Consider the following 72089-nt stretch of genomic DNA (forward strand, 5'->3'; position numbering starts at 1 on the left):
ACAATATAAATTGAAATGAACAAAGGCAGTTTGGTTTCTGTCTCTATAGGCCTCCCTCCACTTGCAGAAAATAGTAAAAAATTCAGCCGTTATAGACTGTAAAATATAAATTGAAATGGACAAAGGCAGTTTGGTTTCTGTCTCTATAGGCCCCCCTCCACTTGTAGAAAATAGTAAAAAATTCTGCCGTTATAGACTGTACAATATAAATTGAAATGGACAAAGGCAGTTTGGTTTCTGTCTCTATAGGCCCCCCTCCACTTGGAGAAAATAGTAAAAAATTCAGCCATTATAGACTGTACAATATAAATTGAAATGAACAAAGGCAGTTTGGTTTCTGTCTCTATAGGCCCCCCTCCACTTGCAGAAAATAATAAAAAAATTCAGCCGTTATAGACTGTACAATATAAATTGAAATGGACAAAGGCAGTTTGGTTTCTGTCTCTATATGCCCCCCTCCACTTGTAGAAAATAGTAAAAAATTCAGCCGTTATAGACTGTACAATATAAATTGAAATGGACAAAGGCAGTTTGGTTTCTGTCTCTATAGACCCCCAACCACTTGGAGAAAATAGTAAAAAAATTCAGCCGTTATAGACTGTAGAATATAAATTGAAATGGACAAAGGCGGTTTGGTTTCTGTCTCTATAGGCCCCCCTCCACTTGCAGAAAATAATACAAAATTCAGCCGTTATAGACTGTACAATATAAATTGAAATGGACAAAGGCAGTTTGGTTTCTGTCTCTATAGGACCCCTCCACTTGTAGAAAATAGGAAAAAAATCAGCCGTTATAGACTGTACAATATAAATTGAAATGGACAAAGCCAGTTTGGTTTCTGTCTCTATAGGCCCCCCTCCACTTGTAGAAAATAGCAAAAAATTCAGCTGTTATAGACTTTACAATATAAATTGAAATGAACAAAGCCAGTTTGGAGTCAGTCTGTGTATGACACCCTACCCTATTGAGAAATTGCCAAAACAGCAGCCTTTCAAGACTGTATGTGATATAGAAATGCTCGAAGTCCCTTTCCTACATGGGGTAGATTGCACCCTACACTTATATAGAAAGTTTTAAAAAGATGTTATCGTCATCATCTTCAGCTTCATCCTCACCCTCATCAGTGTGTACGTCATCCTCACAGACTATCAATTCATCGCCGCTTGCGTCCGCCATTAGAGAACTGTCAGTGCTTGGATGTTTTTGATGGTGAAGGACTTCCTCGTGGAAGATGTAGTTCGTTTTTATGAACATCATTTTCTCCACATTTTTGGGAAGTAACCTCCTACGGCGATCACTGACTAGGTTCCCGGCTGTGCTAAATACTCGTTCAGAGTACACACTGGAGGGTGGGCAGCTTAGGTATTGCAAGCAAGTTTGTACATGGGTTTCCAAATGGCCTGCTTTTCTTCCCAGTAAGTAAAGGGACTGTCTGACATTTCCATATCAATTACCTCTTGAAAATAATCCTCCACCATCCTTTGCATGTTAATACTCGGATTGGATGGAGTTATGGGCAAGGTCACACATTTTTTTAAAAAATCTTTCAAACCAGCCCAGATGTTAAACTGTTCTGGTCTGCCTAATGCATCTTCCCTGCAATGCTTTGGAAAATTTAATTTTTTATGAGCTGCATCTGCTTGAGAAACTGAAGGAGGACACATCATCAAGCCAAAGCCCAGTTCAGCGGCCAACTTGCTGAGCAATAGCTCCTTGCAAAAGTTTACATCTCGCTCATTTTGAAGCAAAAACTCAATGTAGGTCTTAAACCTTGGATCAAGCAAAGTGGCCAAAACGTACTGATCCGAGTTCAAGATTTTAATAACTTGAGGATCATTGTGAAGCGAATTAAGTACTTGATCTACAATGCCAACATACTTTGCGGAATTGCTTTCTTTCATCTCCTCCTTCAGTTTATCAAGCTGCTTTTCCAATAGTCTAATTAAAGGAATGACTTGGCTCAAGCTAACTGAGTCTGCACTCACTTCACACATCACAACTTCAAATGGTTTCAGCAACTTGCACAGCACCGAAAGGATTCCCCACTGTGCAATAGTGAAATACATCCCCCCTCCTTTCCCAATGTCATGGCTTGTGCAATACGCTTGGATGACTTTGCGCTGTTCCTCCATCCTCTGAAGCATGTACAGGGTGGAATTCCACCTAGTTAACACCTCTTGCTTAAGTTGGTGGCAGGACAAGTTAAACTGTTCTTCTAGCTGCTGCAATCTCCTACATGCTGTGGCAGAATGCCTGAAATGGCCTGAAATTTTACGGGCCACGGAAAGCATCTCCTGCACCTCACGTTATTTCTTAGGAAGCTCTGCACCACCAAGTTGATGGTGTGAGCAAAACAGGGAATGTGACTGAATTCCCCCAGCTGTAATGCTCACACTATATTGTTGGCGTTATCAGAAATAACATATCCTGGGGAGAGTCCAAGTGGTATAAGCCATGTATCAATCACATCTCTTAGTTTTCGTAACAAATTGTCAGCTGTATGCCTGTTAGTGAAGCCGGTGATACAAAGAGTGGCCTGCCTGTGACAAATGTTACATAGTGGTGTACATGCTGCTGCTGTTCCTGCTGGTGAAGGCGAATGACCAACCCAGTGGGCTGTCACAGTCATATAGTCTTTGGTTTGCCCACTTCCACTTGTCCACATATCTGTGGTTAAGTTGACAGTGGGCAGAATGGCATTTTTCAGCGCAATCTCTACATTTGTACACACTTTTTGGTATAGATGTGGAATAACTTTACGGGAAAAATGGTGTCACGATGGAATTCTGTAACGCGGACACAAAACCTCAATTAACTGTGAAAACCCAGAGGCGTTTATTGTGGATATTGGACTCAAATCTAACGCTAACATGGTAGCCATGGCGTCTGTGATTCGCTTGGTGACTGGGTGACTGCTGTCATATTTGCTTCCCTTAGCAAATGATTGTTTCACAGTTAATTGTTGTAATGTAGGACTGCTCTTTTTATTGACCTTCCTCTGGGATGATGATTCACCCCCAGCAGTAGCAACAGCAGCAGCAGTGGGACTAACACTTTCTTCAGAGGAATCAATTATAGTACAGGAGTCATCCAGAATTACTAAGTGGGATGCAGGGCTAATTCCGAGCGCTACTGAGGATATTGATGAGGATGGTGTTGTGGGTGTACTTTGTAGCCGTCGGGATGTCAGTGACCGAAGGGTCCTAGCTGATGATGGAGTGCTTGTAATTTTTTTGGAAGAGCTTTCGGCTTTTCCCAACACTTTGCCATGAACTCTCGCCAAATGGCATAACATAGATGAGGTTCCAAGATGGTTAAGGTCCCTCCCTCGACTGACTGTGGCTTGACATACACTACAAATGGCTATACAACTGTTGTCTGGATTTGGGTAGAAATAATTCCACACATAATAAGTGGCTTTTTTGTTTTATGCCCAGGTATGACAATGACCTTTTTCTTGTCACGTGCCAGAACTGCTGCCACTGGTGCAGGACTTACACAAACAACCTCATCCTCATCAACAACCTCATTAGCGCCCTCGTCGCCTACACAAATCTCTCCCTCATTCTCTTCTAATTCCAAAGTGGCATCCTCAATTTGTGTATCACCGGCTACACTCCGGCTGTTCAGGCACACATCAGCAGAACTTTTGAATGGGCCCTTCTTTATGGGTACACAAACAGAATGCTCACGATTAGACATACCACTGGTGGATGTACTCTCCACAGGAATTGGTGTCATTTCTGATGCAGAGCATACATTATCCTCTAATGCCTTACTGTTTTCTTGCAGCTTGGTTTTCACACGTAACAGTAGTTGTGCACCATTTTTGGACTCTGAATTGCTTGTTCTTGCTTGGTCACGAGTGACCTTACAAGAAGAAGGCTCAGTAACATTTTTAGATCTCGCACTAATAGAGAAAGGCGAAGGCCTCATTCTTTCTTTGCCACTGCGTGTATAGAATGGCATGTTTGCAATTTTTTTTTTCTCGGCAGTTAACTTTTCATCAGTTACACCTCTTTTTCTCTTAAACACGGTTAAAGGGGTTTTTTTGTGTTTTTTTTCCCTGACTTAAAAAGACTATGTACTTTTACATAGGCTTTATCAGATGACATACAGGGAAGCCTACCATCAGGACTGGTGCCAGCAGCTGCTTGCTGATCCTGATCATATGTGGACTGCTGTGAATCCATTTTAATGAGACTTAAAGCACTTGTAGTGCAAATTCAAAAGGATATAGTGTTGGTATATAATTATTTCAACACCAGAAAAATTGTTTTTTTGAAAGATTGGAATATCTGACACCCCAAGCACTTGTAGTGCAAATTCAGAAATATATGGTGCTGGTATATAATAATTTCAGCACCAGAAAAATATTTTTTTTCAAGGAGGGGAATATCTGACACCCCAAGCACCTGCAGTGCAAATTCAGAAATATATAGTGCTGGTATATAGTAATTTCAACATCAGAAAATGGCTTTTTTTTAGAACTGGGGAATATCTGACACCCCAAACACTTGTAGTGCAAATTCAAAAATATATACTGCTGGTATATAGTAATTTCAGCACCAGAAAAATAGGTTTTTTTTTCAAAGAAGGGAATATCTGACACCCCAAGCATTTGTAGTGCAAACTCAGAAAGAAATTGTGCTGGTACATTACTATTTATGCAGGCAGAAAATAGTTCCTTGAGGAGGGAATATGACACCCCAAACAGTTTGTAATGTTTGCAAAAATGCCTCCTCTATCCTCCTCTCTACCTGCTCTAATAACTGCTCTCTTCCTGCTGTAATAAGTGCTGTAAGAAGTGCTGTAGTAAGTGCTGTAATAAGTGCTGTAATAACTGCTCTCTCCCTACTCTAATTCTGCGACATACCCCTTCTCTTTCCCTCTGTCAAATGGCGCTGGATTGCTGTGGAGGCTGATATTTATGCATTTGAAACATCGCAAGAACCGAACTCTGAGATCCGAAAACATCATGATGACGTTTTGCTTCGTTTTCAATTCTGAATAGGTGGGAGAGTACCGAGCCGAGCAAGTTTGGGCGGGTTCGGCTCTCTGGGAACCGAGCCCGCCCATCTCTAATAAAAACCACTTCCTTTCACTACGCTCTCTCTCTGTGTTTTTTATTTATAATCCTAACATATGCCTGAGTTTCAGTACAGGTGTGCCTTCTTCTGAATAGATGATTGGTGAGCTATGTAAGACCTCTCCTACCTTCATACCTTGCCAAAGGCAGCATTATGCGCAAGCTTGCTGGTTGGTGTGCTTTCTGGTTCCTGATCCTTGGCATTGTATTCTGCTGCTCTCTGGTTCCTGTTCCCTTGGAACTAAAGATGGTACACTGTTGATTTCTGATTCCTGGCTGTGAACTCTTTGGAACTTTTGCAGACTTTATCATTTTGCAGACTGTCATCTCCTAGCTACTTACAAGAAGCTATAGACATTAACACAAAGTCTCTTTGCATCTCCTTTTCTTTAGCAATGAGGGACTTCATGCTCATCTCAGTAGCTTCCTCTGGGCTCTGCATTACAACACTCTAATGCTTGGATTGGTATCCATTTGAATTATCTGCATACCTGTTATCTATATATGCTGAGTTTCCAGTATTTGTGTGTATATCACACTATTCCATATTCAGACCTCTTGGTACCTGTATCATCTTATATGGTGCAAGACTTTTGCTTCAATCTAAACTGCTGAAGTTGTTCAGTGAACAGTACCATATTATCTGCATTACCTCAAGTTTACATAGACTGTTGCTTCTTTCTGCATTACCAAAGATGTTCAGCAAATTTTCCATGTTTTCTGCATTTTTTCTCCTGTTATTGCATACCTGCATTTTTCTGCTGTTTACTTATTTCCTGTAATAAGGTTGTAGTAAACTTTTGCTTAGTTCTCAACACTACATAACCAAAATTAACTTTTTAGACCTAATACCATGCATCGAAAACTATGCATTTCTGTGCAAAACACTCTGCAAACCAGTAGCCAGCAATAATTATGTCCTCAGGCGTAGCTGTCACAAAGTCACATGGCTCAACAATATCCCCTTCAACCAATATGGACATCTTAAAATAAATTGCTCAAATGACCTATCCAAACCAAGATCTAAACACAACAGATAAAGAGAGATGATATAGCTCCCTGGCCCTTAAAGATGTAAGGACTAGAGTTAAACAAATAGAAAGTTCAAAATAAATACAATTTAATTATGACACTCCCTACACCTCAAAACAACCCAAAGAGGACACCATCTGATTCATTACACAATACCACAAAGATAGCTTCAAAATTAAAAAAAATACTAGAGAAACACTGGAGCATCCTAAAAAGTGAATAAATAGGCCCTCTATTACCAGACATACTCCTCCTAACACACTGAAAAGTCAGAGATCTACAGAGACTTCAAGTATCCAGGCATTTAAAACCTACAATACTGAAAAGAACACAAATAAGATACCAAACCCTAGAGGGTGCAATGTGGGAACTGCAGTGCCTGTAAAAATAACATCATCAGAAAGTGTAACACCTTTACTTCCACAACCACAGGAGAAACAATTCAAATCACCAAACATATAAACTGTAAGTCCACAAATGTGGTCTACCTTATCACATGTCCCTGCAAACTACAATATGTAGGACAAACAGCAAGACCGCTAAACATAAGGATGCTCAAACACATCAATAACATACAAAAGAACAAACTAACACAAAATTTGGTTTAATATTTCCAAACAGCACACAATAGCAGAATTGTAAACTTACAATTCATAGGAATTAACACACTCGCAACCCCTAAACAAAAATATACCTAGAGATTTATATCCATGCTTACTATGATTTCTACTATTATTCATCTCCTTCTAACCATGTCTACATATTTCATTTGTCCATAATGTAATTTCCCACCATTCTCACTCTTAAATTATATCACTTCCAGAATACTATAATAGAGGCATATATATCTTTTTACCTAACCACTCAGATCCACAACCATCCACACTCGCACAAAAACTGATACCACTCGTTGTTCCATAGCATTTGTCTGATATACATTAATACTGAATTAGAGACACGAATACTTATCTTTCTTTTATCCACAACCTATGCCTTCTATCCACCACTATTCACACCCACACTTGAACACTGTACATTTGTAACATTTTTTATTTTCATTTATCGTCTGTCTTTATTTTTTTTATATTATATATTTGCTCACTCCCCATATATGCTTATTCTGTCATAATGTATACCATTCATATCTGCATATTTCCTACCTTTCATATCTGCTTATTCCTTATTTTTACAGAAAGAAAACAAACCATCAGGTGCTATATAAAAATGTATAGTAATATAAAATCAAATAAACCTTATTTTTAGCAGGATAAATATATATAAAGAATGTCCTAGATTAACCTGCAGCTCTCCACATTAACAAGTACTGTCTCTTGTTAAGCAAATCAATAGACAACATATTTATTATGATCTGAATATATAAAATAATCTTGAGAGCTACCAGTTCAGCACCTAAAAATACAGTTAAAATATTGGAATGAAACAGACACTATTGTAAACAGCTATAGAAACCCAATGTCCACAGGTGTCATATAATTGGTGACAATATCCAATAATTAGCATTAAAAAAAATGGCAAAAAGTCAATGTGAGCCATCCCACATAATTACGTCCTCTGAAGGGGTTGAATCCAGCAGCAATAAACTGTAAGAATAAAGCCTAAGCACACTATGTATGCCAAATGTCTCTTCTTTAGCAATCAAACATCCGCGGTACCTTGCAAAGACTGGTTGTCACTCCTTGTATCCTCCTTGAAGCCTATGGTAGAGTATCCAGAATGTAGTGCAGCTATTGCCGTGTAGTGCAAAGAAAACTCAGTACTCCAATATTGCTTTGGCGGTGGGCCAATAAAAACATATGTATACACAAAAAAAGAGAAAAGAAGGTGCGTACGTGCATGCTGGAGTTCCCTGACGAGTTTCTTCACCCCTTCTATAGGAGGTTTCATCAGAGGTGAGAGTAAGTGGGCAGATTGCAATTGTGCCCACTGACGTATGGAGGGGATAAGGAAAAGAAGAAACGTATGTCATACACGCCATCTTTTTTCTTCTCTAGAACAAAATATGGCAGTGAGCACAAGACTTCCACCCTATATTATTGTTCGAGTCAGTTTATAACTGCACTAATGGATAGTGAGTGGCCTTTTAAGCTAGTTACTTGCCTATCCTTTGTTTGTGATTATTCCATTTTGCAAGGTATTACATTTTTTTTAGTTTTTTTTGAACGGCCCACTATCTGACCACCATTTCCTCTCATTCACATCTTCCTACTCTTCTCCTGAAACTCTTCTCTTCCCTCTTTCTAACCTGGTGTGCCCCAACCAGGTGACCTCTCTCTACAACCTCTCCCTCACCACTGCTCTATATGCTCTTGCCACTGTCTCTTCTGTCCACCGTCACCACCTGCAACCCTAACTATGGCACTCTAAGTTTACCCGCTTTCTTCAGATGTGCACTCACTCCTTGGTTGATTTCCTTCACTTTAAGTTTATTCTCTCCTCCTACAGTCCCTTCTACTCCCTTGTCAAACAGTCCTTCTTTAAGTCTCTCATTTCCTCTCAGTCATCCAATCCCTCTGCCTCTTTGCTACGTTTTATTCTCTTCTCTCCTTCCCCCTAATCCCGCTTTCCCTTTCGGCCACCGACTTTCTCTTGTTTTTCTCCTCTAAAATTGAGACTATTAGACTTGACTTATTCTCCTTGCCTCTCCTCCTTCTTAAGGATAGTGTTGAGGGCTTGCCTCCCCCCAAATACTGATACCCAAAGCTTTATTAATGATAATCAACTTAGGGAAGACAGAACTTTAACGGATGATTATAATCAGGCAAATAAAAGAATATTAATGCCCAACTAAATGCATATTTTTCTGTGGTAATTAAGTGGCACAAAATATTCACCATCAAACAAAAAAGATAGTGAGAGTGCTGCTGACTACTTTGCAAGGGCAATGACAGGTATGGCTACATACAATGGAATTCAGGACATCAAAAATAATGTTCACCATAGGGAGGTGGTGGTGTAACCTAGTGGAAGGGCTTAAGGAAAATTTAAAGACAAGAGTGCAGATGGCCATACCAAACTAAAAGGGAGTAACAGTAGACACCCTCTGGGAGTCTGCTGTTAGTCATGAGAAAAATATTGCCAAGAAGAAAGAAATTCAGGGTTATAAATTGATGGCAGTAAGTATATTATCTGTGCAAAAGCAGCATTCATCACAGCAAGCACAGATAAATGCAATGAAATGTTTTAACTGGGGGAAAACAGGGCATATTGCTAAAAAATGCAATCATAGCATAAGATTTTTTTTCCATTTTCATGTAGATAACAAGAGACAAGGCAATTGACAGAGGAGTGATAACAGGTTTAAGAGAAGACAGTATAAATGGCAAACTCACAGCAGCAAATGTCATGAGTGATCATACAAATCTTTGAAGTCTAGGCCACACCTGTCTACAGTCAGTCAAAGTAACCAATAATCACAAGAGAACCAAAAGTAAAAATGACGTTATCTGGTACTAATCAAACTTTTCTTGTAGACACAGGGGCAGCCAGGTCGATAATAACTTTTCCTCTACATTTTTCCATTACTAAGGAAACTGCTCCAGCTGTAGGAGTGACCGAAGATGTGCATTATTGTCCTTTGACTGCACCGGCAGAGGTTTCTATTGGGCTGTTTCATACTAAACAATATTTTCTCCTTGCTGCAGTGGCCCTTACTAACCAGCTTGACCAAGATTTATTATGTAAAATGGGGTGTGTAATATACACTGATTCTAGGTACACTTTTATGACCGTGGCAGGCACACCAGTAGCGCACTCACATCACATAAAAGGACTCATGACAGCGGTACAACCCAAGGAGGTAGCCATTATCAAGTGTAGAGCACAAACATATGTCAAGGACCCCATATCACTTGGTAATGACAAAGCGAATGAGGCTGCTAAGAAGCAGGAGGTTCATCCTTAAAAATAAATTTGACCAAATTGATGACTTTTCAAGCTCTCAGTGTACAGAAATTAATAGAAAAGCAAGATTTGTGTTCCCTACAGAAAAAAGGCTGTCTGAAAGTCAAAGTTATATGGTGAAGAGTCTACAGGACTCTGGAGAGATGGAAAAGGTAGGCCTGTAGCTCCCAAGGCAAATCTTTCTGGCTTAGCAGAGGTAGCACATGGTCTGACTCACCATGGTAAGGAAGGTATGTGCAAATTTGTAAGAACATATTTGTGTGCACCAGGTTATTCTTCACAGGCTAGTAGGAAAGCAATGTCTTATTTTACTTGTCTGAAAAGAATATGGGAAGAGTGATACCCACAGAGCCATCACAAATACCTCCTACAGACGGACATTTTCAGGTCATTTATATCGACTTCATCCAATTACTACCCCACAGAAATCTCAAGTACGTATTAGTATGTATTTATGTATTTTCTAATTGGGTAGAGGCTTATCCAGCTGCTACCAATACTGCTGGTTTTATTGCTAAGAAAATTGTCCAGGAGGTTGTTTGCAGGTTTGGTATCCTAAAATAATCTAAAGTGATCGGGGTACACATTTTACTGGGGATAGTAAGCTACACACTCCCTATAGGCCTAGTGGGAAAATAAAAAGGGTAAATGATACCATTAAAAACAAATTATGGCTGAAACTGGATTGGCGTGGCTCGAAACTTTGCCACTAGTCATTTATAACATCAGAAACACTCCCAGACCACCTTTTAATTTGTCACCTTTTGAAATACTTTTTGGCCAACAACCTCATTTGATGATAGATCCGCAGGATGATTTAAAATGCAACAATAAAGTGACTGTTCAATACCTCATAAAGATCAGCAAACAACTAAGACAGCAGCAATAGAAACTCAAAATATTGTCTCCTGGTATGCCAGACACTAACTGTCACGTTGTTGAACCAGGGGAATATGTGATGATCCACAATTTCTTATGCTCAGATTGTTTAACAGACCGGTGAGAAGGCCCATATCAAGTGTTGATGACCAGCACCACATCTCTTAAAGTAGCAGAAAGAGATACTTGGATCCATTCCACCCACTGAAAAACTTAAACAATCTGGAGAAGGTACAAGATAAAGTTGAGGCTGACACCCCAGATCTGGTACTCGTGAATCTGTTCTGGGAAAACTAAAGACTGCAGTAACTAACACCAAAGCCAAGGACATTGCAAAAGCTATTGACAGCATGAAGTGGCAGTTTTTCTGTTCCTCTTTTTATAGAGTCTTTCTTATTTTTATGAAAAGGGGTAATGAAAAGGTCTGCTAATTCTGGAGCTCGGAGACAGTGTGAGGGGCTATTGTCTGAAGAATATTGTATCTGTAAGTACTGTGACCACCTAATTGAAGAGAAGTACTGTGGCAACTATGTAGTATATATAAATACTGATTGCTATTTTCTGCTGAATACATGTATGACAATGTATATTGTATGTAACCTTGTAATATAATCTCAATGTGTGCTTTGCTAGATGACATGAGTTTGAATTTATGCAAGTACCAGTAATCTTTTGAAACTAGCCAGGCCCGGATAGATAAGGTTATGAGGAAAAAAGGGTTTAAAATCTTCTGCTCTTAGACATCAAATTGTTCATTTCTTTGAGGGAGTCTGTCAAGGCTGAAATGTGCCATTCTCCTTAATGTGTATTCCTCACAAGCCAAATCCTGAACTTGTAAGTAAGGACTCTGGTTTTATTTCCTATTTTATTTTCTGAAGCTTTTTTGTGCAAAACTTATTGTATGTCTGTTTATTACCTATTTGTAAATAAGCCTTGGAAATAATTTTCAGATTAAACATATTTAATCTAGCGTATTTCTCTGTGATTCTTTAAGACCTTACGACGCCCAAGGGGGCTCATGCTACAGGTGTATGTGATTTAAGTGTGAAACATTAATAAGTGGTTCTGAAGAATGTAAGGACACCATAATAAATCTTTTCTGGTGGCAGAAAAGGTATATTCATTGTTAATTAACTAAGGTAACACCAGTCACGGCCCGCTGTTCAGATTGCTGTATCTGGGACAGGCTTGGCGTTCGTGTCAAGTACATCCAGCATTGCCAGTCCAGTAGTAATTTGTATGTGGGCGAGCACTTCTTGGATGATTATCATTCCTTAGCGTGTAAGGTCTTAAACCAAACCGAATGTTGAGTGTGCTCTAACGTACCTCAGGGACAAAATAAAGTAGGATTAGTACCGTTCCCACTAAATATCTCTGAGGCCCTTGAATTATGGGGAGGGAGACCCATAGAAGGGGGACTCTATAAGGGGACCTATAATACCACTAGGTCCCCTAGTTTAAAGCTTCACCAATACTTAGTAGATTGGTCCTTGTTTTGCTTGAATTTTGTCCATGCAAAGAAACTAGATAATTGGGAAGCTGAACTAACTGATCAGACAATAGCTTGCCACACCAGTGTCGATGGGAGACTCACTAGAATACAGATAACCAGAAATATTGAAAGGCACCATAGACAAGGGCATGTCAACACACATAAGAGGGTATTGATTGGGAAAGTTCCTTTGGGTTATTGTTAGAATGTCATACATCCCGAAACCTGCCTTGAACAAATTGAGATGCTAGGCATGGGGAGTTTTGTCAAGACTTGGCAATGTTATAACCAATCATACTGTGCCGTACATCCTTCCAGATGATGTGTATTATATTTGTGGGAGAAGGGCTTACACATGGTTAACTCAGAGTTCCAAAGGTATATGTTTCTGAGGTAGATTGGTTCCTGAGGTTATGACTCTATCACATTGTGAAATGACTAATATCCAAAGAACAACATCACCTCCATACATACACACACAGTATGAACACCATGGCAAATGAAATATGATTCCAGGTGAATAACCTGTAGCTATAAAGTTATTTGCTGAAACTACAGGATTTCAAATTATGGTCGCATTAGACCCTACCAAGACCACTCGGGGAACTCTAAATTTTAGAGTCTAAATTGATTGACAATATTACAGAGATATATGATGACACCTTCAGGTATACGGGTAAAGAGCTACAGACTTACACAAAGGAGTTAGTTCAACATAGGTTTGTGTTAAATTATCTTACATCTATTACTGGTGGATACTGTGTGACGTTAGCTACCCAATTTGGTGTTAAGTGTTGCCAATACATCACCAATAATACAGATGACCCTAAAGGCGTAATTGACCGGAAGATGGATGAAATCCAACAGTTAAAATGGGAATTCCAGAAGAACCATAATTCTTAATTGTATGAAATAGGATAAAAAGTAGCAGGATGGTTCTCATGGTTGAACCCTGCAAAATAGTTCTCAGGTTTAGGGGAATGGGTACAAGAAATGATTGCTAATATAGGTAAGCTCATTGTCCTTATTGTCGGTGTGTTTATAGTAATTGGCTTATGTGCCAGATATGTTCCTACTGTGGTGAAGGGGTAAATAATCGACTGAGGTGACCCAGGAAAATGACAATGTAATTGTATTATGAAGGAAAGATGTCACTGAAAATGAAGTATACTATTATGATCCTACAATAGAATCTTGACCAGGTGAGAATTGTGGATATACTCTGAAAGGGTGGAACTGTCAAAGATAAATAATTGGATAATTTCTGTACATTGCAATCAATTGCGATGCAAATCATAAGCAACGTAACTTTGTATTATAAAATGAAACTGTGTTTTATATAGCTACTAACGTTTTCATATAAAATATATTGATCATGGCCTTATCTGTGTGGAGTTTGTAGGTTCTCCTTGTGTTTGCGTGGGTTTCCTCCGGGTGCTCCGGTTTCCTCCCACACTCCAAAACATACTAGTAGGTTAATTGGCTGCTTTCAAAATTGACCTTAGTCTCTCTGTCTGTCTCTGTGTGTGTTATAGAGAATTTAGACTGTAAGCTCCAAAGAGGCAGGGACTGATGTGAATGAGTTCTCTGTACAGCACTGTGGAATCAGCTATATAAATAAATGGTGATGATGATGATATAAAATATATTGTGGTGAACAAAGTGCTAAACAATTGTTTCCAACATCTGACCTATATTGTATTTGGTATCACTCTGCTTACAATTTAATGAGAATACTTCCGGTGCTATTTATGTATAGATTTGCACTTAGCATATGCTAATTATGGATAAAATTGCATCGGAAAATATTTATTGGTAACGATTGTATGGACGCAACAAGTTCCTCAGTGCTCTGTTCTCTGCCCTCTTCATTTCTTACTCTACACTATCTCCCTCAGGGATCTCATCTCTTCCTTTGGCTTCCAGAACCACCTCTACCACAAGGACATTCAATTCTACAGTTCTTCTCCTAATCCTTCCCTTAATGTTTCTGACTGCCTCTCTGCCATCTCCTCCTGAATGTCTTCACGTTTTCTCAAAATTAATATTGCTAAAATTGAACTCATCCTTTTCCCTCCTTTTAAATCTTCATCCCACATTGATCTCTCCATCACTGTTAATAACACCACCATCTCTACTGTTCCCCAACTCCACTGTCTCTGTGTCACCTCAACTCCTCCTTCTCTTTTGCCCCCCACATTCAATCTCTTGCCCAATCCTGTCGCTTCCAACTGCGAAATATTGCACACATCCGACCTTCCTTTCTCAGGATGCCGCTAAAACCATTAGCTCATCATTTCCTGGCTCGATTACTGTAACCTTCTCCTCATTGGCCCCCTCCACCCATTTTGCCCCCCCCTTTACTCTATTCTATAATGCGACTACAAGACTTATCTTTCTTTCATGCCTCTCCACCTCTGCCTCCCCTCTCTGCCTTGCCTTACACTGGTTCCCTTTCCCCCACAGAATCCTCTTTAAAATCCTCACTGTCACCTACAAAGCCCTTTCCCATTCCACTGCTCCTTATATCTCTAACCTCCTCTCCATTCACACTCCTGTCCTTTCCCTGCGCTCGGCCAATGACCATCGCCTCTTCTCCTCACTCATTACCTCATCCCTCGCTGGAATTCAAGATTTCTCCCGTGCTGTCTCCTCCACTGGAATGACTTCTCTCAGTCTATCTGTCTCTCCCCTACTCTGAGCACCTTCAAACGGGCTCTCAAAACCCATCTGTTCCTCAAAACCTGCCAGCCATCCACCTAACCTTCTTCTTCCTTATTCTCTTCACCTCCCACCTCCCTATTTGCACTTCCCTTGTGCTTGATCCCCTCCACTGACTCATCACGTGCCTGATGTCTGCCCCCCCTCTTTTAGTATGTAAGCTCTTATGACCAGGATTCTCTTGGAGCTTTTGGAGTATGTTTTATTTGTTTTGCTCTGTACTGTTGTACCCTGTATGGTCTACTGTTCGCATTATATTTTGTAATTTGTACGGCGCTGCGGAAACCTTGTGGCGCCATATCAATAAAGAATAATAATAATAACTGTGTGCAAACCTAAACAAATTGATATATGAACACAGGTCTTTATATGCAATTAATAAGGATAGGAGGAGGTGGGACTTGCAGATTCTCATTCAGTTAATTTAATGGAGTCCTGCTCAATACTGTGTCAACTTTTATAGATTTCCTGGGGTTCTACTGAAGACATCATAATGCACCTCCATGTTGAAAGCTGAGACAAAGAATATCACTTAAATTTAACTAAATACAATCGGCACTGATATCATAGTGTAATATGCCTTAATGAGGTCTGCAGTGGACAAATTGATCGTTGGACTGTACTTGTGAGGCATACAAGTCCAACAATCAATATGAAAACTGCAGACCTGTTTATCTTATACACATTGATGCCGCCATGGGCTGTGGCCAGGTATTCTTACATACATACAAACAATTAAATCCATAGCAAAACAGCTATGCTAATGATAAAAGACTGTGAAATGTAATTAAACAAGCATCAGATCATTTTAGGATGAGCATGAGGCTTTTCCCTTTTTAATAAAGGTAGGAGCATTGTGCCCAATATGAAATAATATATAGGGATGTGCACCGGCGACTTTTGAGGTCTCGTGTTTTGGATCCAGATTTTCTCGATGTTTTGGGTTCGGATTTGTTTTGCAAACACCTGCCGAAACTTTTTGGTTCGGATTTAAGGTTTTGGATTCGGATTTTTTTTGAAAAAAAACTAAAAAGTGTAAAAATCAAGTTTTTGGGCTTATTTTCACTCCTACGCTATTATTAACCTCAATAACATTCAATAACAATAATTTCCACTAATTTAAAGGCTATTCTGAACACCTAACACCTCACAATAATTTTTTTTTTTTAGTACAAAACGTTGCAACGAGGTATCTTTCTGGACTGCGTAGAGGAGTGTTCCCCACAATACAATTAAAAACCCATCAACTGGTCTGAATTACACCCAAAAATAGTATCTGGACTGCATAGAGGACTGGCCACTGGCCACCACAATATAATATATAGAAAACCTTCAACAGGTCAGAATTACACCCAAAAATAGTATCTGGACTGCGTAGAGTAGTGGGCACTGGGCACCACAATAAAAAATATATAGAAAACCTTCAACAGGTCTGCATTACACCCAAAAATAATATCTGGACTGCATAGAGGACTGGCCACTGGCCACCACAATATAATATATAGAAAACCTTCAACAGGTCAGAATTACACCCAAAAATAGTATCTAAACTGCGTAGAGGACTGGCCACTGGCCACCACAATATAATATATAGAAAACCTTCAACAGGTCTGCATTACACCCAAAAATAGTATCTGGACTGCATAGAGGACTGGCCACTGGCCACCACAATATAATATATAGAAAACCTTCAACAGGTCAGAATTACACCCAAAAATAGTATCTGGACTGCGTAGAGTAGTGGGCACTGGGCACCACAATAAAAAATATATAGAAAACCTTCAACAGGTCTGCATTACACCCAAAAATAGTATCTGGACTGCATAGAGGACTGGCCACTGGCCACCACAATATAATATATAGAAAACCTTCAACAGGTCAGAATTACACCCAAAAATAGTATCTGGACTGCGTAGAGTAGTGGGCACTGGGCACCACAATATAATATATAGAAAACCTTCAACAGGTCAGAATTACACCCAAAAATAGTATCTAAACTGCGTAGAGGACTGGCCACTGGCCACCACAATATAATATATAGAAAACCTTCAACAGGTTAGAATTACACCCAAAAATAGTATCTGGACTGCGTAGAGTAGTGGGCACTGGGCACCACAATAAAAAAATATATAGAAAACCTTCAACAGGTCTGCATTACACCCAAAAATAGTATCTGGACTGCATAGAGGACTGGCCACTGGCCACCACAATATAATATATAGAAAACCTTCAACAGGTCAGAATTACACCCAAAAATAGTATCTGGACTGCGTAGAGTAGTGGGCACTGGGCACCACAATAAAAAATATATAGAAAACCTTCAACAGGTCTGAATTACACCCAAAAGTAGTATCTGGACTGCGTAGAGTAGTGGGCACTGGGCACTGCTATAAAAAATATATAGAAAACCTTCAACAGGTCTGAATTACACCCAAAAGTAGTATCTGGACTGCGTAGAGTAGTGGGCACTGGGCACCACAATAATATATATAAAAAACCTTCAACAGGTCTGCATTACACTGCACATACGGCTGCTCCTCCATCCTCTCCATCATATACATGTTGGAGTTTCAGCGTGTGAAAACCTCTTGTTTTTGATAATGTCAGTGCATTTTGAATATTTTTCAATTTGCCCCACAACACTGAATGTACTTTATCTATGATACGCATCTATCTATCTTGACTGCGTAGTGTGGTGGCCCCGGTAGACAATTTGGTACTGAGGCCACAATATAATTAAAAAACCCTCCACGGGTCAGAATTCCACCAAAAAAGGGTATGGACTGCGTAGTGTGGTGTGCCCGGAACACAATTTTTTACAGCGCCAACAATATAATTAAAAAATTGAGCATCAACTGTCACCGTTGTTTAATATCTGATACACCTAAATATGGACTGCACAGTGGAGTGGCCCCGGTAGTAAATTTGGTGCCGGGGCCACAATACCTCCTCCAACTTCCAAGTGTAGTGTTTATAAAGACAGACAGCGTCAAAGTGTTATTAGTTGACTTTCTTAACCCTAAAATTGTCCCTGTTGCAAATATTCGTGCAATGGAGTTACTTTTTCATTGAAAGACTCAAGCTTTCAAGTGTAGTGTTTATAAAATATAAACAACAATACAGTAGTTCTAGAGCACGTCAATCCCTCTTGTTTTAAATTATGACAGGGCATTTTACTTTTGGTTTAATTTCCTGAAATTGTTTAAATTTGGTTTTACTTTTTGAACATGGCAAACGACTGTTGATTGGTCATATTATGCAAAAAAAAAGTTCCAAGATGGAATTGTCCTTGGGCCCTCCCACCCACCCTTATGTTGTTGAAATAGGACATGCACACTTTAACAAACCAATCATTTCAGCGACAGGGCCTGAAATGATTGGTTTGTTTGGGCCCCCACACCAATAAAACAATTCATCTCTCCCTGTACAAACTAAACAGGCTCTACTGAGGAAAGATGTCGTCCTCATCCTCAACCTCTGATTCCTCTCCCCCTACAGTGTGTACTTCCTCCTCCTCATACATTATCAATTCGTCCCCGCTGGACTCCACAACCACAGGTCCCTCTGTACTGTCTGGAGGGCAGTGCTGTACTTCATTGAGGAATTGATTATTCATTTTTATAAACATCATTTTTTCAACATTGTGAGGATGCAACCTCCTTCGCCACTCACTGACCAGGTTCCCAGCTGCACTAAAAACTCTTTCCGAGTACACACTGGAGGGGGGACAACGCAGTTAAAAAATAGAGCCAGTTTGTACAGGGGCTTCCAAACTGCCTTTTGGAGTTCTACCGTGTCACTACCTCTAGTTAATTTAGATTGCAAGGCTTGTAAATATAAATACTTTGAAGATAAAAAAAGCAGGCTGCACAGACTGTGGAGCTAGAAAGTGTAATTAAATGGACCATGTTACTTTGGTGGCTATCTATGCCCCCCCCCCCCCGCCCTACACTTGTAGTTGAATATAAATAAAGCAGCCTGCATAGACTGTAGAACTAGAAATTCAAATATACAAAGAAATGGACAAAGGCAGTTTGGTATCTGTCTGCATCAGATCCCCTCTCCACTAGGAGTAAAACAGAAAACTATTCAGCCGTTATATAATCAAGAATATAAATAGAAATTAAGTAAGGCAATTTGGTATCTGTCTGCATCATAATCATCAACATCCTCCTCAGCGCCAGCTACATCAATATCCTCCTAACGGTGTACAACATTCACACCTTCATTAGCCAAATCTGTAACTGGACTGTGGGTGATCCTTCCAGCATATGCAGAGGGCGTGCTGCAAATGCTGGATGGAGTCACCTCTTCCCGTACAGTGATGGGAAGGTCAGGCTTGACAACCACCAACACCCTTGGACTCGCCTTGAGGATTTGTGATAATTTCTCTTTAGAAGGCAGAGTTGTTTGCTGTTTTGTTGCTGACAGCATAACTCTCTTCAATTTTTTGTAGGGGGGTGGAGGAGGAGGGATAAGATCCGTGGGTGAAGCTGAACCACTAGTCATGAACACGGGCCAGGGCCTAAGCCGTTCCTTGCCACTCCGTGTCGTAAATGGCATATTGGCAACTTTACGTTTCTCCTCAGATGATTTTAAGTTTCTCTTTTTGCTACTTTTTCTTAACTTGGGCTTTTTGGATTTTACATGGCCTGTACTACGAGATTGGGCATCGGGCTTGGAAGACGAAGTTGATGGCATTTCATCGTCTATGTCATGACTAGTGGCAGCAGCTTCAGCATTAGGAGGAAGTGGGTCTTGATCTTTCCCTACTTTATCCTCCAAATTTTTGGTCTCCATTATATGTAGCACAAGATACTGCAGAATGTGTGAACTTGGTAATATTGCAGTACCAATGGACTTATACTGCTGGATTGGTTTTGCAAATTTGGTTATAATTACTTTTTTTTTTTAATTTTTTATTTTAATATTTTTTATAACTTTTTTCTTATTTTTTAAAAACTTGGGAATAATGGGGAAATAACTATGCCCTTAGAAGCATAGAGCACAGGACACAGCACCACTGGACTGAACAGGACACAGCACAGGACCCAGCAGCACTACGGAACTCAGCAGGACAGAGCACAGGACACAGCACCACTGGACTGATACTCCAGAATGTGTGAACTTTGTAATATTGCAGTACCACTGGACTTTTACTGCTGAATGTGTGAACTTGGTAATATTGCAGTACCAATGGGCTTATACTGCTGGATTGGTTTTGTAAATTTGGTTATAATTATATATTTTTTTTAAAAAAAATAATTTTTATTTTTTTTATAACTTTTTTTTTATTTTTTAAAAACTTGGGAATAATGGGGAAATAACTATGCCCTTAGAAGCACAGAGCACAGGACACAGCACCACTGGACTGAACAGGACACAGCACAGGACCCAGCAGCACTACGGAACTCAGCAGGACAAAGCACAGGACACAGCACCACTGGACTGATACTGCAGAATGTGTGAACTTTGTAATATTGCAGTACCACTGGACTTTTACTGCTGAATGTGTGAACTTGGTAATATTGCAGTACCAATGCGCTTATACTGCATGATTGGTTGTGCAAATTTTGTGGTAATTAAAAAAAAATTAAATTAGTTTTTGGTATTTTTTTAAATAACTTTTTTTTATTTTTTTAAACACAGGGGAATATTGGGGAAATAACTATGCCCTTAGAAGCACAGAGCACAGGACACAGCACTCCTGGACTGAACATTACACAGCACAGGACCCAGCAGCACCACTGACCTCAGAAGGACAGAGCGCAGGACACAGTACCACTGGACTGAGCACAGCACAGCACAGCACAGCACAGCACTGAACTGAACAGCACGAGATATAGCAGGACAGAGGACCACCTAACACACCCTCCCTCTACCCTGATCAATGCCCGAGTGAAGATGGCGGCGACTAGCGGGGAATTTATAGGATCCGAGTATCGCGAGATCTGACAACGGGATTATGAGTCAGAGCCTCGGTTTCAGATTTGCATTTGACGCCAATACCCGGATCTGTCTCGGATCCGACTCGGATTGGCAACGTTCGGGTGGGCTCGGATTTCATAAATCCGAGTGCGCTCATCTCTAATAATATAGCACCATTTAATATCTACTTCATAAAGCTTCAAGGTCATCTGTGTCTGAATTTAATAAATGTCTTATCATTGTAGGCTTTTCTTTGCTTACACTGTTAAGCTTCTCTGTTTTTTAGTTTATTTTTTTTCAGTGGTCTAGGTTCAAATTCTACTTCTCTATCAAAACACCAAGAAATTATATTAACAAAAAATTATTATGCTAAAAAACGAAAAAAGCAGATGATCTTGGCTCTTGGTGCTGAGAGTTGGTGCTGAGAGTTGATATAAGTAAAAAGGAACTGTGATCCTAAAAGTGTTTACTCTTATTGTATGCCAAGTTGATATATGCAGGACTGATTCATCTTGCGAAACAATGTGAACACAAGTTGCACTTTTTAAAACTGTACATAAATTGCACACACATACAGCCCTACTCTAATATAAGTGGATCTGAAGAAATGTATTAATTTGAATATGGGTATAACTATAAGTATGCTCTAGTCGGGTATATGCCATACGCAGGCAGAACACACTGCAGGAAACGCACAATGCATATAAGCAATATAAAGTCCCAACAGAATGCATGTCAAAAGAAAAAATGATTAAATCATCAACAACTCTTAATATATATATATAAAGTTATTTTTAACATGAAATACATAAATCAGGATGTTCTTAAGGCGTGTTGTATATAAAGTGCATTTGTACAGTTTATCAGTTGGCAACCACACCTTGCAGTAGCTGGTTCAAGTGAACAGCTAATAAACACGTTCCTAAGAGTTATTATTGTTCTTTTGTAGACAGTAAATGATTGCAACAAAATCATGCTCTCTGCATATCAGTGTTCTGTCTTCTAGTCATTACAGCTACTATATTGTGTGCACTTCACCATATGGTTAGTGCACAAAATGCCCTATATTTCCTTTATTCTATAAACTCTCACTATTCCATAATTTGCTGTCTCTTGAACAAACTAAAAACAAGATTTCAGTGCTATTTTTCCTGTTGCATTTGGTGTCTTCGGTGATGCTAGCCCACATTACTCTTGCTTCCTCCTCTTATAAGCGTGAGTCCCAATGATATATGGTCTGTTTGGGTAGAAAGCTGGCTCTGCTTAGGCATTATATACATGTCTTGTCTGGTACACTTGATAATGCCATTCTTTAATATGTCCAGAAGTATCTCTCTTATCCTTCTTTTCATTCATGACCAGAGCCCAGTGTGAACAATTTCTCCAGATAATTTAGTGTGTTTGATTGCAGCCCCCTATGCTTTTTTCTTTGTTTGCAGCTTTTTCATTCTCTGGGTTTAATGGAACATAGACACATGAAGTTGGAAATCAACGCAATCTAGGAAGAAAAGACAAAGACAGATGATTGTTCTAAGTGAAAAGAAGCACCCCTTCTGTGCAGCCTGTGACCGGATTTAACTCACTCCTGTAAGGGAGATTCACCCAAATCTAGATGCCATTCATCTCACAGACACATCAATAGTTAGTGGTGGTTTGGACAGAAATCCATTTTAGGAAAGATAATAGATAGGATGATTGTTAGAAATGGATGGCAATGTGTCATGTGCAGAGACTCATATTGCGCAATGCAGGAGTACATAACAATTTCAGACAGTGCATGTGAGACTCAAGATCTATGTCTTATAAGTGACCTTCATAAAGTTTGCAAACCACAGCAGAGAATTAAAGTCTATTTGCTGATGAAAAAATAATTTGATAAAAAATAAAATAAGATGAAAAAAATAAGATTTGTAAGTGTACTTTTATATAAGATATAATAATTGAATATGTCTTGTGCTAAAATTGTACAGAAAGAACCATTGTGCACTCACCCTATTAGTTTGATGAACAGGTGCAGTCTAAACAATGGCATCTGTCAGAGTTTAGATTCACTCATTTAGCCTTGAGTGCAAAATCTATGCTGAAAACATCTCCTCTCCTGACCCTACCCCTTTTCTACTATATTGTGTGACCACTTATGTATCTCTATTACTTGCACATGGATGAAAAAAACTGCTTAAAGCTCAACATTTTCAAAACACATTAAATTAGCACATCATCTTCCCAAAGTCACCACCTTCCCTCAAATCTCCCTCACTGTCAACAAAACCACAAATTCCTCAGTCTCCCAGGCCAACTGTCTGTATGAAACTCATCTGATGTTTTTCCACAGCCTGAACCTCCTCTCTGTCCCAGGATTTCCTCCGCAGTTTTATGCAACCTGAAAGGAAGTAGAGTGGTCCATTATGGCTCCACAAAATACAGAGAAGGCAAAGGTCTGCTGCCTAGCAAAAACGTGTGCTACACATACCTGCGGAAGCCATGGCTGGGCACTGGTCCTGTGTTGCCAGGTCCATACACTGCCTTTCCTATGACGTGGAAGTGTCGACTAAACGCTTGGCCACTTGTCCCTCTGTCACATCATGTCACTCTGTAGCTGGACCGGTTCTGATAAGAAACAGATATGTAAATGACTGAGGTAAAAGTCCAAAGCATACACCAGATTTTCCACTTACCGTTTGATCAATATGTATCTTGTCCAAATTCTTGCCTTTGATTTTGGCCAGTCTGCCACTCTCGAGAGCCATTAACAGTTTGCTGATCTTGGCGAGTTGGATGGTACCTTCAGGGAGGCGGTAATGCTGCTGGTGCACCCTGATGTCGTGTCCAAGGAAGTCTGCCAACTGATCCAGTTCTGTGTTGTTTAGGTTAAGGACCTTCGAGAGAGTGGCAATGTGCTTTTGAAGCTTCGTGGAAGACAGTGTGTCGGGATGCTTGGCCCCACACTCTCTGGCAAAAAGTCGTATGCAATCGGAGCCTTTGAAGTGCGACAAGGCAGCTGATCTGGCGAACATATAGACATTTTGGCTATCCATTCCACATGTGTCACGCTTTTCTGCGAAAAGTTCCATTGCAGCTTGCATGGCTGGTGTCAGCAGGATGGGGACTTTTCTCCCTCCTTTGCCTTGAATTTCAATGCGAGTGAAGTGCCGACAGAGCTTCCTCTCAACCTCGGAAAGCACTACACATCTTCGTGGAGATCCAAGGTATCTCTTGAGGAGAAGGTAGTCAGTAACATTTTTTAAACTTACCCTTCCCTTCTTCGATTGAACAAGATCACCAGTGCCAGGGTGGCTTTTGCAAGTAGTGCCCAGTGGTTAACCGTAGGCTCGGTGTATAGCCCACTTCGGTAGGTTTGCTGCTTCTCATCGATGTACAAGTGCATCTTTTTCACATCTTCCGTGAAAGATAAGAGCTGAGGCATGTTCCACTTGGGCTCCTTAAGAGTTTTTAAGGCAACCGCTGAGATCGTTCCATCTTGCCTCATATAGCTTCCTGAAATTCCATGTGTTGTCAACCACAGCAGTGCAGCTCTTCATCATGGCTTGGCACTCCACAATGCTCGCTATCTTTTGCAGGCAGTGCCCGACCTTGAGTGCCAGCGAGGGACTCTTAAATGTACCTGTCTCCTCGTCATAGCCAGCTACCAGCTTCACAGTGTCTACTACGTGCAGAAAGTTTGATGGGGCGGTAAAGTCTTCCATCCTCTCCAAAGTGGAAGCTCTTCTGGCCTGTAGCAGTCACCTCCCCTTTTTCTCTAAGCTTCTGATGGATGTACTCGTGCATGGCAACATCTGATCCGACCCGGTTGAACAGATGCTGTCCCATCTGCTTGATGCATCAATCATTTTTGACTGCGAGTAAGACTTCATCATGGGTCATGTCACTCAAGAGCTTCCAAAAGCCATCACTGATGTCAGGTGGAAGAGGCTGAGCAAAAGCACAGAGTGACTGGACTCTGTTCTTGCCAGTTGTGAGCTTCTTGCCCCTTCAGTTTAGTTTACTTCATGTGTCACCACAGGTATTTCCTTGCAAACAAGCGCTGGCAGGCTACACAGTGCATGATGCCTTCAGCATCCATCTTTTTGTCTGGAAGTTTGCACAGGACCAGAACGCCATGGCCTGCCCTCATTGCTTCAGCATTGTGTGCAACGTTGCCCCTATTGCGAAAATGTGCCAATTGCATGCACCTTTCTTTTGAGTGCTTGGGGAATTTCAAAGCCAGGCTACTTCAATCTCATTGCAGTGAACATGCTCCATGTGCCGGGCAATTTTTAAGAGGGGCTTCTCACAGTACAGGCAGTACTTCTTTTTGTTATACGCCCTGGAGCCATCACTGTTTCTGGATAGTGTTTGGACAGACAACGCATCGTCTCTCCGACTCTCTGTGTTTAAAACATGGCTAGCAGAAGTTCGAGAATGGTCGTACATAGAACTCATCTCTGTACCTGCACTCTGCTGCGCTGGTTTGCAACGGGGCATCACCGCTGCTGTCTGAACCGCTCTCCTCCGAAGTGTCAGGGGCACAGGACCAGAACACCATTGCCTGCCCTCATTGCCTCAGCATTGTGTGCAACGTTGCCCCTATTGCGAAGATGTGCCAATTGCATGCACCTTTCTTTTGAGTGCTTGGGTCATACCAGATTTTTATGCTGAGCATATCAGCAAGGTTTGCATTGATTAGCCTTGAGATGCTTTGTGGGGACCTCAAATTTTGTCCCCACTACAAATCAGGTCCCCACAGTGTTGGTGTGTAAACAGGTCAATGTTCCCACAAGCATATGAATGCAAGTACACAAACACACACACACACACACACACACACACACACACACACACTTGTTTTAAATTGCATTGTGAGGACCCATGTCTGCAACATGGCACATGGGAACACCGCTTTCCTAATGCCCTGTCAACAGAACAATCATATGGGTATGTGTTGGAGCTGTTTGCCACCAGAGTTACCACTTGAGATTTACAGTTTGTCTTTGCTCAAAGTACTGACATGGACTGCATTGTGGGGAAACTTTCCTGTATTCTGGCCAACTGAGGACATCCACACGCCAGCATTCACCGACAACTAGCCATGGAGGTTACAGCAAGTCTGCATCTCTCGAGTCATTAAATATTTGCTGATCTTCGCAAGTTGGTGGGTACCTTCTAGGATGTGGTAATCCTGTCAGTACACCCTGATGTTGTGCCCAAGAAGTCCTCCAACTGATCCAGTTCAGTTTTAATTTAGGTTTAGGACCTATGAGAGAGTGACAATGCATTTATGCAATCAAATCCTCTAAAATGTGACAAGGCAGCTGCTCTGGCAAACAAGTAGACATTTTGGGTAGCCACTTTACATTCTTCATACTTCTCTGCAAGAAGTTCCATTGCGTCTTGCATGGATGGTGTCAGCAGGATGTGGACTTTTCTCCCTCATTTTACCTGAATTTCAATCTGCATGAAGTGCCAGGATAGCTTCCATGTTCTGTGGATAGACTGCTCAATAGGCTTGCTGCTTCTCATCGAGTTACAAGTGCATCTTTTTTCACATCTTCCATGGAAGGTAAGATCTGAGGAATTTTCCACTTGGACTCCTTAAGTGTTTTCAAGGTAACCGAAGAAAACAACTCATTCCACCTTGCCTCAAGTGCAGTCCTCCATCATGACTCGACACTCCACAATGCTTGCTATCTTTGGCAAGCCGTGCAATAGGCAACATCTCCACTTTTTCAAACCCATAGTTCAGTAAATATACCCCTAGGAGATCACTGTAACTGAAATCCATCACCTATTTCGTTTTTTGGACTTGGGACATGTTCAGCAGTGTTTTAGAGGGAGTGATAGGCATTTAAAATGGGTTTAGCAGAAATAGTTATGGATTGTACAATTAAATAATAATAATAATAAGAGAAATATTTTGAGGTGCACTGTTGAAATAATTGTTCTCCATATTACACAATGTTAGTATTTCTTATGTAAATACTAAGGGCTAGATTTACTAAGGTGCGGGCTTGAAAAAGTGGGGATGTTGCCTATAGCAACCAGTTAGATTCTAGCTGTCATTTTGTAGAAAGTACTTAATAAATGAAAGCTAGAATCTGATTGGTTGCTATAGGCAACATCCCCACTTTTTCAAACCCGCAGCTTAGTAAATCTAGCCCTAAGAGCATGTTTAACAGTTTAATATGTTATTGTGCATCAGTTAATGCAATCTATATTGACATGTGGTGATGTCACTATGCCTCTCTGTTAAATTTTATTTTATTCATTGATGTCAATCATCTAGGAACGTGAACATTTACTCTGAATTATTCCCGTGTTCATAGAGATGCTGTCAGCATACTTCACGCTATAGTGCTTATGTTGTAAATAGTACAACTCTCTTTCATTCAGCAGGTGAAGCTGCACTGATATTTTATTTGTAAATAAAGATATCCCTTATACAAAATGTATTTACTCTACCTGCTTGCTACTCATATTAAACCCACAAACTTCAACATTTTGGTTACGTATTGAGTGAACCTAGAATATTTTTAGCAAATGTATACTTTCCATTACTATTAGTAAAGAAAATTATAATGACCCAGGGTCTAAATGGTCAAAGCCAGTGGCATTAGAATAGTTGTAAATTAGAAGGAACCCAATGCGTTATTATCTGCAATGGTTACTGAAATTGTAAATTGTCTATAAGAAATAAAAAATGATACAGAGACTTCTGATGACTATCGTTTGCTATTTTAACGGATCAGCTCAGAAAATGTATTCAGTTCAATTTATTAAATCTTTAACATAACTATTTTACTTGCTTCCCTCTTTTATAACATTTAATCATGGATGGGGTGAATGTAGTTGGTAACTTTTCAAAATGCCTACAATAAAAGTGAAATTAGCCTTTAAACTGTGATCGAGATTAAGTATATTTTAACAATGGATGTTTTCCCTGTGGGATAGTATTTTAAGATAAAGGTCTTTTTGCATTAAATGCCATTTTTGCAGTATAGTTCAACCTGTTATATTAAATTGAGGTGAATGATCAAAGGTAAATTAATCACTTTTTTCTCCCTATCTCTTTATACTTTCTATTCAATAAATCACTCATCATTGTCTTTTCCTATGAAATGCTTTAGGTTCACAAGCTGAGATAAAAGCTTATTAAATAATTCTGCCGTCTGGGTGAGAAACCTACTCTCATTCAAATTAGTCCTAATTATTTCAAACGAAACATAAACAATAGCAATGATAGTATTTTTTGGTGAAACCCGTCCCTCTTCAATATCAGATTAGTAGCTGTTCTTTTCCTATAGGTTTCTGTATTCAGAATATTATTAGGAACAAATACAAAATGTGAAGTTTGTCACTTACAGAATGGTCGGTAAAGCCCACATTTTCAGAATTACATCTCCTCAAGTTCCCAAATTATTATCACATCATCATCATCATCATCACCATTTATTTATATAGCGCCAGTGATTCCGTAGCGCTGTACAGAGAACTCATTCACATCAGTCCCTGCCCCATTGGAGCTTACAGTCTAAATTTCCTAACACACACACAGGGAGCTGCCTTGTAAAGGGAGACCCTTTACAAGGCAGCGCCGCTTTAAATTTAAGCGTTGAAGACGCTGATCTTGCCGGAGTTGAAGAATCCGGAGGTTCATACATTTACCCCCAAGTGTAATATAGGCTTCAACATCCCCAGTTGCTTCTACGCTTCTTCCATATAGGTCTCTGTTTTTAACACTACATTACTTCCCTTCCCTTGTTAAATACGTAAACTTGTTCTTGATGAACAAAATAGTGCTCTTCTCTCTTTTCATGTCAGATTGTCAGGTGAAGAATTGATAGAAGAACAAAACATACTTTTTTTTACTCTAGTTCTACAAATTTCAATAAACGTGGATAAAATTAGGTTACATTTAAATACAGAAATTGAATAACTCTGTCTTTTCATATCAACATCATTAAAATCATTTTTGGAATATTCACCTCACAGTTTACATCAGGGTTGCTGGGCAGGTGTGCGGCCCAGCACACCTGTAAATGTGGCCCAGAAGGAGTTTTGGTTGTGGCAAGGGGGCAGCACTGTTAATGGAAAAAAAAAAAATCCTGCAAAAAAATAGAAAAGAAAATACTTACCTTGCGGTCACGCGGTCACGTCAGCTGGTACTCCGGCTCCCTCCCTTGTCTCCTCCTCTGTGCGGTGCTCGCAGTGAATGTCGGGCATGATGTCATCACGCCCCCAACATCCATTGCGGAGCGCAGCACAGAGGAGTCACCCGCGCGAGAAGAACATTCAGCAGCAGAGAATTGGAGAAAAGAAGAGAAGAGGACAAGAGAACAAGCCGATTAAAAGGTAAGTTAAGGGGGATTTTTTTTATTATTTCAAGGGACGCTGACCAGTGAATAAAAGTCACCTGGTCCTGGAGCATCATGGACCTTATCTCCCTGCTACATACTTCTACTTGTAATACTAATGGGGCATTATATATTATTCTCTTTGGCCCATTATAAGTTGTTATCCCTTAACTAACATAGTGGTGTAATTAGCAAAACAGGTCACAATTTGGGGTCACAGTGATGTATATGTCAGGTACCGCAGGCCTGGTCAGGGCACCCTGATATACAATGCCTGGCTTAAATGCACTTTATTGATATTGCATCGAAACAATACAAAAAGTGATTATAGAATAATAACTAGAGAGGATTTTTTGAACAAAGCGATTGAAAGGTAAGTATAGGGGGATTTGTAAAAAAAAGTGATATATAGATATATATATATATATATATATATATATATATATATATATATATATCACTTTTTTCTCATATATATATATATATATATATATATATATATGTTAACTATGTATTCTATGGTTTTTTGGATGATCAGCTAACGTTATTGTTCGTGTATCTTATGTGCGGCCCAAACCAACTCGTCATCTTCCAATGCGGCCCAGGGAGGCTAAAAGGTTGGACACCCCTGGTTTACATAGTTGTTGCAAAAAATATTGTTCCAAGTTGTCAAATCAGTTGGACATCTGTTGTATTATGTTGCTGCCAACAATGACTGTAGTATCTTACGTCTAAAGCTTGGTGACTTCATACAGAGCATTGGTTTCAGATACATAAATGTTTTCTAAAAGGGAGATAGCAGGAAATGCAATATCAGGTGCAAAGAAGGTGCAAGAGCAGGTGCAAAGAAGGTGCAAGAGCAGGTGCAAAGAAGGTGCAAGAGCAGGTGCAATAGCAGGTGCAAAGAAGGTGCAAGAGCAGGTGCAAAGAAGGTGCAATATCAGGTGCAAAGAAGGTGCAAGAGCAGGTGCAAAGAAGGTGCAATAGCAGGTGCAAAGAAGGTGCAAGAGCAAGTGCAAAGAAGGTGCAATAGCAGGTGCAAAGAAGGTGCAAGAGCAGGTGCAAAGAAGATGCAAAGAAGGTGCAATATCAGGTGCAAAGAAGGTGCAATAGCAGGTGCAAGAGCAGGTGCAAAGAAGGTGCAATAGCATTGCGCAAAGAAGGTGTAATAGCATTGTGCAAAGAAGGTGTAATAGCATTGTGCAAAGAAGGTGTAATAGCAGGTGCAAAGAATCAGTGATTAATTCTACTGTTGAATTAATTGATGCTATGAGGTGGAAGTAATTTACTGATGTAAGAATATGGGTAGAAATATTTTTATATTGCCTGTGCTGTACAAGAGCTCTGTATGCAGTTAACACCTGTAGTGGTAGGACATGTGAGGAAACGCCACAGGCGTTTGTCATGACATTTTTATATATCAGGTGCAAAGAAGGTGCAAGAGCAGGTGCAAAGAAGGTGCAAGAGCAGGTGCAAAGAAGGTGCAAGAGCAGGTGCAATAGCAGGTGCAAAGAAGGTGCAAGAGCAGGTGCAAAGAAGGTGCAATATCAGGTGCAAAGAAGGTGCAAGAGCAGGTGCAAAGAAGGTGCAATAGCAGGTGCAAAGAAGGTGCAAGAGCAAGTGCAAAGAAGGTGCAATAGCAGGTGCAAAGAAGGTGCAAGAGCAGGTGCAAAGAAGATGCAAAGAAGGTGCAATATCAGGTGCAATAGCAGGTGCAAGAGCAGGTGCAAAGAAGGTGTAATAGCATTGTGCAAAGAAGGTGTAATAGCAGGTGCAAAGAATCAGTGATTAATTCTACTGTTGAATTAATTGATGCTATGAGGTGGAAGTAATTTACTGATGTAAGAATATGGGTAGAAATATTTTTATATTGCCTGTGCTGTACAAGAGCTCTGTATGCAGTTAACACCTGTAGTGGTAGGACATGTGAGGAAACGCCACAGGCGTTTGTCATGACATTTTTATATATTATCTAATTTAAATAATGAGTCAAGTGCTTCCCCTGACTCCAATGTCATATACAAGAAAGCTGTTACTGTGTTGTATTAGACACAGTTTTTGAACTTATCTGAGGCTATGGTTTTACCATAGGCTCAGTTTGGAGTTTGTTCTTGTTTGGTCTTGTTGTTCTCATTACATTACATTAGACTTAAATCTGAAGTCACTTATCGTATTGACCAACTTCTGGTAATAAATTGTCTGCCATCTGTATTAACTTATTGACTAATCTGCCTGCACTGACCTTGGAATGTCTAACTAGCGACCCTGCTCTCCTGCTATAACACACAGCCCAATTCAGAGGTTGGGGTTAGCCTGCAGTAAGACATGGTACTTACTAGCTTAGTTCCATAATTACCAGGTATGGTGATATGCTTACAGTATGCTATCTTATTGCAACACTCTACACAAAGTCTCATGAAAACGGTCGCATCTACCATTACCCTGGCTGCCAGATTTTTTTTAATTGTAATAACTGGATACCTAATGTAACTGCCACATTGGCTGCACCTTTTAGCCAGAATTAATCTAATGTAAAGAAAAATTACTTGTTTTATTACTATGGAATTAAGTTTAGCTTTAGCAAGTATATTAACCCTAGGAAAGTACACTATTTATTTTGTAGGCTGAAAACCAGACTTTAAAAAAACTTTATTTAAATGAAGTTTTAAAAGTAAGTTAATTTTAAAAAATCCATAAACTTGGTTTACAGACATTACCTAATCTTTAAGTATAATGTTCTAAGCTCAGTTTAGCATCTGAACTGGAGCCCACTGCTGTGAATTGACCCCTTTAGCTTACAGTATTTCATACATTAGACTGAATGCTATATTAAATGAAGCTGCTGTCATTTATCTACATTCGTCAATTGTTTTTTCCAAAGCAAAAAAGAAGATTCCCATTTGCTTTTAAGGGAGAAAACAACATATTTTTTTATTTCATTTACTTACATCATTTTATTAGCTTGCATTTAATTCTGTTTTATACAGTAAATGCAACTTTTGCATTAATTAATAACTGTGAAGACATTATTATTATTATATATAGACTCTCTTGCTCATATATGAAAATTCATTACATTATTAGCTTGTTTACAAGTAGGGTGCAAATGTGTATAACTCTACATGACCCCCTTAGTATTTACAGATCCTTTAATTTTATGTTACTTATATGAGCTCTCTTCAGTTTTATGACATATTTTTTGTAAATGGGGTCACCCCTCTTATGAGTTTAAGAACAGATAGGCATTGCATGCTGTTAGCAAAGATTGCAGGGATCCAGAGTGGAAAGAAAAAAAAGATCTAGAGTTAAAATTAATATAATAAGAAGAAACATGTAAGCTCAATAAGTATTATGAAATATGCATATTGGAAATGGGTGCTACTGATGTATGTACTATCCACTCTAAAGGTATAGGGCATGATTCATTAGGAAAGTTAAGCAAAAAATTGAGTAAGTTTTCTTACTTTACCTTACTTAAACATAGTTTATTATTGGGTAGATCTACTAATTAGCTAAGTTTAATGGTACTTGACTCTCTATTCCAGGTGGAGGATTTTTCATGCAGATTTCCATACTGCCAATTTAAATATGTGACTAAGGTCCTCATTTATAGTAGAATGCAATTTTGCATCGTAAAACATGACCGTAAACATATGTCCTCACATTGCATAACTACATGTTTATTTTGAGTTTCTTGACATATTTTAAGATTCGTGCAGCTCAAAATACTGTGAAAGAATGCAGCCACATACTAGATATGCTAGTTATTATCATTAACCTGAAGACTATGACTGCAGTTTAAAGTGTGTTAAAATTATTAAATAAAAAAAAAAATGTTGTGCCCCCAACCTGCCCTGAAATTGAGCACCAAAATCTCATAGCTGGGCTGGTAATTGCTAATGTGGGGGAACAAACATTGTAGGATTTCCTGCAAAAGCCGCAATCAGCACAGGAAAATGTCAGGCTGAGCTGGTCGTACTATAACAGGGAGGCACATAGAAGGGAAAACCATGGTGAATAGCACTGGGGCTCAATCAAATGCCTCTGGCTGGTGGAGATTTAAATAATGTGCTAAAGTTAGAGAAAAAATGTTTTATGTGAAACTACTAGTCTCATCAAACATTGACAGTCAATAATTACTTTTGAATGTGTAACTACAAGTATCAATATGCCTATGGCTACCAGTTGCTGCCAGAGTATGTCGATGATAGGAGAACTACAAGCACCAGCATACCTTGGCAGCAAGGGCCTTCTGTCATATGTAGTTACACTTAGAAAACAAATAGTACATAAAGACAGACATTGTTAAAAAAAATACTTTATCGGAAAAATTACTCCCCCAAATCCTTTGCTTTCATCTTTATTTTTCTTTTAAATCCATTGAATTGTACTTGTCTTCTGTCATGGAGTAATTCAAGATGAATCCAATGGAGAAGAAAATAAAAAAATTGGGAAACAACACTGGATTTGGAGCAAAAAATTGTTTCCATATCCCTCCCTCTCTGATTCTGTTGCTCTTTTGGATCCCTTAACTTGTCAGGCAACTTAATTAACTATTATGTCAGATAATACTGATTAGTGATACAGATGACATATTTACTGAACATATCATACTCTAAATTAGGTATATTGATAGCATCATCCTCTGAAAAGTTGAACAACAATGATTTACATATAAAATTTACATACAACTGCTATATCAGTTTCCTTCTTAGATTAACTTATTTCCATTGATGTTGAATGGTGCATCTGTATGGCTCTGTATCATTCCTGCATGTTTCCATGCGTAGATCCTGAGTCCATGATGCAGCGTATCTATTGGAGAATTCATACGGTGGTCTGATGATCTTTAAAGAAACAGCTAAAAAAATAGTTGCTCAAGAAAAAGGACTACAGCCAGTCATCTATTCAAAAGGGTGTCAGTAGAGCCTGGAAAGGGTAATTGAAACTTAAAGGTCCATTTCCTTACGGAGAGTGAAAAGTCTGAACAGCAGCACAAAATTAAATCCTTTTAAGAGTCTGCATAAAAGGACTTTTATATAAATGATTATAGCAACTGCAAAATCCAGAGAGTTATATATGCTTTCAGTTCTACCAGTGATATCTATATAATAGAAAATTATGAAGTAATATTAAAAAATGGCCAATGATTTGTACAAGACACAAAAAAACTGCTACTGTTGTTCAACATTTCTTGAAAAAAAACATAATAGTTCATCAAGTTACCCTAAAAAATGTGGGATTGAAAAGTTCACATGGAATTAGAGAGTCAAAGATTTAGAAACAAATTTGTTTAAGTGTGAAAGCATTAAATATTATCTTTATTTTTTAATTAAAATTGTTTCAACATTCTTTGGTCATCAGGTACACATCTTGTATATACCGCAGTCAAAGTTCATTCTTTATAATTTATGCCATATTAATGTTTTGATACGTGTAATTTTATCCATCATTACCTATGTAGTTTATTTGTATATGTGTTGCATATTTTCTAAGATACATAAGAAATATATGTAGCCAAAACTCCTTTTCCCTGTGTAGACAAGTACAACTTTTAAGTAGAGATGCTCAGTCTCGGTTCCTCGAGAACCGAACACACCCGAACTTAGGGGATCCGAGTATCGAGCCGGCTCGGTACTGTCGCGTGCCCTCGGAATTGAAAATGAGGCAAAACGTCATTGTAACGTCGTCGGATCTCGGATATCGCGAGTTTTGAATTCCTTTTTAAGATCCAACATAGTGGGGGGTGGGAGGGAGGGCGGACCCCCATTTATCTTTTCTGCCACTGCTGTGTGCCAATGTGTCCTAGATGTGGTAAGAACTTTTATGTGTTTATGTCATTGCTCTGTCGCTTACCATCCAGCCAGGTCGCTGCAGTATTTGTCCGAAAGTGTATGTAAATAATATTGTGACCTGTGAGGTGGTCAAAATTGACTGTAAATGACTTGAAATTAGTGTTATTAAGGTTAATAAAAATATAGGAACAAAAAAAGAGCAAAAATATGTGATTTTAGAATATTTTAGGATTTTTTCTAAAAAATCCAAAACCAAAACACACGACGGTGGTTTTGCCAAAATTAAAACCCGAAACCAAAACACGAAGCTAATCCAGATCCGAAACCAAAACAAAAACCAGTTCATGGGGGTCAGTGAGCATCTCTACTTTTAAGTGCTTTGTACAGGAAAGTGTAACATAATTGGCTAATGCCAATGTTTACAAAATCACTACATTCATATTAGGTCCATCTTTATTTTCAGCGCCATATGAGAGTAAATGCTTTTTCCTCTTTATGTTTTTGCGTTGTCTGGTAACCAAGCGCACATAAGTGATGATGCCTGCCTTTCTCCATCCCTTCCTTCCATCACTTTTGGGAACCTGCCAATTTTGTAATTAATGACATCTTTATTCATTTAAAAATATAAATAGTAACTGCAAATAAAAATACCCAGATGAAGCCTTGGGGTGAGAATATCTCAAGTTGCCCTGCACATATTGCTCCCTGTAAAGTTCCTCATCTTATCCAAGTTTATTTTTGGATATTTTAATGGTAAAATTTCAAATTTACTACTGTGTCTCCTGAATCCTTAATTTGTTTAGTGGCTTCACAATTGTGTACTAGTATTTTCAGATATTTTGCGGTTTGACAAAAAATATTTTTCACATTGTTTTTATTTAGTATGACAAAGATATACATTGAATTTACTGTATTAATACATTTTAATTAATAATATTCTATCACAAGTTGTTCTTACATATTTTGACTGCCTCTCTTGTGTGTGGGTGTGTGGATGTTCACTTTTAGAGGAATCAATAGAGGAGCATGTGTGAGAGATTTCTCCACTTGTGAGTACTGTGTGGGTAATACAGCAGAACAGCTAAGGGTGAGGGATATCCTTTAGTGAAGTATGATCAGGGCAAGCGGAGAAGTCCTTGATATAGTGAGAAAGAAAGAGTGCAGGGCAGAGTGACATGTCAGAAGAGAGAGTGTCAGCTCTGGGGTCATTCTGTAAAGTAATAGTACTGTGACTGTGAAGTGTTGTACAGGAAGAAAAAATGTAATAAAAATGTTGATTTATTTAATTAGATAAATAGCCTGATGACGATTTATTGTGGGAACTGTAGTTGTACTGTGCTACCATGCCTGTGTCATCTCAACACTCTTGTGTTGCTAAACTTGCATGTGTGGGAACCTCAGGATGCAGGGGATAATTGACTGTCCAGACAATTACCCTCTGCATCCTGAGGCAAGACTTCCAGCAGTAGACCCCGTAGACAGACAGGCCTTGTCATACAAGGAGTTAATGATGTGATATATGGTCAGCAGCAGACTTTTCTACAATTTTTGTATGTCTTTGAATTCTTTGAAGCTTTTCAGTCTATGAATACAAGAATACATTGTTTGTACTCTTACATGTGAGATTCTTTGTTTTTATTATAATAATTCAAAAGAAAGGCATTTATTTTAAGCAAATAAATGTTTCTGATTTCTAATTTGCAAGTTGTCTTGTACAGAAATGATTGTCTCAATGAAGAGTTATTTTAGCCCTGTATTAGAAGCAGTGAGTGGCTGGATATGAAAGAGGTCAAGTGAGGTCGGATACTCAGCACACTTCCCAGGGTTGCTATGGAAGTTGTTGAATCTGACATAGCACATAAAGATTGTGGTGAAACGGGTGAACCTCTGTCATAGGCTCTTCCTGACATAGTCAACTGTTCTTCCCTGCTCTGATAAAAGAAGTTCTTGGCCTTTGCCTGATAAGATTGCTTGGGTCACCATGGTGATGAATATTCACTGCTTGTGATAAACCTGCAGGGTCATGTAATAAGAAATCACAGGTTTGTATAATCAGACACAAACAAACACACATTTATAAGAAATATTCTGTAGATTAAAAAAATGTTTTCATTTCCTTTTTGGCTTTAAACAGATGTTACATCTAAAGTGCAGGTAACTAGAAACAAACAAATACGTGGTTTATGTTATCATCATTTTAAATGAAAAACCAAGACACACGTAACTGTAAATTGGCTTCAGCTCTTGCTTACTTGCTTGCTCTTGTTATCAAATCCTACGCCACCATATTCTTTTAATTAAAATCAAGAAAAATAATTTGACAAGTGTTAGATTGTCCAAATTTCAGTGATTTGATGTAGACAAATTAATCATAGAATGTTTGGCATAAATATATTTTGTAAACTATTTCAGAAATAGAAAAGAACCAACTACAATGCAGTAATGAATCCATCATCTTGTCTCAGATGTATATTACCCTCTTTCTCTAGGTGCCATTGGCTATTTCAGCATACACTTGTTACAGGGAATCATTGTGTTGCTTATTGTGGCAATAAATAATTAAACTCTCATTTGATTCACTAGGATGTGGAGGACGGCTGAGGGTGGGGAAGATGGGACACAGCAAAGTAGGATGAGACACAAAGACTACTGGTCAGCTGCAATAAATTATTGTCATGATCACCATTATCCTTTTTGTAACAAAAAAATTTGAAGACATGTGTTCTGCTTCTGCACACTTAGGTTTCCATTTCTGCATTTTGATTTATACGTGGAAAATATGTGCAACCCTAAATCTAGAGTATAGATGCATCCAGAGTAAATATGCATTCATCATAATCATCATCATCATCATCTTCAGCTCCAAACTGTCCCCTTTTTGTGTAGCGTTGAATTTATGGGTTTTTTTTCCTTTGGGATGTACTATATTTCCCCATGTATAAGGCGCTCCCATGTATAAAACGGACCTTAAATTTGGCCCCGAAATTCGAAAAAAAAATTATTATGGTAGCTGTCAAAAAAGGCAGGGAAAGTGTAATGGCCGGCTGCTCTGATGGTGACCAGAGCAGCTGGGCAGCACACTCTCCCTGCAATCGCCCCTCCCCCCCTCTTGCCACTGTGCCTCTCTCCCCCTCCTCCTGGATCCCCGCTGCCACTGTGCCTCTGTCCCCCTCCTCCTGGATCCCCGCTGCCACTGTGCCTCTGTCCGCCTCCTCCTGGATCCCCCCGCTGCCACTGTAATGCTGCCCCTCTCCCCCTCGATCCCCCGCTGTCACTGTAATGCTGCCCCACCCCCCCTCGATCCCCCCACTGTCACTGTAATGCTGCCCCGCTCCCCCTCGAACCCCGCTGTCACTGTAATGCTTACCCGCTCCCCCTCGATCCCCCCGCTGCCACTGTAACGCTGCCCCCCCCCTGCATCCCCGCTACCCCTGTATAAAACGCACCCAGGTTTTAGACCAAAAATGTTGGAGAAAAGGTGCGTCTTATACATGGGGAAATATGGTAAGTTCTCACAAGCAGGGCCCTCTTTCCTTGCGTTCTCCTTCTACTATTCTATCACCCTTTGTACCTTTTGGCCCTCTTCCCTAGCCCTGTTTTCTTGAGCTCAGGCCTACTTCATGCTGGTCATTACCATTGCTCCAACTCACTGTCCCATAAATAATTTGATCTGCATTACCTTGTTATCTGTATATTATTTATTCAGGCAATGTATCTGGTCTTTGTAAATTGATTTTCATGTATCATGTAATGTGTTATGGATCGTTGCATTCTGTAAGTGTCATGTATGGCTCTGTGGACCTTTTGTTCCGCCTTATAAATAAAAGATAATAATAATAATACTTGGAAATGAATGTATTTTAAAAAGATCTAAAATTAATTATGGCAAATGCACCTACATTGGTGTACTTCAGCTGTACCTCCAAATTCTGTTGTATTATTTCAAGATAGTCCCAGCATGAGAATATAAGTATCAAGGACATTGATGGAGAAGGCAACTTTGTTTTTGGCAAGTGAATATTGACAATATCTGATTCCATACTGTCTTTCTCCTTACAATCTTCTGGCATCTACATTCAGTTTCCTTTGTTGCCATCACCATCTCCACCAAGCCACCATCCCTCAACTATTTCAAAGTAAAAGAAATTTGAAGCTGACCACAATGATAGCTATGGACATAATATCCCCTCCGTTTGTGGAATCCAAGCAGTCGTTTGTGGAATCGAAGCAGTCCATTCGTTTCATTCACTAAACCTTTTAGACCCCCCCATGACTTTACCAAAATTAACTAAAATGTTATCATTTCCATTGCCGAAAGGCATCTTTATAGGTGATAAATATACAGGTTAATTGGAGAGAGACCTTAACAGAAAATCTATGATGAAATATGAGCCTGTTCTCTGTAAAAAAAAACTATGTTAAAAAAAAGTGGACTGTTTATTCAGTGACATAGGAAATGTTCTGGACAATCTAAAAATGTCTGGTCTTAGATGAGACAAGACAAAACTGAATATTTTATTATATTTGTACAACTTAATGAATGATATCAGTGCAGTCAGAAATGGGGAGGGATTTTGTTTTGGAACTTTACATAATTCAAAACCTTTAATAATTTCCAACCATACATTTTTAAAGGCACAAAACATGTTATAGACTCATTTTAAAACATTATTACATGATGAAAAATGCAAGGATTTCGCTTGACAGGGACTGTGTGTCTTTAATGAATGTACAATTACACATTCAATTATTATCTGCAAGTTTTAGATTGAGTTCTCTCCATATGCTTCAACTGTCTCTCTTACTGTGCAAGATCAAAATGTTTTGAAGTATTCAGAAACATGTTGATTCACAATGAAGGCTTTGAATGTTCCAAAGCAAATATGACTCGGAATACTATAAAAGACCTCAAATTATGTTTAGATAAAATCATCAGGACAAATAATTATGTTAAAGTTTATTGTGGCCAAAGAAAAAAAAAATCTGAAGGACCTGGCAAGCAGGTAAGCTATTGCCTTGCCTGTGTTGGATAGTGACTGTCCTTACCAAATTATATGTGAAGGAGTTTTATCTCTGAATAGAGCTTTGTAGTTGAAAGACAAAAAAAATCAAAACTATAGGAAAATCATTTTAGTACAGAGTTCCCACGGCATATTACTTCTGCAGGACGCAAGTTAAAGCTTTAAAGAAAGAGTTGGAACAGTGAAAGACAAGGAATCAAAATGTATCTGGAGGCCAGCTGAGTTTAAGAGAAATATCCACATTTAGTCTTTCAATCCCTAGAAAGTATTGATTGTCCAGAGATTTCCACTGTTATCAGAGCTAAGAGTGTGAGCATTGTAGGAGAGCTGAGATAGGAATAATGTCTGAGACCCAGCAGTGTAATATGCCTTTGATCAGAAAAGGCAAACCAAGTACTTGTATGCTACTGCTGCCAACATTCAGGTTACTTACTCAGACACCATGTGCCAAGATACCGTGCAAATATTGCCTCCAGAATTTAGAAACAGGAAGCAAAATACACTCCATGAGAGGGATTACCTGTAACTTGATTACAAAAAGAAAGAAACATAGCTACAAATGAAATGGTCAACAAGTAGTATCTAGGATGCCTATCACACTGGGATGCGGTGATAGGTTAAGCGAGGGTTAGATACTGTTAAGTCTTCACTTCTGTTGCCTGAACAGAGTGTGGATATTAAAAAATGATGGAGAGGGCTCCTTTCAGTTCTATTCACTCCATCCCTAATCTTCCGATATTGATCTGCAAGTTTTTCTTACAACATCTCTAGGCATATTGCATTTCAGTTGCCTAGCATCCAGGTGCATCTTCTTCATGATGAAATGCTGCCAATCTTTATTTTGAATAGACAGACAGTAGGATTTCATAATAATTTTTGTCAGGCTCTTGAAAATGGCCTGGGAGTCTTCATTACGTAACAAATATAAAAATAAGGTTTAGTATTTTTACCAAATACATATTTTTTGAAAGGATTGCCTGCACCATTTGCAATATATTTTAAAGCCAAAATAGCAATGTAACATTTTTATCTTTTAAGGGGCAGAGGTGTTTTATTCCATAGTATATACAGTTAAAGTAAGATACTGTCACTGAGAGTGGTCTGCACAGGAGGTAAGGAGTACCTTGTCCTACAGAGATAGACACTAAAGTGACTGGCTGAGGAGGGAATCCCAATAAACAAGAGCTTTGTGTTCCTGTCTGCAACCTCTAAAGAAAGTGCTAAGGGGCTTAGCTGCCGATTGATTAAAGTGGAGCCAAGAAGATATATATATATATATATATATATATATATATATATATATATATATAGATATATATATATATACTGGTACTGGTACTTCCAAGATGATGACAAGCCCAGCTCTGATTGAAAGAGTTGAGTCAAACCCATGTCTTTTCCTCCTCTGCATTGAACACCACCTACCTCCCCAAGATAAAGCTGATTAGTACAGGAGTACTCTTTTGCTTCTCTGCAAGGTCTATTGACAGCCACACCCTGGAGCCTTCTACTGCTAGAAACACGTGATAAGTTACTTGCCTTGTCACACTTCTTCCCCTCCTAGTGAAATAAATACATATATAGGAGCCAATATTTGTAAATTATTGGAAATGCTGAAATTACCCCCCGCCTCCTCCAATATGACTTGAAAATACTGGGATTCACTTACAAACCACACTGGCTAGACCTCGGTTTTCCACCAACACGTCTGGATGATCCATCCAGCAGATATCAAAGTGTCCACTTACTGTCCACCATCGTGGGGATGTCCGCACGAAACATCGCCGGCAATTAAATCTCCCTCATGCTAGTGTGTGAAGGGTTTAAATAATCTTATAATCTGCACTATGCAAAAGTGCATAAATGTCACATCACCACCTTCCTACCACTTTAGTACCACCCCTTACAATTAAAAATCTTTTCAGATTTCCTCACAAGATGCTGCTGAGTTTAGTCTCATTTACAGCTTAAATATATGATGTGGGCAAGGGGTAGTCAGAACTATCTCTATTGGATGTTTGCAGTGTGAAGATTTTTATTATATTGCCTGGAGTGTCCCTAGGAAGGATTTTTTTCACCAAAGTGCCAAAATAGGTTCCATAAAAAGTATAGGATGGGAACCAAAGACCGGAAGAATTAGGATAAGACTCAGGTATTGCAAATCAGCAATTTAATTTTAATTTATCCTTAGTTTCATCTTATTATTACTCTTTTCTCCCACATCAATCTCTCACACTTATGTTACGCGTAAGTACAGGGGTGCCAAGAGGAATTCAGGGCCCGGTACAACAACTTCATGGGGCCCCCCTTATAGTTGAGCATGGTAAAATAAATTCCGCTGCCGAGGTGACTGTCATTGTGTTCATACGATTGGGCGCGTGGGTATGCATCATTGGGGCGTAGCTAGAAGGTGAAATACGCTAGGCCACCCTCCTACAGATAAAAAAATCTGCATTGTTGTGCACTCCTGACTTTCAGGACATCTAGCATCATAGTGTAATATATAAATAATGCAGTGTTTATATAAAGCGTTAACATGTTGGCTTGCCCCTTACATTTGCCAGAACTGTCACCAAAAATTGGGATTATCCTACTAGAATCACAACATTTCACAGATTCTCCTGCTCTGTCCTACTTTTCTTGTCACTTTCACCACCTGTGGCCGCAGGTTTCTTTAGTTATGGCTTTTCTGGATCCTGGAATGTTTGGAAAAAACAATGGGTAGATTTAGAAAATTCCAACCAGTCCTGGGGGTAAATGTATCAAGCTGAGATTTTGCCGGCGGGTTTGAAAAGTGGAGATGTTGCCTATAGCAACCAATCAGATTCTAGCTGTCATTTTGTAGAATGCACTAAATAAATGACAGCTAGAATCTGATTGGTTTTTCAAACTCGCCGGAAAACTCTCAGCTTGATACATTTACCCCTTGGTCTTAAATCAATGGCACCCACGAGCAATAAGTACGGCTTCCTCCAGCCCCAACATTAAAATAATAGTATTTTCACTTAATAAATTTCCCTACCTTCGAGCAGCCCTAGCAATAAATTAATAGTATTTACATTTCATAAATATACCTATTTCCCTTAACCATCACTGCCACTAAATAATTCCTAGTCACATTTAATAAAGAGACCTCATTCTCCCCAAAACTCACCACCACATTTAATAGCCCCCAAACCGCTTAAATTAATAGTCCCCACTATTAAATTGCCCCACCATCACCCCACAAACAAAATAGCACCCATTAATTAGCCACGACCTACCATACTACATTGCCACAAGGCACCTGTGCCATCACACACACATTACTGTGCCCCTTCATCATCACCACCCAGTGCCTCCTTATGATCACACTTTGTCCCTTCATCACAACCACGCTGTGCCCCCTTATGATCAAACTTCGCCCTCCATGCTGCTTTTCCCCCCTTCATCACACTGTGCCATGATGGCCCCCCTTTTCAATCCCACTGTGCCATGCTGCTCCCCCCCCTTTTTCAATCACACTGTGCCATGCTGCTCCCCCCCTTTTTCAATCACACTGTGCTTTTCTGCTTTCCTCCTTTTGCTTCCGTTTCTTTACTTACCTTTGTATTGGCTTCTTTCAGCGCTTTTCTTTTCTTCTGCCTTCTCTCTTCTTGCTTCTGTCTGGGTCCTCTCTTCACCGCTCCTCACTGAATGTCAGGCTTGACTTGATGACATCACGCCCAATATTCATTGTGAACAGAGCAGAGAGGAAGGAAAGGGGGCGCAATCACGTGAGTATATGGTTTGTTTTTTGTTGTTTTTTAACTCCCCTGCTCCCCCCAAGAACAAACGGGGCTGAACCCCCCCACACACACACAAAAATGAAAAACACAAAAGGAAAAAAAATAGTTAAAAAAAAAAAATGTCGGCAGTGAGGGCCCGGTAATTTGTACCTGCCGCCCCCCTCTCGGCGGCCCTACATAGGTACACACAGCTCTCCTTCCCTAGCACCATACTTTAATCCCTATTTTTTAAGTAAATATATTTTATCACCTCTCATTTCTTGTTTAAAAAGACACTTTAAAAAGAAACAAAAAACACAGAACAAGGATGCACAGCAACAAACACACACACAACTATCTGACCATTTTCACATATTATAAGTTAATCTCTGATTTTTAAATAAAAAATAAGTTTAACAAAATGAAAATATATGACTCAAGGCCCCTTTAAAAAAATAACACACACATGTAATGCAGCACACATACCCCAATCTTTTCTTTCCCACAAACACACATTTTTATATTGTTGATATTATATAATACTTTTTTTTTTAATTGGCTGGTTTTGTTAAAAAATTAATACAATTGTAAGTTTTTGTATATAGCTTCTTTTAGACTAGTGTATTATTATTTTTTTATATTGATGGGGAAAGGGGAAGGTAAAGGAAAAATGTTTTTTCTTTTCTCTAAGGTCATCACTAAGGAGGAGTTCGCGATATTTACCAGCAGCAGAGATGAGTGATGCACAGAATCGACAGGAGGTGGGACCCAGTGCCCTCCTACAGCCAACACAGGATCCAGATAACTATGTAAAGGAAACAGTTAAGCTAATGGACCCACTATATATCATGCATTACACAGACTTTCTACCCTGTCTGATTGACATATTTTGCATAAAATCTCAATGGGAAGATATAAGCTAATAGCAAATATTTTGTATTAGCTCATCTGTCAATTACAGAGTTGCCATGCATAATTGGCTGAGCTCAGCTAATCACAGAGCAGCTATCAATGGTTGGCTGAGCCGTATAAGAGAGCGCTCCTGATTGGTTGCCCAATGTAACCGGAACTAGCATCATTTTGAGAGTGATCCATTTAATGGATTTTTTACATTTTTGGAATTATTATTTACAAGCTTCCTATTGGAGTTACAGCAGACCAAGAGAAAAATAAGGTTTGATAAGTATTGATTGGGGTCATATTTTTTTAAGGGGCCACTACTTATATTGGACACTATTGTGGCATTACAAGTTCAAGTATACACTTGCAACAATGTGGATGTTGGCATTTGTAGTTCTATAAAAACCAACAAGTAATAACACTTATGAGCTCTCAGTGACAACCTATTATGTAGAGCAACACCATGTTGTCACGCTATGTTTTTTTAATTAATCATTCCCATTCAGACTTTGTTTAAAATTATTTTTTTTAAAAAAGTACTAAAACTCCCAGTATTGTTCTCTATGGTCCTGAGGTGATGTAACTGGTGAGCAAATGCATGGGACTTGTCTCTTTCTCTCTCTGGTTCTTGACTTTGGTCACTGTAGGTACCAGACTAAGCTGGCAGTCTATGTTAGATAGAGATGTTTGTTTGAGTAAGCTCACACTGCTTTCTAGGAAGAGGGGAACTGATTGCAGAATCTAGACCTAGAAGTTACAAATTAAATGTAATAAAGAAACTGCAGCTGCCAAGGAAGGCATGGATCTGGGATTTTCTGATAATCTGTCATTAATTTTAGGAAGTGAAGAGCCACTACAGAGAAAAAATATGAAGACTGCCAGAATGTCTGGATCATTAGACTAAAGGATTTTTAGCTAAATTCAAGCACAGAAATGTTCGACAATGTTCAAACGTGTGAGTTTATCAAGCTACATCGTATAGTATATTTAATGGTTTTCTATGTGAAAGTCAGAATTGTACACAGTAATGTCCTGTTTTCATTACTATAAATGTAGCTACGGACAGGCAATATTTTAAAGTTTGTTTTAACTGAACCATGGCAGTCAAACCGACGTTGTACCAGCCCAAAAATCACAATTGCACCATAAACAAGTTTGAGGTCCTCAAACCAAATTAAGTAAAATTTTTACCTGGTTTAATTAAAGTATCTCTGATTATGAGTGAACAGCAGTGTATTGCAACAACAGTTCTGCCAGATAGCACTCTAAAACATAACCTTTATTTATTGATGGGATTACTGAGCTGCTAGGATTATCTTGTTGCTGTTTCCAGTAAATGGAAGCCAAATACTGTAATGATTTTCCATGTTACCAATGTGGAGAAAAGGTGTATTTCAATAGGTAAGTGCAATGAGGCTGTGCCACAGAATCTGCAACACTGTACAATCACCAAAATATAAACAAAACATATAGAAATAAGTAAGAGGCAAGAGAAACAATAGAATCAGTATTTTTTAATACAAGAATATCCAATAGAGAAAGCAACTACATTAGAAGACACAACTAGAACAAAGAAAATCTTACAGAAAGGATAGGTGATAGGAGACAGAGAGGACAAAGGTCATGAGAGTTAACATTTAAGAGAGGCAGAGAAACAAATGGATATGATAGGGGGGGAGGGAAGCGAATGGAAGAGGTAGGTGGAACATATCAACGCATGGACTCCACAACACCTCTGAAGGTGTCCTGTGATATCTTGCACCAAGACTTTACTTACTATGAGTCTCCATGGCTAGGACTTGTTTTTACAGGACATGCCACAGATGCTCGATCGGATTGAGATCTGGGGAATTAAGAGGCCAAACAAACACCTTAAACTCTTTGTCACGTTACTCAAACCATTGCAGAACCATTTCTGCAGTGTGGCAGGGTGCATTCTCCTGCTGAAAGAGGGCACTGCCATCAGGGAATACCATTGCCATGAAAGGGTTTACTTGGGCTGCACCAATGTTTAGATATGTGGTATGTGTAAAAGTTAAATCCACATGAATGCCAGAACCCAAGGTTCCACAGCAGACATTGCCGAGAGCATCACACGGCCTCTGCCGGCTTCCATCCTTCCCATAATGCATCCTGGTACCTTCTCTTCCCCATGTAAACAATGCACTTGCACCTGGCCGTCCACATGATGTAAAAGAAAATGTGGTTTATCAGACCAGGCAACCTTATTCTATTGCTCCATGGTCCAGTTCTGGTGCTCACGTGCCCATTGTAGGTGCATTCGGCAGTGGACAGAGGTCAGCATGGACACTCTGATCAGTCTGCGGCTACGCAGCCCCATACACAGCAAACTGCGATGCACTGTGTGCTGTGACACCTTTCTATCATAACCAGCATTTACTTTTTCAGCAATTTCTGCTACAATAGCTCATCTGTGGGATTGAACCAGACAGGCTAGCCTTCGCTCCCCACGTGCATTAATAAGCTTAGGCGCCCATGACCCTGTCACTGCTTCATTGATTGTCCTTCCTTAGACTACTTTTGGTAGGTACTAACCAATACATCTCGGGAACACCCCACTACACCTGCCATTTTGGAGATACTCTGACTCAGTTGTCTAGCCATCACAATATGGCCCTTGTCAAAGTCGCTCAGATCCTTACGCTTGCCTATTCTTCCTGCTTCCAGCGCATCAATTTCAAAAACTGACTGTTCTCTTGCTGGTTAATATATCCCACCCCTTGACAGGTGCCATTGTAATGAGATGTAATGTTATTCACTTCACTTCTCAAGGGCTTTATTGCTGCGGCTGTGACTATGACTTATTTTAGAAGGATGAAGGCAGGGGCGCATGTAGGGGGGTTTCTGAGTCTCCAGAAACCTCTCCCCTCCGCTAAAGAAGTGCCCCACATAGCAGCACTGTACTATATAGCAGCCGCGGCTCTGTCAAAGAAGCATCCGCGGCGGTGCTGTATTGTAAACAGCACCGCCACGGACACTCCTGGAAGGGGTCCTTTCAACATGTTGTCATGAGCTAAACTGCTCTCATTGCTATTGGTCGAACTATTTAAAATTGCAGCAAAATGCTTCACAATCTGTACTTTGAACTGAAATTTTAGAAGGAGCTGAAATGTATTTATACCATGTAATGCTTACTCCATCCTCTGTGCCTGTTTTTCCCCCAACATTATGATTAATGTCACAGCACAACACCGCACATAACAAATCCATTTAGTTAGTAATAATATTTTAAAGGATTGAAACCTCTGAAAGTCATATTTGTTCCAGTCAAATGTAGCAACTAATAGCTGCAGCATTTATGCATTAACCTTCAGCCTTAAAAACAGTACATGTTCATGAGTCTCTTTTCTTTTAATTCAGTCTCAACAATTTAGTTGAAAACAAGTCTAAATAAGACACTGTTTTCAGACATCTGTTTCTTCTGTATTCTTCTGATATGCTGCATAGCTCATCGCTCGTACACACAACTGCTTAATTATTGCTGATGGGGCCATGATATTGCAGATATTAGACCTGCAGTATGACAGAAGAAGAACCTTATTTTTATGCCTCTATTCCAGATGATTTTTTTTTATAGATAAGGCCTCTCATCTAGAAGGGCGTTTCAAATCAGAAAAGTGACATCTGCTGATATGGCCCCTGAGTGTGTGAATCCTCCTAAACATAATTATATCAGGAATGAGATAGAAGGCTGAGTACGGAGACCCCGAGGGATGACAGAGACTTTGAAAAGAAATATGTTAATCAGAACAGCCATCTACTTGCATCTGTTCCAGTGTTATTCTGGGGAGTCAGCTGCCTTACATTATGGGAAGGATTGCTTAAAGCTGCAGTGTTTGTGTTTATGTTGTTCTTCCTAGAATTCTGTACCATATTATATCATTTAGGCATAAGAAGCTATTAAGACAGGCAAAGAAAGAGAATTGGAACAATACTTTTAATAAATGTAATATACCAGCTTTAAACATCCATTTAGAGATATGTGTAGGCAACATGTTGCTTTTAAGCTCTATCTGATCTAAAAGTCCCTGCATAATCTGCAACGCCTCCTGGCAAAAGTGGAGATGTTGCCTATAGCAACCAATCAGATTCTAGCTATTCTTTAGTACATTCTACAAAATGACAGCTAGGATCTGATTGGTTGCTATAGGCAACATCTCCACTTTTTCAAACCCGCAGCTTGATAAATTTAGCCCCTGGAGAGCTACAGGTTGTTTAATCTTTCATTAGCAGATTATGAATATGTTGCACAAGGTAAAATCTTCACACTGTCTATCTTTATCACAACTCCAGCACATTGCACCAATTCACCCTTAAGCAAAGTTGTGTCTTAACAGTGCATGTAATCTAGAGAAGCCAATCGGCAAGCATGAATAAATGTCACGTCTGTAGCCTTATAAAAAAGAACTTAAAGTCCCTCTGGCACTCATTGTTCCTGGAATTGTTCTAAGGGAAAATAACTATACTATTTAGACTCGTGGCGTGAGCTGTGGCAAGTAGTGACCTTCTCCTGTCTAGTCTTCACATCTATGCACCCTAAGAAGGTACTTTAAAAAGTGCAGAACAGCTGAAGTGCATTCCAATGCAAAAATTTGATTTTACTTTGGGGATCAAGACTATCGAAATTATACTTTCCTAATCTCCCAGATCGGAGACTCACAAATTTTTTTACAGTTTTCCCAGACCCCTGGGAGAACAGGCCATCGTCCCGCGTCCTGCCCAATTCCTGCATGGAATGGGGCCTCGATGACGCCATGTCCTTTATCCCCGCTACTTGACCTCGACTCCAGGATCTGCGGGAGGTAAGAGAAGTAAAGTATTTTTGAAATGTGAGAAAGTATATTCTTTGCTGTTTGGATGGGCACATGGATGCTTTTCACTGAGCAAAAATATTTTGTTTGCACCAGCATGTATAGCTGGTGGCCTTCAGGTTATATCCTATACTTTAAGCAGGACACACTTTGTACTTTCCATTTGCACTTTCAGGCACACTATGAGTAACATAATAAAAGGCTTTACACACACACACACACACACACGAGCATAATATGCCGCCCCCCTCCCCCCTCTTAATAACATTAAAAATAAATTATTAAACTGTTAAACAATCATCATAGGGAGGAAAAGAAGAGATCAGTAAAACATTTAAAACTGTTCTTCTGGATATTTATCTCATTCCACATTTGAGCTCAGAATCTCTCACATTTCTCAAGCTGAATATAGCCTTTTGCGTGTCTCGCACAGAATACACATATACATCTTTGTGTAAAGGACCCTTATGACAGCCTACGATTTCAGGGGTGGAACCCAGGCGCGGGCTGGCAAGTTTAAGCCTGGGGGGCGCACAGGCGGCCGCATTATGAGACACGCGATGCGGCCGCCTGTGCGCTGACACGGCCGCATCGCATGTCATGTGATGCGGCCGAAGAAAATAAGTAAAAAATATTGCATCGGAGAGGGTTGGGGGCCCGGCCCTAACAGCGGTTGAACTGAGCAGCCCGGGGGGGGGGGGCGCTGCCCCCCTGCCCAGGTCGCCCCTGGAGGAACCGGGGAGGGGACTGGCCGTGTGCATGTAGTCAATGTACAGTAAGGGCATGTCAAGCTTGAGCACACATAGCAGTGTCCGAATCAAGCTTTGGGCATCTCAAAGGTGCATGTTTTCTGTCATATCACTTGCACCACCTGCAAGTTGGGTGTAAGTGCCAATTTATTAGTGATGATGGTCCCATATGCATGCTAGAACATGTGTTTGCAATTAGGAGCAACTGTAAAAATGCATTTTTATAAACAGTACACATTCAAAACATCCTTATAAATGTAATAAAGGAGGGGGGAATGAAAAATAAAACTTTTTTTTACTGTTTTGTCTTTAATTACTACGGGCCTGATTCATTAAGGAAAGTTAATCAAAAGTAAGCAAGTAAGGGAAAACCAAGTTCCATTGGAGGGAGAGATACATTTAAAATGTGATAGCAGATTTATAGTTGGGGTAGGGCCTGTGCTAGATCAAGTTTAATTCCAATGTACAAATAAGCTATCAAGTATTTGTGTACTACATGAAAAAACAGCCAGTATTTTCCTTATGTGCAAAATAATAAGCTAATTTGCATCCCTTGCATTGCATAAGAACAGGCAGGACCCATTTCATTTAAATCCTTTAAAATGTTACTATTCTTTGTGTTATGATTATCCAAGTAGTACATACAAATAGTTACAGTATTAATAACACTCACAAGTATATAAATATAGAAATCGACAGAACTAAAGGTATTTGAGGTTTACAATATATGGATGGATAGTTTTTCTATTCACAGTAAACTTTGTTTATTTAAGCATGTTAAAGAATACAGACCCTCTAATGGTGGAGTACAAAGAGTAAAAAACATACCATGAGCTAGATAATAAACATACATGTATCTTAAGTTTTTTCATGATATAGAAACCATTTTAATTTTAATATTAGCAAATTTACTGGACAGAAACTTGTATTTTAGATGTAATGGTCTTTAATGATGGTTTAGAATTTCTTCACAGTAAAGATGAGTGAAGATACAGTGAATTTCATGCGAATCAAGTTTGCAGAGGAACAGGCTGTTCTTCAAGGGGGCAAAATTCTGGCAATACAAGCCTCAAGTTCTAATTTAGCTTTTCCATTGCATGGAATGCCATTCTGCACTATGTTTCTAAATTCGTTTTGCACAAATTTTAATGTCTATAAAAAGAGCTATGGTGCTGCCAGTCATTCTTCTAAGTGGTCCAGTTGGGGTAACAGTAGTTATAGGAGTAGCACATCACAGATTTGCAAGCGTAATACAGCAGCTGAAATTCATATTCATATTATTGATCTTGATTTGGTGTACCAGAAATAATGTTACTAGTTTGGGTATTTATTTTTTTGTGGCTAACACATGTATTGATCATATGTCCTGTTCAATTAATTAGTTGTGTATTCATGCCCGCCATCAGGGGGGTACGGGGGGTACTGCGCTACCGGGCTCGGGCTCACTAGGGGGCCCGGCGGCACAGACTTACATGGGTCCCGCTGTTCTCCAGTTCCCGGCATTCGCGCTGCTGCTGTCAGCCTGGCTGTTACTGTGACGGCCAGGCAGCTGAATGCTATCGCAGCATCGCCAGATTGAGGGGGGAGGGGCACAGGGGGCACGTGCCCCGGTCCCTCCTCTCTCTGAGGGCCCTCCGCCGCTGACCACAAGCTGATCGGCTCTGACAGGTGATCCGATTCTTCTCCCCTCGACGCAGGCACGCAGGCGCGCACCCTCTCCCCCCTAACAAAACTTAACAGCCTGATGTACAGCAGCACCGCGGCTGCTGTACATTCTAAGATTGACGAAATGGAGCTGCTGCGGTTGGCTCCTGGACCATAGAGAGATTGGGCTGTCTTGGACCAATTGGGAGACTTTGTAAGGTATATATGTCTTCTTTGCATTATAGTTTAGGGCAGGCTTTTTGTTCGGCATGTTTTACATAGTGTGCGCAATATGGCTGCTACAATTACATTACATTAGCTGGAATAATGGTGCTACTTATGAATCTAAACACCCTATGCAAAAAGAAAAAAAAACTTTTTTTAATACCTTGTGTTCCTTATAATATTGTTATACAACATAAATGTATACCTCCCAACATTTATAATCCAAAAGCAGGACATAATGAGCCCGTCCCCTTTCTGCGCTGAACATGGCTTCCAAGGTGTATGTGTATATATATATATATATATATATATATATATATACATATATATAGAAATAATACTGCACATTGAAAAAAAAGACATATTGAGAACATGACACCAATTTTGATCTCTCTCTCTCTCTCTCTCATTGTCTCATTGCCGGGGATCCTTACAATTTGTTCCCCCCCCCTCTTTTCTCTATGTAATTGCTGCTATTGGTGTCACATGGGGCGTGAACCACATCACAGGTGCCGTCCCATGTGTGAAGACAAACAAGGCCATACTGCACGCGGATAGAACAAAGTTAGTGGGGGTCGTATGCTAATATAATGTGTGTATGACGGGGTTAGTATGTTAATATAATGTGTGTGTGAGGGGGTAGTGTGTTCATATAATGTGTGTGTGAGGGGGGTAGTATGTTCATATAATGTGTGTGTGAGGGGGGTAGTATGGTAGTAAGTTAATATAATGTGTGGAAGAGGGGGTAGTATGTTAATAAAATATGTGAGGAAGGAGGGTTCTTAACATAATGTGGGAGGTACGTTATTAATGTAATGGTGGATGCTAATTATTTAATGGGTGCTATTTTAGTGTGGGGTGATGGTGTGGTAATTTAATTTAATAGTGGGGTCTAAATTATATGTACCAATTTTTTTTTCTAAATAGAGCTTCCAACATTCCAGGATCCAGACAAGCAGCAACTGAGCTAAAGACACCAGCAGCCACAGGTGGGGACAGTGATACGAACAGGTAGGAGAGAGCAGGACAGTCTGCAAACTGTCCTGAATCTGTCGGGCCAGTCCTGAATTTGGGTGTGTCTCGCGTAGTCAGGATTGGGTCCGACTATAAGGACAGTTGGGAGGTATGTCCTGCTTCACGCTGTACTACTCGTGAAGGAAGAGCTGTGTGCACCTAACAGTAGTGCACACTGTATTACCTGTGTATTTGTATAAAATGATAACCATGTTACATCATAGGGGCCCCCCAGTCTAAAATGCCCCGGGGCCCCCCAGAGCCTTAATCCAGCTCTGGATCGCAGGGGAATAGTTGCTCTTCCCCTGCGATCCCCTGCGATCATGTGATCTGCCTGTGACAGCCAGGCAGCTCAAGGCTCTTTCATTGTCCCTATTTACCGAACTGCAACCTGGAGACGCAAAAAAGGGCCCAATAAAAATATGAACGGCATCTACAGAAAAAGAAATTGAAGGTACATTGAATTGAAGGTGACACTTTGTTAGACTTCTAATGAGTGATATATGCAATAACATTATTACCTGACAAATAAATTATCACTGTTATTGTTGCTGGTGTAATTAAATGAATCTAAATTATACATAAGATAAATGCATACAGTGCCTGGGTGTGTACGAGACATGTACACTGTTATGTTAGGGTGAATTAGTGTTTGATTTTGCCTTTTTAAAGGTGTGAGGCATTGAGATTTGTATCTTGCATTTAATGACATAGAATAGAAAATGGGTCAGAAGCATTTGATTCATTTGAGCAGGAAAAAGGGTCAAAGCAAAATAGAGATATGTTCTAAACAACAGTTTGTCACATCTGCCAAAACATGTTTATAACAAAAACACTAGTTATTGGAGTTGTTTTTACTATATTTATCATTTAAATGTTTTCTTATATTGGTAGAAATGCACCTACAAATGTCCTTTCACCTATAACGTGTTAGGAAGTTTAGGTCAAGGCCCAACACCCACCACCTCCAAGAAAAGGGTAAAAATCTGAATTTATGATGGAGGAAAAAGTTTTCCCATTAACTCCATATGCATTCTTTGACCAGCCAAACTATATCACATTTTTATATGTGGGTGACGGGGACAGCGTGTTTTCAGAGGGGAAATGTTCATGGGGGGAGGGGCCCTGCCTATTTCATTTGTACTGGGCTTCACGATTTCTGATGGCAGCTCTGTGTGTATTATAAACTTATAAAAGGGTGTTTGTCTTCAGTCCCTCCTGCAAATTGCTAGTAGTCATATTTTCTGTCTTTGTCTACGATAAGCATAATGTATTGCTATTGCTGTGTGAAATGCAGAACAGCACAGGTTATAGTACAGTATATCAGCTAAAATGAATACAATTTATTTTAATTCTGTGTACTACAATTAATATTACGACTGATAAATAATGATAGACATTCTATTGGACTTAGCTATGTAGGGAGATAGGGGGCCTGAGTCATTAAGGAACATATCTCTGTTCTTCTGCGCATGCCCAGAATGAAGACACTGAGGAAAGCAAGTCTGCTGCATATGCTAACGCAAATGAAAGTTACAACAGCCTACGATTTCAGTGAGTGAACGGGGCATGTGCCCGTACTCGATGCACAATGTGGGCGTGCCAAGCTCAAGCAAATGCAGCCATGTCGGAATGAAGCTTTGAGTGTGAAAGCTTCTTGATTTTCTGCCGTATCTCTTGCACCAGCTAAGGGTCTAGTCCGGCGGTTCCCAAACTGTGCGCTGCCGCTCCCAGGGGTGCCGCGGTGCTGGCACTGGGGTGCCGCGGGCCAGCCATATAAAAAAAAAAGAAAGAACACAGTAACTTACCAATCCGCCGGGCGCCAGGACCCAGTAGACTCCTCTCTCTCGCAGCAGCTGTCACTGACGTCGATATTCAGTGACAGCTGCTGCGGTAGAGAGGAGTCTACTGGGTCCCGGCGCCCGGCGGATTGGTAAGTTACTGTGTTCTTTCTTTTTGTTTTATATGGCTGGCCCGCAGCAGAGGAGTTAGAGGGATCATGACAGCGGGGCAGAGGAGGGTGATAGCAGGGGCAGAGGAGAGTGACAGCGGGGCAGAGGAGAGGCAGAGGAGAGTGACAGCGGGGGCAGAGGAGAGTGACAGCGGGGCAGAGGAGAGGCAGAGGAGACGCAGAGGAGAGTGACAGCAGGGCAGAGGAGAATGACAGCCGGGCAAAGGAGAGGCAGAGGAGAGTGACAGCGGGGCAGAGGAGAGTGACAGCGGGGCAGAGGAGGGTGACAGCGGCGCAGAGGAGGGTGACAGCGGGGCAGAAGTGAGTGACAGCGGGACAGAGGAGAGGCAGAGGAGAGTGACAGCGGGGCAGAGGAGAGTGACAGTGGGGCAGAGGAGGGTGACAGCAGGGCAGAGGAGGGTGACAGTGGGGCAGAGGAGAGTGACAGCAGGGCAGAGGAGAGGCAGAGGAGAGTGACAGCGGGGCAGAGAAGAGTGACAGCGTGACAGAGGGCAGAGGAGGGGACAGCATGACAGAGGGCAGAGGAGGGGGACAGCGTGACAGAGTGCAGAGGAGGGGGGACAGCGTGACAGAGGGCAGAGGAGGGGACAGCATGACAGAGGGCAGAGGAGGGGGGACAGCGTGACAGAGGGCAGAGGGGGCAGTGTGAGAGAGGGCAGTGTGTCTGGATGCAGAGGGGGCAGTGTGTCTGGATGCAAAGTGTCTTGATGCAGAGGGGGCATTTTTGCATACAACTAAATAAGTATTTCTGTCCTGACCTAAATACCTATTACAATTTTTTGACCCAACTACTTCTAAAACAGGACTGCTCAATAATTATATTGGAGGGGTGCCTTAAAAAAATTTGGAGACTCTAAGGGTGCCGCGAACTGCAAAAGTTTGGGAACCACTGGTCTAGTCTAAGTCCAGGATCAGTATCATATACATGCTATAGCATGTGTTTGTAATCAGGAGCAAATGTAAAAAAAGTATTTTATGTACAGTAGACAGTAAGGACAGTCTAATAAATGTTTTTCTTCGGAAAAAAAAAAATATATATTTTTTTATAGTTTCCATTTCTAATCTTAAATGAGTGTATTATTACAGGAAACATTAATTGATTAAGTCAACACCACATGTATCTTGAGATCCGCTCCTTGCTGAATCCGGGAGTATGCAGAGCCGATTTACGTGCCGTTGAGAACAATGGTACAATGCGCTCAGTATGCGTACCTTAATGACTCAGGCCCAGTAGGTATGTGTGCTACAAAACTTGGCATCCTCCACCCAGCTAGACTAGAATAAGTAATACTTAACCATTTGCAGCTGTGGAGCACTGTAAGTGGTCCTTGATGTCCTGTAGATTGAAGAGAGGGTGGTCTTGCTCTAGAGATCGGCAGGATACTTATTAAAGGTGAGATGGCATAAGAATCAAAATGCTAAGAGGTAGAGAAATGTGTGTGCTTAAAGGAAGAAAAATGTGTGTATTGATCAGAGCTGGTGGAATCAACTGTGCAATTTGTGTGGCCAAGGAAGGAAAGGCGAAGTGGCAGCATAAAGAGATAAAGGGGGAAAGCAACAGTTCATAAGGTTTTGAATTACAGTTTTCAGAGAGAAATGGAGAATGATAACTAAACAGCATAATTAAGCCAAAGGACATGAATAGGTGAAAACAGAAGAGACTGTAGAAGGGTGGACGTGATGGAGAAGTGGATGGGCATCAAAGGGAAAGAGATACAAGGAGCAAAGTGGGCGTGGGAGGGAACGAGGGAGGCCCTGGATGGAGGTTTAAATGGAAGAGTAGTATTTGAGGACATGTCAGGCATGATTATGGGACAGATTGAAATGAGAAGAGCATTGCAATTTACAGTATATAAGATATATCGAAAATGTTATAGTAGTATAATAACTATGTTTGTAAATGTATATGTTGGAATAGAGAAACATGGAAAAATGTGATCTGTATATTAAATGATAAGTGCCAAAAATTAGATATGTAGCTTCAACAAATAGAACTGGGGGTAAATAGTTTTGGGAAAGATATCAGGAAATATGATGTAGATAAAGAAAAATAGCACAAGTGGAGACAACAGAATATGTGTAATAAAGAAGCAATGTGTATGTTTCAAAAGAGATAGGAAATATAATTGAAAATATAATTATATATAGTAAAGTAACAGTAAATATATCCATAGTTATAAGCAATTTAACTTCCTTGTCTGTCTTTCCCACTTATCTCCCTCTGATACCACCTCCCCTCCCTCTACTATGTCCATCCAAAATTGCACAGGTGACTCCACCAGCTCTGATCAATACATACAATTTTCTTCTGCTACTGACACATATGCCTCTTAGCATTTAATTTCTTGTGTCATCAGAACCTCACCATTGACAATGACACTGCAGATCTCTAGCGCAACACAACCCCAGATATGACATCGATCCATAGAACATCAAGGGAAAACATATGGAGCTTAATGTCTATGGAAGCATAACTGGTAATTAGCATTTTTTGACTTACTAGCTTGAAATGTCTAAATTAATTATTGATTATAGACAAATAACATCATGGAGAAGTTTTTACAAATCACCTTTCACAGTGCAACAGGTAATTCCCATTTTGCTGTGCGACAATTGCTCTGTCCTTTTGCATTTAGTAATTCTGTTTCCCAAATGGTATCTTTGGAGAGACAGACTTGCAGAGTCAGACTCATTATTATTGTTTCAGTCTGGGACTGCAATTTATTAGAACTACAGATTCAGGATAGCATAGGTGCAGCTGCAGCACAGATGTAGTACAGCAGCTTGTTAGGATCGATTGGCAAGATGTACACCTCTATGATCCTCAACTCCATCTGCAGCTGCTGTGTTGCTTAGGCAGCCCACAAGCTGCCAGGCAGTCAAAGCAGTATAATCACATGATCGCAGTGTAGCTAATCACTGAGAGGGTTTTGACTCTGTAGGATCTTTCTGATTGGCTCCCTGCTCTTTATAGTGCAGGGAGTCTCTGTCTCTCAATGGCAGTGATAGTTGTAGCTATGCTGTGTGTTACTGTAGGCTGCGTACTTGTTCTTATGACTGACTGTTGTTAATTTTCTTGTTAAAAGTATAATTTTATGTATGTACCATGGCATTTTAAGTACAAATTTTGACTGGATAATTTACAGGGAAATTTCAGATTTTGACCAGGAAAAAACAGGTAGAGACCAGGAAATCTGGAATTTAAAAGTGGAAACATTGATACTGAATTTGGTCCCCTACCGTGTGTTACATCCCAGGGACACCTGAGTACCAGTGAGCATAATGCATAATGCATTCTATGGGAAAGGGGGCTGCTATAGGGGCAAAAGCTGTTGCTGGTTCTTGGGGTCTCATCCTACTTTCTGATATGTTGGCGTCACATAACTGAAATTCATTTTAATCTTGATTTGGTGTACCAGATGAATTACTATTTACTGAGTTTTGCCTATTGGCTTTTGACTAACATACCTTTTGTTCACTCTTAGAATTTTTCTGTTCTGGTTCTCCAACATTGCATAATGATCACATTACTGTAATTATTAATTGTGCAATATTGGATAGTTAGTGCTTATTGTTTCAGCACCCTCTTCAAATGTATAGATTTAAGTGCTGGTCCATGGGAGGTTTCTGTCCTCCCTGAGCTCGCCTTAGGACACCTGAATTACGATTTGACTGGTGTCCCGCTCTAGTCAAACTCCCCACTCCACCATTACATTAATTGAACATGACAAAGCAGAAATCGCATATCGAAACCATCTCAGTTAAGAAAAGTCATTGGCTAAAATTTAATCAATTAAAGGAATGCAGCTACTATGCTCGTACTTTGAACAGACAGCAGAAAACCATTTAGCTTTAATGATGTTAATGATGACAAAAAATAGTCATGGTAAAATGAACCACACGTGTTCTGTGGAACAAGCTAATTTATGCATTGGCTGCCTTACGGCGTTTTAAAGCGACTCCCCTCATCAGTTAGCAGGAGCATCACTTGAAAATCAATAATGACCTTATGTAGTGTTCCTGTTTGTGTGAGCATTAACCACAGTATTGGCTAGTACATCACCTTCAACTTTGACCCTCACAATTCTACCTTAGCCAAACCAATCTCACATTTGGATATAGATTTAAAAAAAATAGATGTTGAAAGTACAGGTGATGATGATGATAATAGATCAGTTAGTTTGCAATTTTCTCCCCAGACATTATATCCAAGGTTGTCATTTTCCCCAAATCCCAACATGTTTAAGCTTTTTGAATTTATTAGTTATACTCTTATGTACATTCATTAGAAACATTCTTTTATATTCCTATTTAAATTAAGAGTATATTTTCACTGTATTTTTTATGTAAAGTGCAGTACCTATTAGCAGATTTTGGGAATTTTCCACATATTAATTTGTAACATTATGGGGAACAAATTGATTTATTTAAGAATGTTTACCACTTAACTCTTAATTTGTTACAATGTGGGGATGGTGATGATTATAATGGATCCGGTTAGTTTGTAATTTTCTCCCATTTCATTACCCCCAAGGCTGATAGATATCTTCACCGTTCCCTCAGCACCAATATCTGCTCTTATTTTATACAGCAAAGCCTGGAATATATTACATGTATATCGAAAATGGAGGTCCCTGCCATATGGAATAGCACTTTCAATTGGATTGATTGTGTATACGCGATTCATGAGCAGAAAACCATCAGCAACATCAGCTATAGACACATTTTAACCTTCTGGATATTGACATTCTATTCAATAGCAGATCATTAGAGGAATTACTGTGGCTGCTCACAACCTTAGACTGCATGCTGACCTATGTTTTGTGTTGATAATGAATTAAAAATGATCTTTTGCTGTTTCCATCAAGGTCATCCCATGACCACAAATACAAGGATCCCAAAGATTGAGCAATTTAACTGGTCAAATAAATGTGCAGATTTTAATTTTGATTCAAAAGGGTCACCAAACCTATGGCATTAAGGATTTAGGGGTATTTATTAAAGTGTGGTTTAGCAAAAACTGTACGATCTTTGGTAAATTTAAGTGCGGATTTGAAAATGTAAGATTTACTGAAGGCTAAACTACACAAAAATTGGTTTTAAACAGCAGTTTGTTTGTTTTTTACAGTTGACCAAATACTTTTTATTTAAGGTCAATACATTATGAGGGCAACTTGGATTAAGATCAATGAGGCACTACTAATTAATTACAATCTATGGGGGCACTACTATTTCATTAAGATAATTGGGGCACTACTCTTTTAGAACAGATATGGTTGATGGCTGCTTACTTTGTTTTAAGATTTCTACAGTGAGTAGTAATGTCTCATGTATCTTTCTTCTGCTGTTTCTCCTCATTAATGCTGTCATGCACCACTGGTAGCTGCGCAAAAATGTCAGTCATCAATGACTGCTTTATTATTGCTGACAAAAAACTAGAGATGAGAGCTTCAGATTCTGTGAAATCCAACAGATCCGAATCTTGGAGTTCCAAGTCGAACCAAGTTATCAGATCCAAATTTGGATCTGTTGTATAATGAGGAGAAGGATGACAATTGTGTTGAAGTAAGGCAGCTACCAATGATTCCATCGTATGCCCATCATCATCATCAGCTATTTATATAGTGCTACTAATTTCACAGCGCTGTACAGAGAACTCACATCAGTCCTTGTCCCATTGGAGCTTACAGTCTAAATTCCCTAACGTACACACAAAGACACACACAAACTGAGAGAAACTAGGGTCAATTTATTAGCAGTTAATTAACCTACTAGTATGTTTATGGAGTGTGGGAGGAAACTGGACAACCCGGAGGAAACCCAGGCAAACACGGGGAGAACATACAAACTCCTCACAAATAAGGCCATGGTCAGGAATCAAACTCATGACTCCCAGTGTTGAGAGTCATGAGTGCTACCACTAAGCCACTGTGCTGCCCAGCCATGCCTATGATAAGCTTATTGTCATGCCAGGACATAAGGCCAAAAAATTAACCTCTTGTGTTTGGAGATATTTTTATCCCAACTCAGACAATTGTCAAGACATCAGTAGCCTTTGTGATGCCACAATAAATAAAGGTTGGAATGCTGATGATCTAGTGGCCTCTTCCCTGTTACATTATTTGCAGCGAGTTCATTCAAGTAGTTTTTCAAAAGGTGTAGAATTGTGTATAGTAGCAAGCAGCTCAGCATCATCTAGCAGCCGAATGTATAGACAAATCATGCACTCCTCACCATCAACACACCTTCATCCTCAACCTCCTCATTATTAGTACGCAGTCTAGCATCCAATTTTCCAATTCCAACTGACTCCCCTAATGTAATCCCTGATTCTTAAGATACGCCCTTATGTGTTACAGCTGCTGCTGTTGGGGGTGATACATCTATACAGAAGGGAAGAAAGAATAGTAAGCAGCATTGTTTTACACAATTGTCTGAGAAGCAAGTGTTTGGGAGTGGATCCAAGTTTGACAGTCAGCATCCTATTGCACAGTGGATCACTAAAGTCATGATAGCTATGTTTACATTGGATGTGCGTCCAATTTCACCATAAATGCATCAGATTTTAGCCAATTAGTTGATACCAAATTCCATTTCAATTCCATTTCTTCCGAACAGCAATTCCTCAGCTATACAGGGAGGTTAAACAAAAAGTAAATCAATCCCTGCAAAATGCCATTGTACCAACTGTTCACTTACGGATATGTAGACAAGTGGTTCTGGTCAAACAAAAGACTACATGATCATGACAGCCCACAGGGTAGGTATATAACCATCAGTAGCAGTAGCGCTGGTACCTTCACCACATCCTTTCAGCATAGTAGTGAAGCACACAATGCCAGGTTATTCACAGGCAATCTACTCTTTGTTTTGCTTGTTTTACAAAGATACATACCAGTGTCAAACTGTTAGAAAAACTCAGGAATATTATAACAAAATTGCTCACCCTGCAAGGACGGAGCAAACTTTGTGTGTACATTACAACTGGGTGAGTTTCAGAACATACCAGGCCTGATTCAAACTACTGGAAAAGTAGCCGGAGAAGCTAAAAAAGGAGAGGAAACTTAGAGATTTCTCAAAGTATGCCGGTTTTGCAGATCAAGTTCTTTATTCACTTCGCCTGGACCCAAAGGTTTTCAGCATCTTTAAATTGGATCACTACATTTTGTTAACCGTGCTTGATACTAGGTTTAAATCATATGTAATGTCTTTCTTTCCAACTGACACAAATCTTCCCAGATACAAACAGCTCCTTGCGAGCAAGTAAGGTTCCTGAAGTCTGAAGTTCCAAGCACAACTATCCGCAGATCATCTCAGCCACTGTGTCTACTCCATTATCCTGTCGTAGTGCTCTGCAGATTATTGTTACCTGTTCTACTCATCTCACCACCTTCCCAGAGGTATCCAACCCTGAAACCCGCAGGCTACTACTCTCACCACCTCTCCAGAGGTATCCAACCCTGCAACCCGCAGGCTACTCTTCTCACCGCTTTTCCTGAGGTATCCAACCCTGCAATCTGCAGGCTACTCATCTCACCACCTCTTCCAGAGGTATACACCCTGCAACCCGCTGACTACTGCATCTCTCCATCACTTTACAGCATTGCCTATTCCACTGTTAAGAACTGTGGTTATATTACTGCCTTACCAGTTTTGCATCCTGAACCTGTATTCCATGTGTTTCTAATAAACCACTTTGTTCACCTACCTTTTCTTCGTAGTCTTACCTGGTACCCTGACAAAGTGTCTGTTGACTAGCAACCCCCTACCCCCCAACAAATATACAGTATATCTGCATGTGCCTCCAAAAGTTATCAGTCCTCTGACAACTACTGTGTTTAGCATAACATGAACCTTTACAAAAAGTTTCAAGTTATTCAATACTTAATAGTCTGCTAATGTGTAAACAAAGTACACCCATAGAAGTAAAACATATTGTCATAATGATCTAAGTTTGCATGTCTAATTTTTTTTTAACAGCTTAAGAAGACAGCTATATTTCTGGCTCCCCAGCACCAGTTTCCAACCCCCCCTGACCTGCTTTCAAGCCCCCCTAACCAGGTTTCCAGCCACCCCTCACTCATTTTCAAGCCCGCCTCACCTGCTTTCAAGCCCCCCTGACCAATTTGGTAATCCCCCATCTCTACTTTCCATCCACCTGCTAATGTTTTAGTAAAAAAAACTAAAATAAATAAAAAAATAAATAAAAAGAATGTAGAAATGCTAGAAAAATAATACAATAGTTGAGTTTTTTCCCCTCATTTTTTCTGTTTATTTATAGTTAAAAAAATCCACTATTATGGACTCAAAGCCAGTATGCCGTTATCAACACATGGAATACAGCCACACTATTGCATAAATCATTACATTTATAACGACAATAAAATTAATGGTGTACCCCCCAAAACAGCTTAACCAACTCTAGTGCTGCCAGCCTGGATAGAAACTAGCAAAAAACAGGGGGGGGAGGCAGACAAGGTGGGTTCACTACGATTTCACTATTACCAGCACAGGTCTGCCTGGGCTGGTTGCACTATTGCAGGTTGCTGCAGTTCTTGTAAAGAGATCATTAGAAAATGGACTGTAAATGACTGTAAATGAATGTTAATGCTATAAATGGAAATATCACATAATTTTACCTATTTTTCACAATTTTTAATTAAATCCAGATGCAAAACCAAAACGCAGGAGGATTTTTAAAGGAAACCAGAACCAAAAACAAAAAACTAAAATGGTTTTAGAACTAAAACCAAAGCCAAAACACGAGGGACTGCGCACAACTCTACTAGTAACGTTACTGCCTTACAAACTACACACATTTTCCTGATCATTAACTATTATTTTTTTTCCACTACCTTATGTATCAAGTATGCCCCACACATTTTGTATTGTAAACTAATTTTCTCAGAGCCATATTGTCCTTGTGTACAATAGACAGACATTCTATAAAGTTGCACAAAAAAGATTGGCTGAAGAAACTCTCACGCACAACAGAACTCATCAGGATACATCCAGTATCCAGAAACCAGTGCTCCGGACTGCCTCCTGTTTAAAGCAGAAACAATTAAATATTTTAGATAAATACAAAATGTAACAGGTACATATCTTCCAAAGAAGCATATGCACACAATAAAATCTATCATGTAAAATATGTAATAACGTTACCTGCTCCTCATACTGTGGAGGTCAAGCACAAGAGCATCCCAATAGTCAATGCAGTGCAAATCAATATACACATCTGACCTCTTCTCTGAGAAGGTGAAAAAAATCATTAGGAGTTGCGCTGTTAAAAAGTGTAAACATCACATTAAAGTCAAACCTACTAAATCTGTCTATAAAATTGGATCCACTGGGTGGCAATGTTGACAATCCATGGGAGTCAGGTAGAGCACCCGTACTTCTGTGCAATACTTGTAGTCCCTGTGAGGGAAGGGGGCTAGCTTTCACTAGTTTCACTGGTCACCCTGTTGTAATGTAAACCAGTCCAATAAGCATGAACTATTATACTGCACTGAAAACATCTAGTAATATATGGCAAGATAAAGGCTATTGTACAGAACATTAGCTCAAAATTCTGTATCTGGGAAAATATTATGAGGTCAAATATGAGAATAAGTACTTAAAAAGCAGAGGAACTTGACACATTACACAACATTAGAAAAAGACATATCTGAAAGTATGTATGGTTTATTTATTGCCGATTTACAAACAATGCCATTAACAATACGTCATATTTTAACTAGAGATGAGCAGGCTCGGATATCTGAAATCCAAGCCCACCCGAACGTTGCCGATCCGAGCCGGATCCGAGACAGATCTGGGTATTCCCGCCAATTGCAAAACTGAAACCGGGGCTCTGAGTCATAATCCCGCTGTCGGATCTCGCGATACTCGGATCCTATAAATTCCCCGCTAGCCGCCGCCATCTTCACTCGCCCATTGATCAGGGTAGAGGGAGGGTGTGTTAGGTGGTCCTCTGTCCTGCTATATCTCGTGCTGTGCTATGCTGGGGAAATAACAATGCCCTTAGAAGGACACAGCCCAGCCCAGCCCAGCCCAGCACAGCACGAAATTTTTTTAAAAAAGTTATAAAAAACAAAAATAAAAAAACAAAAAAACAAAAACAATCCTGCAGTATAAGTCCATTGGTACTGCAATATTACAAAGTTCATTGATTCTGCAGAATAGACTGGGAATTAGTGGAAATGATTGTTATTGAATGTTATTGAGGTTAATAATAGCGTAGGAGTGAAAATAAACCCAATAACTTGATTTTAACACTTTTTATGTTTTTTTCAAAATAAATCCGAAACCAAAACCTTAAATCCGAACCGAAACCTTTCATCAGGTGTTTTGCGAAACAAATCCAAACCCAAAACCTCAAGCAAATCCGAATCCAAAACACAAAACACGAGACACCAAAAGTGGCCGGTGCACATCCCTAATTTTAACTGATTTTAATTCTGTTAAAGTCACCTTCCTTATCTCCTGTTGTTGTTTTCCCTTTCCCTGTCCCTCTTTAATTTTATTTCTAATGTTTGAAATTGTTCTCAATAGAAATTACTGATTATAAATAATGTATATAATCCTGAGCTGTCCTGGTGTTGCATGAATGGGTGAATAAGGACTATTTTACCTGGGAATTTTTTCTTCCTAGCAACCTTGAAGTGACGTTCCAGGAGGGTAATAGTAACAGACACCAGTTGCTTAAGGGGTTCCTACTCAGACACATTAGACCCAGTTGGAGAAGTTTTTCCTGGCTCCACCTAGATCAGTATAAGACTATTTGCCCCTTTCTGGAGACTTGAAAGACAGTTGAAAATCAATAGTCCCAAACCTACCACTAGGCATTTATCCACCATCTCTGGTGCAGGGAGAAGGGAACACTAAAATGGGCCCTAACCTAAATCAACCTCCTGTGCCTAGTGCACATCAACATTGATGCCCTTCTCAGCACATGTTATAGTCGCCACAAACTGAAAGTGCACCTCGATTTGTAGAGAAGTGGGAACATTTTTAGGAAGTGTTCTTTAAATTGTGTGAAGCATTTACCATTAGACTCCATGTCACCCTGCTAGAAATATAATTCAATATTTGTCATATAATACTGCATGATGTAACCTTACATATGATTTATACATTTTAAGAGTGGGAGACATCTGGACTGTTTTTATTATTTGTGCGTGAAGTTTTAATTATGTTGCTTGGAGTGCACTTTGAAATGCGCTTCTATGGTGAACACCTATACCAGTAATGGGGCATTTTCAGTGGAGAAGATCCACGCAGAGTTCTGTGTGTATAAATATTAAATGACTAAAAAAACAGACAGCATCTTTTCCCTCAAAATCATTAACCAAACCCAACACTGTACAGACTGAGCACCTCAAAACTCTTGTTCACCACTTAGTAAATTAAGAAATACAATTTTCTTTTCTTCTTTCTTGATGCATCCTATTGCAAGAGAAAAACTCCTTTTAAAAAAACCATCTATTAGAAATGTGTGCTGACCCTATGTTTGGGTTTTGAATGTGGTTTTGTTCTAACACTTCTTCATGTGTTGGTTTTGTTACTGGTTTTGCACCCAAAATCATGATAAGTTTTGGTTTTGGATCTGGATTTAATTAAAAATTGTGAAAAATACAATGATGTAATATTGAGCTATTTTTGCTCCTATATTTCTATTTATCGCATTAATGTTCATTTCCAGTCTGATTTCTAATGATCTCTTCACAACTGTTCAATTTTTCACCAGTTTTGGCTAAAGCATTGTTGCTGATTCTCTCCAGTGTATAGCTGCTGAACCTCTCCAATGTGTCATACATGCTGCCTAACAGTTACCTACTTGGTGTATCTTCTTTTTTTTTTTAATTAGAATGTTATTGATGTAGACATCTTTGATGAGGATGGTGATGAGGGTGACGATAACATTGTCATTTGTCAGCACAGAGGAAGATGACCAGTGAACACTGTTATCCAAATGCCCATGATTCATTTGTTAACATTCCTATCTATGCTCCAGTTCAACAATCAAAATGTTGGCTTTTGTGGGGGCCCAAACAAATTAAGCACTTCAGCCACAAAAGTGGCACTTCCTGTCGCTGAAGTGTTTGGTTTGCTAAATTATGTGCATTTCCATTTAAAAATGTAGGTGGGTGGCTGGTGCCATGAACAATGCCATTTTGACTTCACAATTTAATTTTGCGCCCTCTCATAATCTTTTAAATGTCTACAAATGCCTCTATTCATAGTTGAAGTCTTGTGTCCCCACTCGTCTTAATTAAGGATTTTGTAAATCTGCCATCATTGCATTTACTTTCACCTGTTAAATTCAAAAAATAATTAACCAATCTATACGGTTCTCTAACTCCATCACTTAGCATATATCATCAGCCATCATATCTCCATCTATACATGTATTCTTTGCCAGTGCCAAATTCTGCTCTCTTAATTTCTCAGAATGTGGACTTTCAATTGCATTGTCTTGTCAAGGCATATTTTTGGCAACCAAATCTGCATCAATGTCAGTTATAGATACTTACTTATGTGGGAAGGGAAATATTGGCTTATCTGAACTGTCTGTTTTACATACTTCTTACACTTCACTAACATAACATATATATATATATATATCTATTATTTATACATTCCATATTTATATACATGGGTTTTTGGTCACAAGTCTCAGGTAGTCCCATTTACCCCAGGGTTGTGCAAGGTGAGGGCTCCAGTCCCACCTCTACTGCATTTTCAGGTCAGCTATGTACTCTGTTCCCTAGAGACTTTAGACTAAGAAGACTCGTCCATTCAGGGTGTCCCGATCCTTCCGTACTAGGTTCAGTAACACTTAAGCTTAGCCCAACGGATGAATAGAGACTGATATTTTAATCTCAAACTGGACATGGTAACTGGATTTAGATATGTATAATAACTATGTAGATAACTCTGCCTGTTACAAAAGCTTCACTGTCTATGATGCCTGTAAAGTTTAAAATTTATTGTGTGCGTAGTCTTTGAATCTTTGGTGCAAGCCTCTCTTAGCAGTGATATTTTCCAGGAAATTACGTTTTGCCTCGTTTTGAGATCCAAAACTCATTTTCACCCCAAATCTAATCTATGCAAATCTATCAATTTAACTTATTGCCCAGCACCCACTGCCCCAGGGGTGTTTACAAAAACCCTAGTGTTTCAGCACAGGGCTGTTTTTTTCAGGGAGGAAGGGGCGGGGTGTCTGCCTGTCACCTAAGGAATTCAGCCCTGTGCTGAACAGGCTGTGGGTTTCCCTGTATTAGTGTAACCAGCACAGCCTGTCATAGCCTTGAGTTGGTAACAACTCTTTTGCAGAACCCCATGCTGTTTCTCCCCCTGTGAACACTATCGGAGGGAGGAAGGACGCACCGTTTTTTAAAAAAATGTACTGTATATTTATTATAACTTTATTTTACACACTGCAAAGGTATGTGTGCATGATCATTATCATCAACACTGGTCTTTGCCCCAACCTTCAGGCATTAATAAAATATACGTCTACTGGCACAGGGGCGCACGCAGGATTGTCAAGGGTCCCCCCCCTGACCAAAAAAACCCAAAAAACAACCACGAGAGAGAGCTGTGCAGCAGCTCCGTTTCGGCAGCGCTGTCCTATACAGCAGCCACGGCGCTGCCAAAGAAGCGTCGCGGCGGTGTTGTATACAGCACCACCACAGACGCTTCTTTGACAGCGCCGCGGCTGCTGTATAGGACAGTGCCGCTATGGTGGGCACTGAGTTAGCGCGCGCGCGGGGGGGGTTTCTGGAGACTCAGAAACCCCCCCTGCGTGCGCCACTGTGACAGGTCTATGTGTGTGTCCCTGCAAGTCTGCATCTGTCCACATTACTATACTCATAGATTGTTCTAGCTCCCCTGGGGGCACAAAGTTCCAAGCAAGTCTGCATGTGTGAATATACAGGTGTTCTCTTTGTGGGAATGTGTAGTGCAAATTTACATACATTTATGTTACGCAAATTGTCGTAAGTTTAACTCAGCATCAGGCCCTAAATATTTCTATATCTTTGACAGCAATTTTTAGCTTAGCTGCACTCATGAAATGGAGATTTTGGACCCAAAAGTAGATCTCTCTGGCTTCATGTCACAGATGATTTGAAATCCTATAATTTTACCATTACGTTGTCGGTTTGCACAAAGAAGAACAAGATAAAAACCGCAAGTAAGACTTTTACCCTTGCAGAATTGATATTTAATGCCACAGAGACTACATTGTACTTTTAAAGAGGTTTTAAAAAAAAAAAAAAAAAATCAAAAGGAAGGTACTGTACAGTATGAATATATATATTTATAGGGTACAGAAACAGGAAGACTAAGCAATATTTATTGCCAGGAGATGATAAAAAAAATCCATTTTGCATTTTATGAGAACACTTTGTTACTAATGTTTTTCTCCAAATACCGATATTTCTTATATTGTGAAATTGGCTGCATTCCACATTACAAGCGTTAGAAGAGAAAAAAAGATTGACTTGTACAGATAAAAAGAAAATGATTATTTCTCTGTAATGCTGCTGCCCAGTAAAAAAATAATGCAGAGCTGTCCATCTATGCATGAGAGTATCCTGCTCAACCAAAGTGTCCACCGCCAGGGCACCCTCCACGCTAGGAAGATTCTGCAGAGGTTAATAGGCTGCTGAAAGACTATTGTTTCAGATAATAAATATTGAAAATGCACTCTGTTGGTAGCTGGTAGGTAGCAATAATACGGTCTCCAAATAATAAAAATATAGCACTTTTTATAGCTTTGGGCTATTTTAGAGAATGCTGTGTTTTACGTTTAATAATTTGTTTGACTTTGTGCTTCCTTCCCTGTATATTTCTTGTATATGTGACTTTGAGAAATTCTTTCTTGGGAGTAGCTAAGAGCAAAATGATAATAATAGGGGAAAAAAACAGTAGGTGGTAATCTTGTACGCAGTGTTCTTTTATGTCAGCACTGGTGTGAAAAGAGCAGAGGCTTCTATGAAACCAGTGGGAAAAACACAGTCACGTTTCACCTATTGTGCATTTAGCTGCAATCACCAATCTGTAGCTGCAGCTGCAGACTGAAACTGTGTTGTTATGATGATCATTGATTCCTATGATAAACATACCATTTGTAATCACTAGCTTTTTAATTAAATACTGGAAGCAAATATAATGCATATTGCATTCCATGTACATTTAGCATTTAAGTGAGTACAGAGGATGAGTATTTCATAGAAGCTAACTATCACTATAAAAACACACATTTTAGCTGTGGCCATGGTGACATGGATCCAAGTAACTGCGAAGCAAGTAAATACCTACAGTCACAATAAACATATGTCAGTCTTCTGACATCTGAGAGAGGGTATGGCCTACCATAAAAGATCATAGTGCAACAGGGTATAGACAGGGCAAATTGAAGCACCGTCTGGGTGGATTGGAGACATTACCTAGATCAGGCCTGTCCAACCTGCGGCCCTCCAGATGTTGTGAAACTACAAGTCCCAACATGCCCTTCCAGCTATCAACTGGTTGTCTACTGGCAAAGCATGCTGGGGCTTGTAGTTTCACAACATCTGGAGGGCCGCAGGTTGGACAGGCCTGACCTAGATTGTCCTGATTTTTAATTCAGGATTGTTGGAAGGTTTGTAAAATATTATCGTTTTATCTAGTATATAGTGTATTTAAGCACAATGTTGTCTCAAACACAGCTTTTTAATCTGCTGAATGAAAAATGTTATTGTCAAAAATACCAAAAAGAAATGTAATATTGTGCCTATCTATACTTTCTTAAAATGTGCTTCTTAAAATGTGTTAATACCGATCTGTACAAAATCACCACCAATGAAGTTCATTTTAACGGTGTTTGATAAGGAAAACAGACATTTTCTTACTTTCTACAACACCACTGGCTCATGCAGAAACTCATTGATATTCGGCATTATAGCAAATAATGTTTGTTGTGTTGCCTGGGGAACAAGCTGCTACATCTGAACTCTCCCCCTTTTTTTCTTTTTTGAAACATTCTTGATTTTCTTTGCTGGCATGTAGTGAAACCTTTTATTGAAATTCAAATAATGATTTTGCTTGTCAGCTGCTTAAGGAGAGGAATTAAAGAATGAATACAGAACATGGATGAAAATACAGAAAACAGTACACAGAAGTGGAAATGAAGGCAAACCAAAAAATTGCAAAATATAAACTGCTAAAGGTAAAAAAACAACAAAATAATTACTTCTATTTTAAATTAACTTCCTAAAAATGTAGTAAATCTGTATGTCTGTTAGCAGACCAGGCAACAACTATATAAATACAACGTCTTCACCCGAACCTGTGAAATATTAATTTAACATACCGGAAAGCATATGTATGTAACATGAGGTGCACAAGCGTGTAAAGCACGCATTTAATTTTCAATGGCCTTATCCTCTCAGCTCCTCTCCTGATAACTCGTTAAATGCTGTACCCTTGCAGAAGCTGTCACTTTCATATGTAATCTTCATGTGTGTTGAAGAAAGTTAAGTTTATTTGTTTAAAAAGCCCAAACGACAACACACAACATTATGTGCACTGCATGCCAGCAATTTTGCATGTTAAGAAATGATCCTTACTATTTCTGTGCTTTTTCATATAATTGTCAGGTCTGGATTTTTAGAGTCTTCCATCAGCTCTGCAATGACACTGAATTATAGAAAAAAAAACACTCTAAATATCCCATACTTGCCAACTCTCCCTGAATGTCAGGGAGACTCCCTGAAAAAGGGGTGATC

Source organism: Mixophyes fleayi, chromosome 11 (genome assembly GCF_038048845.1).
Source record: "Mixophyes fleayi isolate aMixFle1 chromosome 11, aMixFle1.hap1, whole genome shotgun sequence".
Classification (NCBI taxonomy): domain Eukaryota; kingdom Metazoa; phylum Chordata; class Amphibia; order Anura; family Limnodynastidae; genus Mixophyes; species Mixophyes fleayi.